The sequence below is a fragment of the Bidens hawaiensis genome, unplaced genomic scaffold, assembly GCF_021521415.1.
Source record: "Bidens hawaiensis isolate Kalapana, Puna unplaced genomic scaffold, B.hawaiensis_p1.1 tig00007410_1, whole genome shotgun sequence".
NCBI lineage: Eukaryota > Viridiplantae > Streptophyta > Magnoliopsida > Asterales > Asteraceae > Bidens > Bidens hawaiensis.
This window is the reverse complement of record NW_027491514.1, coordinates 553,204-625,292: the sequence shown is the minus strand read 5'-3', so window position 1 is coordinate 625,292 and position 72,089 is coordinate 553,204.

Here is a 72,089-nt window from a genome sequence, read left to right as displayed (position 1 = left end):
GGTCAGAAACTGTGGTGTTGATTTCCTCTATTAACATCCATCCCATCAGCTGCAATGCCTAGCCACAAACTTCTTGGATCTTGTTTAATGAATTCATATATGTCATCTATAGCAGTCCATGCGGGTGAATCCGTCGGGTGACGTAAAACACGGTCCTTTATTCTACTTTCTGCGTGCCATCTCAAATGTCGTGCAGTCGTCGGTGACTGAAAAAGTCGTTTAAGCCGTGGAATTATGGGAAAGTACCATAATACTTTTTCCAGAATTTTATTGTATGTTACTTTTTTAATATCATCCACCTTCCATCTTGATTTTCCACAAGTGGGACATACTTCATATTTTTCGTACAGTCCCCTGTAAAGAATGCAGTCGTTAATACAAGCGTGCATTTTGTTATAAGCTGACCCCATTGCTTTGAATGTTCTCTTAACCTCATATGCACTACTAGCCATTTCATTACCTTCTGGTAGCATCTTCTTAAAGATAAGAATGAATTCTATAAAGCATTTATGCGAAACTCCGTACTTTCTCTTAACGTTGAAAAGTTGTACCAGCGCAGAAAACTTCGTGAAGTTGGGACAGCCTTTGTAAAGTGGCTTCTCAGCATCTTCAGTTAGTTTTATGAACTTTGCATAATTGTACACATGAGAAAGTCAATCAAGTAAGTTATTCTTTGAATAATTCAGTAATTTACATTCTTCATTAATTAATTGTGGGAATTATAAAACGTTATTTAGGAATCTTCCAAAATAATATGCTAGTAAATACTCCTTCACCGAAAGGAGAACGGTTATGTACTTTTACAAATATGTCTTTGTATTTTTTTTCCTTTTTTCATTAAGATATAATGACAAAAATTATTATAGACTATCAAGTGTCGACTAGCAAATGTGTCTAAGAGAAACATTGTCTCTTCTGGTAGGATTTACTTGTCCGAACGTCTACAAACACGTCACAATATTCCAGTCCAAGACGACTGCTACAAAGTGTCGATTGACCAATCGACACAAGATGCAACATTTTTATCTCATGAAATCCCTGATGCGCGAACAGTCGGGGATGCAGTTGGCGGTTTTATTCCTTGGCCAAAGGATCTTTGCATTACTGATGTAAGTTTCTGTAATTACTTTCTATAATGGTCTTTAAATTATTAAATTATTTCAAACAACTTAGGTGCTTTTTTTTTTCCTTTTTAAATGGTGTTGACACAAGATGATCAACAAATTGAAAATCAAAAGGTCACTGACTTTACAAATGAAACAACTACTAAACATGTTGATGGTCAATAGCGGAATCAACTGAAAGATTCAAAGGTCAAAAAAACACCTAAAACAAAAAGACCAGTAGAATATGTCCAGTTGAATAATCTTAAATCGAAGTTCACCAGGAGTAGAACTAATGCAGCAGCTAAGCCGGCTTAATTAATTCAACTAGTGAGATTTAGATTAGGATGCATATTTGTAATTACTCCCGTTTAAAAATTTATATATATGTAGAAGAATTTCATTTTATTTTAATAATATTTTTGTGTCGTTTCATTTATATATTATCCATTATTATACTTATTTCGCAAATTTCACTAAATGTGAATTGCAATTAAATTCATGTGATTATAATTCATTTTTGATCGCATTTTAAATTATCATATGTCACTAAAAGGTTACATTTAAGTGATTATAAACTATATATAGTCACATTTTACTAAATAATTTGTGTCTAACATATATATATGGTCCTAGTGACATCTCTTATTTTAAGTGTCACTGTTGTGTATCCTTCAGTGAAACTATCTTTGAATATTTGTTGTTGCATTTCCCTTTAATGACATATATTATGTAGTTACGTGACCCTATGACATACTTGCAGTCACAGTCTTTTCTAAAGACTCTGACTGTTTATGGGATGTAGACACAAATATTTATGTAGGCAGTGATTATATATAGTTAGTTATCACACAATTGTTAACACAAAATTACCAATATATACCTTTTAGTGACACTTGTAGTGACACTTTCTTTAATGAAGAAGGTATGTAATAGTCACAAATTAGATTAACAATTAAGTGATAACTAACTACATACAGTTACACTGTTCAAAATTATTTGTCACTAAAATACATAAAAACTCACATCTATTTAATAATAGTTTGACAACAAGTATGTTAGGGTCATGTAACTATGTAATATATGTCACTAAATGAAAATGTAACAAGAAATTTTCAAATTTAGTGTGACTAAAGGATACACAACAGTGACACTTAAAATAAGACTAGTTTATATTAAACGTTTTAGGTCACATTTTCATTTGTGTTATGTCACTAGAAGGTATGTAATAGTCACAACTTAGATTAACAACTTGGTTTCTAATTGTGATCAAATACCAACCAATAGTTAGTGTAATGTGACCAATTTCAAGCAAAACGTCACATTGAAAAAAAAATTAATGTGGCCGATTGTTGATATATTGCCACTAACAAAAAAAACCATGTGTCACTGAAAAGGGTTTATATTGACATTATTCGATAAAATTGAACAAAAATCACTGGTTTATAGTGACACCTCTACTCTACGATGATTGATTTTTATTTGCTACAGTCACGATTTTTTGTGTGTCACTAAACAACATCTACAATGGCGCAACCTTTGGTGACATATTTAGCGGAAAAAAATCATCACTAACTACCTACAGTGACAATTTTTGTGTGTCACTGAAGCCCGATTTTGTACCAGTGGTGAGGAGTGAAATTCCTCCATAAGGGATTGTTTGAGGAAGGGTATATCGGGAGAAAAGAGATTCCCATTGATGTAGAGGACGGCATTGCGAATTGAATAATTTGGAAAGGAGCTTGACGTATGAAGGACTTTAAGAAATAATGCCTTACCGGTCTCATCTGTTGTATAGAAATGTAGTAGAAGAAAGCCATGCAGCGATGGGAACCGAAAGCGCAAGAAGAACATGGTCTTGTATCCGACTTAAAGCATCATCTACCTTATTCTCCTTGCCCGGTTTAAAGTGGGGCTCAAAATCAAAGCCCATGAGTTTTAGTCGTCCACTTTTGTTGGTTAGGGGTATGAATGGTTTGGGCCAACAAATGGTGTGGGCTATGGTGGTCTGTAAAGATCCGAAACTGACGTCCCAGTATAAATTGCCTCCATTCTTTTACTGCTTCTGTGACCGCGTAAAGTTCCCGGTTATATGCCGATTGTAGTTGAATTCTAGGACAATGCTTTTTACTAAAAAAAAAAGAAACTAATTGTTCTTTTTGGGATAAAATAGCCCCAATGGTGGTGCCAGAAGCATAGGTGGTGAGATCAAATGGTTGAGAAAAATCTGGCAACAGAAGTTGCTAGGGTCGCCATGGCCGTTTTAAGATTGTTAACGGGGAGGCAATCCTGGCATGGCCTTTTACAAAATGTCAGTAATACCCCGTTAGTTCGAGAAAGGCCCTAAGGGTAGTCATATATGTTGGTGTCGGCCAGCTGGAATTGGCGTTTAGTTTTTTTGGCTCCGCTTTAACGCCATGTTTCGAAATTATATGTCCCAAAAAGTGAGAGAGCTTGACTGAGCTTAAACATGAACCAATACGTATCGATATTGATCTAGGATCTAGTTACTGATATGAGTAGGTGATTAATATGCTAGATTGAACGCAGTGTTAGTGTGAGAGGATAATTTGGCAGAGTAACGGCTCACAGATTGATAATTAGAAAACTTAATAAATTATGAGGCTAAACAACCTATATATAAAAGATGAAGTCCATTCGTTACACATCTCATAATGAATGGATTCATTCGTCTTCATTCTTTACATAAGAAACTGAGTATAGGGAATGTCTCATTCGCTATACCTCATTCGTCAACATTCCATGACAAATGGATACAAAAAATAATGATTAGGTCCATTCGTTAAACATCCTTAACGAATGACAATAACAACAACGTAAAGCATCATTCGCTAAACATCCTTAATGAAGGAGTTGTTTAAACATAACGAATGGGACTGGTAATTACCAAAAAGCCCTTTACATTAATATAAATAAATCATAATTATTACAAAGACTCGAGACGACCAAAATGGTGCACTAACAAATTCCCTCTCGTCTCATGCTCTTTGTCTTTAATTTATTTGAACCGCTTCGTCTTCCAATCAACATAACTATAAACTCCAAACGTGTGAAAACACGAAAAACGCACTGGAATTGCATAGCACGGTCATTATCTTTAATATTAGCAAAACGAATCTTGTTCTTGAACAACAGGTCGTTGTCAGTCTCTGATAAGCTAACGAGCCACATTGGATCGATGACTCGTATAAACTCCGTCTTCAAACATGTTCCCAGAACAATGACTAATTCGCCCGTACGGTTGTCATAGTACCGCATGTTGAATGTCTTGTAAAGACTTTGCGGAAACGTCTTCACTGGTACTCACTTCATCATGCGTGGCGGCTTGACCTTTAATACGAGCTTTCTCCAACCTGTCTTTGGCACTTGGGGGTTGAAAAACTTAAACCCGTGATTGACCTCAAATAACATATGTTGATGAAACCATCTTTCTATTTGATTTCCACTACGATTAGCAAATGGCCTAGCGAGAGTCTGCACGCCCCACCTCGGCAATGAGAGAACGTCAGTAATATACTGATAATATTGTACGTCGTTCTCCCATTCAATTATGCATACCTTAAGTTCGAAGTCATATAGCCACGACAAAATGTCACATTTGACGGTCTTCAATGCTTTGAAAGTGGTCTTTTTGTTAGCCGTTGACATGTTTTGACCTCCATATGATGTTCTTTATCAACATAACGGTACACCTCGATAATCGTAGAAGTTTGGGATTTGTTGTGTGTCCCAAACCATCCCTCAGCATCAAGATCCATTGAACCCGATCCACTTTCAGATACTTTACCCTTTTTCTTCATCCTCTTCTCCAGTTGCACTTCAGCAGATTTAACATGCTCATCAATGAAGAATGGAACATCCGATTCAACATTGGTACATGTATATAGATCAGGATATTACTTTGTTGTTACATCCTCAACCTCGATGTCCTCATAGATAAACAACGTATCCCCAGATGGAATACTCATGTCAAAACGTACCTCATCATCATCAACTACCTCAACATCCTCTTCAGCTTTCAACACGTCTAACTCTTCATCATTCAAGCCCAATAACAATGAAATTTGATCTCGAGACATGGCAAAGTCTATAAACTCACCCTCCTAGATCTCGTCAGCATTAACCGAACTCATCACAATCCCCTTTTCATAATCCATAAATAATATAGTGTTGGCTTTGATCGACTCGATTGGAGTTACATTGATAGTATCTTGATACACTACCAATTGTCGAACAATGCCTTCAGTCTCAGTAGCACCTAAAGACATACCCGCAGCTTGTCTCTGCTCATTTACTCCAGAGCCCACTACATCTGGATCTTTGTCATCTTTATTATTCTTCAATTTCTTCAACGCATTGTATTTACATGTTAACTGAAGAATAACCTCCACCTGAGATTTAATTTCCCCCCCCCCCTGAGTAGTAACAAGCTCACAAAGTTCCCTACTCTCCTTTTGACAATACGAGATATGTCTCACCAATCGTCATTGATTCATCAGCATTTGATCTTGTTGATGATAATCAGCAGTCATTTGATTCTCCTGAAGATGAATCAAACTCAACAACATGTCCATTTGCTGTGAGATAGGCAAAGAATGGAATGTAGGAGGTATAGGCTGCGCTGGACCATGAGGACGGTTAAACCTCATAAATGATAGAGACAGAGGATGCATTTGTATTGTTTATGGAGCAGGAGATGTAACCATAGTCGTCATAGGAGATGTCGGCATGGGAGACAACATCAATTGTGGAATTGATGCAAATCTCGGATTTGTGGAAGCCATCTTCATGAGATTAATAGCCAGGGGGTTAGCAGTAGGCGACACCTCCTGTATTTGTTGAGGAATCGATGACCTTGGTATTTGAGGACCAATCTCCAAACCGTTTCCCCTAGTAACTCGTCATTTCGGTGCCTGGTCTTTCATCACATCCTTTCCTTTTCTCTTTCGTTTAGCAGCCTGAGAAGTAGCTGCCTCAACCACAATTTCTCTCATATCTCCCCCATGTCCACCGTTACCACTATCATCACCGTCATTACCACCATCTTTCCCACCTGGTCCTTCTTCTCGTTTAGAATCTGAATCATCATGGATCCAACAATCATTAGTTAGACATACATAATCTAGATTCGCCAGATGACCAATCAAAAAATTGGACCTTGGTCTATCCTCAGCCGTTTGCTTATGATATGTCTTCATACGCTTCATGGTGTTAGCTATCATATGTTCCAAGACTAACACATCTTCCATTAGCGTCTGATCAATCTCAAGATCATGGATTAAATCCTGAATAATTAGCTGTAGGAAGCACGGATACATAAGAAACTTTTTCTTTCGATGCTTTACCAGAATGTTCTCCTTGAGGTGATAAAATATAAGCTCAGAGAAATTGAACGGTTTATTCAATATCAATGCGACAAATGTAGATTGCAGCATAATCCTACATTCATCGAAACCACCTTGACGTCCCCCAAGGAAATGGATAAGAACATGTAGCAAAGACTTGTATTGTTCACACAAGTATGCCTTGTTGTACTGGGAACAGTCAAGGTCACAATTATAAAAGGATCTCTGAAACAATCCACGAATCATCATCATGTCAAACTCGCAACTATGATCAATCGTGTCCGCAAAATGAAGAACATGACGGATTAGGTCAGCGTCAATCTTTATTGTCTTGTTCTTCACAACGGCAACAATATGCTTCTCAGCGTAAACGTAACGAGCTGTGTCCCAAAATGGAGGAATCACGCTAAAATGTACAGGGAAATTAGCGAAAATAGCATAATAATACGTGAACAACGTAAGAATGCGATTACGTCTCCAAACATGTTACGGTCCGCAAAGTCTTCTTGTAAGAACGCACAAATGTTGTGCTTCTTGTCATATCTTAAGTCAGAAACACCCGGTGCTGCTTGTTGTGTGCTTGCGGTTGTTTTTGTGGTGTTTGATCCTGTTGTGCTTGAAGTTCAGCCGCTTGTTGTTCCTCCCAAATTACATGATCCACTTGTATTACTGGGTTTTCTTGATCATCAGGGTTATGTTGTGTCGAAGTATCAGCCATGATCTCTTCAGCCATTTCTGTAACACAAAACCCGAACATTAGTAAACCTGAACATTATTTAAATTACACCAATTCATTGTATTCGTTAAAAATTTCAACCCATATTCGTTATCTCGTTCGTTATGACGAACAGGTTCATTCGTTATCATCACAATAATGAATGAGTGAATAACCAAGGTGTATGAACGAATGAGTCCATTCATGAATTGTATAGGGCGAATGAGATTTCATTAATTACATAATTAAACGAATGTGTCTATTCGTTATGCAGGTACAACACGAATGGGTTCATTCATCTACTGTAGACACGAATGACCTGCCATTCGTTGTCCATAACGAATTGATCCAATAATTAGTAAACTTTGACTCTCAATCATCAAAGTCAAAATTAATTAAACTTATTAGTCAACATGGATACTGAAATCATCAATTGAATCTAAAACACGATGAATTAACATGAAACTTGTATCAAAAGACTCGTAACAACATCGTTAATTGACCCAAAACAACCAATAAGACAAACACTTATGTTTCATTAGTTCATTTGATTAATACATTAAGCCGGTTAAAGAATCGCCTAATTAACCTATCAAATGTCCACTGATTTTGACAAATATCATCACGTTAGAATAGTCTATACCTAATGAGTATTAATCAATCAACAGAATTAGGTTTAGTGAAGGTTGAAAAATTCTGGAAAAAATTGCCAAGAGTTTTTTTAGGAAGTTGATAATAGATGTGAACGAATGAGATGATTCATTTAAAACTGTTGAATATATATTCTGATATTTGCACACTTCCCTATGCAAACGAATGAGCTCATTCGTTAATTTCAAATTAAAGAATGGCCCTCATCCGTTGTCTCATTCGTTAATTACTTTTAACAAATCAACAACGAATCATCAACAAGTTAAACCCATAATGAATAGCTTGTTATTCGTTCTTCATTCGTTATCATAATCAATGACGAATGAGGTCACACGTTATCAGGCCAGCAGGAGCGAATAAATGAAATGAATGAATACATACGTTATTCTTTGTCATTGAGAATGAGCTTCATTCGTTATCAATAATGATAGCGAATGGATTCCATTTGTTACAATTAAAGTAATGAATGAGAATTAAATAACAAAGTACAAATGAAAAATTTTCATTTTCAACTTTCCAATGAATAAATATGCATCGAAACCCGTGTCTCAATAAACTTTACCTTAAGAACGTTTACCACTCGGGGTAAAACTCAATACCTTAACGTGTTTTATGTGCAAAACACATAAGTTAATGAGAATTAACATAAAAATGATTAACTTAAAAAAATTAAATAAAAGGTGGGAAAATCTTTTTGGTATTTTCTTTTTCAAAATTTTACCCTTTAGCTTAGAAATCGAAAATAAAGCAGAAAACAAAATAAAAACAAAAAGTTTTTGGATTTTGTATTTTTTTTAATTAAAAACAAATGAGACTAAGACAGATGTGAAATCTATTCTACAAAAGCAGTTAATATTTTTGTGAGTTGAGCAGAGAATTATATTGATCAAATCGCCCTTCCATCTCAGTTTTACCTTCCATCTCAGTTTTATATTTAAGCGTTATTATGGCTGGCGTTTGTCGGTCATTGATGTTGTTGTCGATTTAAATCTTATAAAAACTTTCAAGTATTTTTATGATATGATTTAGTTTCAATTAAGGCACAAAATATTAGAAACTATCAGCCTCTAATCTCGATTCAGGCCTACTTAAAGGTTTATCGTGTCACCCCAACTTGACTTAAACCATTATGCCTGAAGATCAAAATACATGGTTTATAAGATTTATATTGATTAAGAAATCTAAGTTCATAATCTCCACTACAAGGTATACCCCCATTATCAAGCAATACACCAAGCTTCTTTTACTGTGAATGAGTATGCACTAGTTCATCTATAGGATTACAGACATTGTATCCCCTTGGGTCGTTTCTTACTGGTATTAAGACACACACAAGAGAGGAGCACTGTATGACTCACAGTGGATTTTGATTAATTCAGTAATGAGTTTGTACGAAGTACAGCAGTGATCAAGTTTGTTGACTTTGAGTTTAAAGCATTTGAAATATTCAAATTATGAATACCCAAATAACAAGCTGTATAAAGACTCACAGTGTCCGAAAACTGGATGCATCACATCAATACAAAATTTTAGGCCATAAGACCATACACCATTGAATTGTTAACTATAAAATAGATGCATTTTATTTAGAACTTTTGTTTTGGTGATCAAACATACATAAGGCTTGATTATGACAGACTATTACATTTCTGCCTTCATTATCGAGACTTTTGGAAGAGACTAACACCTCTTTCAATTTGGCAATTTTTTTTGTTTATATCACATACTTTACCTTAATAGTATGTTTAAGACCTACCAATGCACCAATGTCGTTAAGAACACAGTCTTTTAAGCTTATTTCTTACTGGATTTGGGACTAGTTGATCAATGTACTATCTTCTTCTCTTTTTGATTTAAAACTCATTTTTGAGGAGGAATTTTTAATGTTTTTGTATTTTTGTAATATTTGAATGTTTTTGGTTTTCTCGGCAAATTGTGATCCACCTTGGCACAATAATTAATTTTCTCCAACGTAATACTACTGTTCGATACATCTCCTTCCTTTGTAATAATGCCCCCAGAATAACCCGCAAATGCTATATAACCCCCTTGAATATTCTTGACATTGGTTAGTAGGTCGATATTGCCAGTAATGTGATGAGAGCATCCACTATCCATGATCCAATTTTTTCCTGATATAGTCTTGTATAAACTCTGCACATACACGAAACATGATTAGACCAAGAAGGCAGCTCGGGCCTCAGCCTTGGGCACCTCTTTCACTTCAACAAAAATTTTTAACTGTAACTGAATCCAAATGTGGTTTAGACGCTTCTAAATATGTCATTGGTCTCTTAGACATTCGTCGCATATACGCATCTTGAACCACGTTTGTGTTCACATTTTTGCAAATTGGTTGTGTAAGAAAAAACAATTTGGGTTTTAAATTAACAGAAGTTTCATTAACATGAACCACCTTTCGTGGATTCACATTTTGAAACATGATGTGGGTTTCGTCAACATGAGACATAAGTCTCTTGAGAATTTCCTTAACCACGGGAACCTTTTTGGGTTGTTCCTTGGTGAATGGATGAATATTTTGCACTTTCCTTGTTCCACAATTTCTTACAACATGCCCTCGTTCACCACATAAGAAGCATGTTCTCATATCTCGATTGACGAGATGCACTTGGATTCACTAATCTCGATTCACGCTGTGGTTTGACAGAAGCTTGTGCAATAGAAGATTGACGAGAAATACTTGGAACTTTATCAAGATCTTCATCATTAAACGTTACATCCTTTTTCCTTTTGTAAAAATCCAAGTTTGAACAGTTTGAAAAACTTTGTAAAGTGTCGGTTCTAGTAGAACTAACAAACATTACTGGTTTAATAGTATTCAACGATTGTTTTAAACTTGGTTTAATCATAGGCTTGTTTAGTGACTTGGATCTTGCAAAGGCTTGTTCAAGATCAATCAATTTTGATGTTTCATTTTGAAAGACGCTTTCAATCAACTCAAATTTAATTAGATAAAGCGAAATGTGTTTCTCGGTGAAAACTTTACTAAGACCTTATAATTTAAACACACGACCTGTGTTTACATTAGAAGTAGTAGGATTGATGAAACGCATCATTTCCTCATCAGAATTCTTTGGTTTTTCTGATTTCTTAGGTTTAGCTTTTGAAGGTTTTGATTTATTCATCTTACATGTGTTTGAACTGTACACAGCCTCCTCAACTTCTTGAGGTTCACATAAGATATAATTCGAACGTGGAATGTTTTGTTTGTTATGTACTACTTCGGGTTCAACTACATCCTCAATGATGACTTCCTCAATAAAAAACTTGTTTCTTTGAATTTGTGGTCTTTGAGTTGATGACTGAGCAATGAATTTCTCTTTTTCACTTAGTTTAGGTTTTTCCACATGCTTGACTTGTTCATTAACAACATCTTTCTTTTCCCACGAACGGATTTTCGGAATAGTCATCATGAAACGGTGGATGAACTTCAACAAAGCCTAAACCATTTTTAGAACCCTTTTGGTTACCAGATACTTCGATTATTTCATTAAAAAAAGGATGAATTTCTAAATTTATCTAACTTACTTTTCAACTCAACTACCTCATTTTCAAGCTCAATTACTTTGTTCTTTGCTTGAGGATTTCTTGGAACTGCTTCTCATTGACAATCATTTTTCCTGAAACTTCAGCTTTCAAATCATGATTACTATTAGACAATTCATCAATTTTAGTATTAGATTTATTTTGTAAATTCGATGATTATCGATAGTTATCATTGATTGAAGCAAGTTTTTTCAGCAAAGATTCATTTTGAGCATGAATCAAGTCATATTTTGACTTAACAGTCTCACAATCAGAACATGACACAGTTTCAGATAATTTAATAGGTCCTGAGTAAGGACTAACCTTGTAGATCTTGGCCATACATGCAAAAGTAGTTGGTTGCATGTTGCATGAGATATCTGAGTCTGATTCAATCTCTATGGTCAACCCATCACCTTGAGCGTCTTGAAAGTTCTTAGCTTGTTCAAACATGGCAAGATTAGCTGGAGTGCCATTACCCAGCAGTTGTTGATTCCAATCAATCCATTTGACTGTAAGCAGAGCTTGTGACCCAGAAGCTTTAGAAGTATCACCCCCAAAAGCCTTTTCTTTAGTCTCGTTGTATTTTTTTACCCGAGCTTCTATCTTGATTGCAGGGTCCATTATATTCCTTCTTCGGCTTGTCACACTCTTTGGCCAAATGACCAAATTCTTAGCAATTGTAACATTTTACTTTGTGCTTATCGAAGCCAACCCGCTTGTTCAATGTTGGTAAATCTTTACCAGTTCTTTGCATGAACTTCTTAACTTTACATATGATCATAACCATGTTCCATTTCATGTCCATTAACTCTAAATCATCCGGATCAATTTGATCATAATCTTTATTTGTCAGTTCACTCGTAGCAATTTTACCACCCACCAGATTTTCATAAGAACTCATGAAAGCACTTAGCAAAACGAAATGTTGTTCAGCTTCCTTCATGTTCATCTTTAGTGGTTGAGTTATACCAAAACCAGAGAATGAAGTGTTAGCATCACCAGAATGAGTGTTTGAACCATACGGAAATGTCGGGGCGTGAACTGATTGCCACAGCTCTCAAGGTACTATAATGTGATATTAAATGTGACAATATCTATTAAATTTAATTAAATAATCAAGTACATAAAACTCATAAAAAAGCAAATACAATAAACATTCAAAGTTTAATTCGTGTATCTTCCTCTCTAACATGCATCCTAAGTTGCTTCAAACAATCTTGAAAGTCACGTCACACGATAACCTGCATATGCGTTAAAAATACAAATATGTTTTGTCAACACTAGGTTGAGTGAGTATAACACCAGATTTGATACACTATGGTAATAATAAGTAAAAGTGCAAACTGTTCCTGTGAGGTATACAGCTAAGCGGTAGCACATAAAAATCAAACAACTATAAAGAAAGCAAACCATAAAGAAAGGGCTCTACAAATACATATAAATGAACATTGGCTACCAAACAAGGACTAAACCGTTTCCATAAAATGGACATCGGTTGACGAAGTTAGAAAATAGCATTCGAATAAAGCAAGTAAGCAAATAGCAAGTTAAGAAAACTGATAAACACACAAGGATAAACAGTTGCAGTTGGGTAATATATAATATAAAAATATCTATGACGCATATGTCCCCAAAACGGTTAAAATAAGTAAAAGAGGGGAGTGAAATACTCACCTTAGCAATTGAGCAAGGGATAATGATTAGGTACAAAAGCGGTAAACGATGCTCTTCCAGAATTACCGACGAGAAATCCTAAGTAACAATAATTGTGGGAAAATTAAATATGGATTCAACAACGAATCTAAAACTAGATAGAGGTTCGGGATTCGATGATCTGGGGTATTCTTACGAAAGTTAAATATTACTTAGATTTATAATTAATTTTATTACTTTTATATAACAACGGTTTCTCATAAATAATATTATTTTAGTTACAAAATTACCAGAAAATACTTAAGTAAATATTTATAATATTGGATAAATTATATAAAGATATTTGTTATGAATAATTATTTTAAGCTAAAAATTACATTTAAGGTATTTATATAATTTATATTTGTCAAAATCTTTATTAAGCTTATACCCATACTTTTATATGTCAACTAACAAGATTATATTTTTTAATTAAAACCCTATAAAATATATTTAATAAACTTTCATTTATATAAATTTTAGAAAATTAACAAGTTGTATTGTTTATATCTATATATACATATATATACACACATGAACATAATATTTAACAAAATACGGAAAAACACAAGTAATATTGTCGGCTTTTAAAAAAATATATTTTATTTACTGATTATTATAATTATTATTTATTAAAATTGATTAAAAGACAAGCTATAAAAATATTAACCAAAAAGATGGGCTGGGGGAATCGAACCTGCGTCCCCAGCCGTCTCCATGCCTTAACAACAAGTGCACCAGCCATCTGGGCTGGTTACTAACACGTTTAAACATTAGAAACAAAAATATAAATATTAACCGTTCAAAAATCCCAAAATCGCATAAACCCTAATAGCTTAAATCGATCAAATCCATTTATGTTTGATTCAAATGATGTTAGGGCTAAAGTAACGCAGATCAAAACGACCTATTACATGTAACTAATTACCTGAAATGAGTTTGGATGGACGATGAACTATGGAACAACAGTGACGGCTAGAACGCGATCAAGAACGACCCCTTTTAGGTTAATATAATCAAATTAATCGTAGAGGTTATATAGGCACTGCTATAAGGGTAGTATATGTGAGTTTAATTGAATTATTATGATCGTTATAACGTATAATCAAACACGGGTTAAAGATGGTTAATGTCGGCCAAGAAAATAATAATTACGAATAATATTTGAGCAATTTAACATAATTATGTTTGTCGGTGAGCCGTATAAGGTAAGGTGAATCATATTGTTAATTAAATTCCAAGATTGCAAACGAAGATTAAGGTGCAAGGCAAACATTGGGTAACGGGTTATGTGTTTGGACCTTGAAACGGGTTTGGGGTCAAAGAGTAAATAGGTTTCTGGATAAAATATAATAGAAATTTCAAACCAATCCCTGCAATATTAAGGTGGAAACAGATATAGGTTAAAGTATAGTTAAGAGTAGAAAATGCATATCTTTGAACGTTATTTATATATATTTATATATATATATATATAGGTATTGGATCATTTCAGAAGTTTTTTTACAGCGAGAAGTGCGAGAAGTAATATTAACCAATCATGTATTTTCTTTTAATATTTAATGATGTGGGTATATTAGTAAATTGTGTGTCTTCTTATTTTTGGTAGCTAATACTCAGAGAGTTACACATTCTTTTTTAATTTTTTATTTGAACTATATTTATAATATAACTCCTAGTATGGATTTCTTCCTAATTACAATTTATCAACAACGCAAACATACATCAATTTGTTTCTTATTTCATGCATATCTCCATTGTTTGAATCTATTTGTTATTATCAAATAAACTTAGATTAATTTTGTTAATTAATTCAAGCGAAATAGTTTTCCTTGTCTTATATTTTTATTTTTCCAATTGTATGGATTAAATTATCCAAATCAAGATTCAAACACTAAGATATCGTAATTACAATGGACCGATCGATTTCCCAATCCTGTTGATTTTCCTTAAATTACATAGCTAACATAATATACAAAATCTAGAAATGCATTTTGTTGCTCGACATAGAATAAACAACTTTCCATTAAAATCAAAAGTACAATTATCCAATTTCTATAAACAGGGAATAAAGATCAGTGCCTTTCAAGCCTCCCTTCTTTTGTTTCGTATATTTTAAACCGTCATATGCCTTTCCATCTATTTTTAAGCCAAATAAAACAAATAAAGTTAATACACGTGTTTCATAAAAATACAAACAAAGTAGCATAATCTGACCAACAAAATATAAATATTTTTAACTTAAATCACATACACAATCGAATGCTCAGCTCTGATACCACTTGAGAGAACTTGACTGAGCTTAAACATGAATCATTACATACGATATTGATCTAGGATATAGTTACTGATATGTGTAGGTGATTAATATGGTAGATTGAACGAAGTGTTAGTGTGAGAGGATAATTTGGCAGAGTAATGGTTCACAGATTGATAATTAGAACACTTAATAAATTATGAGGCTAAATTGCCTATATATAGAAGATGAAGTCCATTCGTTACATGTCCCGTAATGAATTGATTCATTCGTCTTCATTCTTTACATAAGTTACTAATTATATCGAATGACTCATTCGCTATACCTCATTCATCAACATTCCATTATGAATGGATACAAATAATAACGATTAGGTCCATTCATTAAACATCCTTAATGAATGGACAACAATAATAATGTAAAGCATCATTCATTAAGCATCCTTAACGAATGAGATGTATAAGCATAACTAATGGAAAAATCCCTTTACATTAATATAAATAAATAATAATTATTACAAATACTCGATATGACCAAAATAGTGCGCTAACAAAAATGATATTTTAGTGGCACCGAAGATACATTTAGTAAGTTTAGCACGGAACTGATTGGAGTGAAGCGCTTTAAACATATATTGTAAATGTTGATAATGAAGGTCCCGCGATTCACTATAAATTAAAATATCATCAAAAAATACCATAAAGAATTTCCTTAATACCGGACAGAATAGATCATTCATGGCCGCTTGAAATGTAGATGGTGCGTTAGTTAAACTGGATGGCATAACCAAGAATTCATAGTGTCCATCAATAGTTCTAAACACGGTTTTTCATAGTTAAACTGGGCGGGCTCCCCGTATTTAATGGTATCCCGCCCGTAAGTCTATTTTTGAAAAGACCATAGATCCATATAGGTTGCCAAGTAATTTGTCTACAATGGGAATTGAGAAGCGGTCACGTATCATAATAGCGTTGAGAGCCCAGTAGCCGACACAGAATATCCATAAGCCATCCTTCTTGCGAATCAATACTTTGTTTCTAAAAGTAAGGGTACCGATACGGTTTAACATTGATAGGTTTGGAGTCAGTGAACGTCGGAATATAACGATCATGTTTTCTAGGTGGTGGAAGGGATTTTGGTAACTTAAATAATCCATAATTGGTTTGTAATAATTGATGAATATGTGGGTTTGCATGGCAAAGATGGTGGGTGGGTGTTTTCATGGGTGATTTATGTTGCAAAATTAAAGTGTGCAAAGATGCTACTTTGTCTTGGTGCATCAAACAATGAAGGGAAATATTGGTCATTACATCATTGAAGCGTTTTCCGGACAAAATACATTCAGTGGCATCCGCCTTGAAGGAGATCTTTAGAATTCAAAAGTCGGCCGAAATAGGGCCAAGAGAACTTAGCCACTCGACACCGAGAACAATGTCCGCTCCTTCAAACGGAAGAACATAAAAGGGAACTAAAAATGTCTTGTTATTAAGTGAAAGCGGCACTTGAGGACAATAGTGTTGAGTCAAACAATTGACCTAAGGGGGAGATTGTTGAGTCAAAGATTTGACCAAAATGAAGTACATGGAAGATTGGAATCTTCTCAACCTCCTCAGAATTCGCTAAGTATGGATCCAGGCACACCTTAGACATCCGAGCAAGCTTTTACTTAGCCGGGTACGATATTTTTTCTATCGGGCAAGGTTATCTTCAAGTAGTCTTCTTTAGTGGTTATCCAAGCAAGGTTTGCAAATTAGTGCATTGCCGGGCAAGGTTCACTTTATCAAGCAAGTCTGTTCTTCATAGCCAAGTAAGATTCACTCCCCAGTAAGCTTTTGGCTAACCAAGTCCATGAAGCCAAGTGATTGGAAGACCGGGCAAGGTATTCATTAATAATGGTGGTCCGAACATGCTTGATGATTGAAATGAAATATCACTAACTAACATCGGGCAAGGTTCAACTCAAGCAAAGAACAGTACTCCCGAGTACAATTTGCTAATAAGTTATTTTATAGCAAGTAGTTGAAATGGACCATTGAAGAACAAGGTTGCTTGTAAGGGTTTGTCAGGCAATGTCTAGCAAAGTCAAGAAGATTGAAGTCTACCCGGTGAGTATTTTACTTGGTAAAATACTCTTCAAGTAAAGTCTACCAGGAAACTGATCCCGGGCACACTTCTATGTTAACAAGTCCTGAAGGATGGCAGAGTACACAGCGTACTCAAATAATAAAGATTGATGCAAAACCTACCCGGAAGACTTGTTTTACACTTAGATTATTTTGAATATGTAATTTGATTATGTACGTTGTATTTAGGGTTTCTAGAAGGAATGACAGTTGTCCAAGGGTGCCAGGCCTATAAAAGGAATAATTAGGGCACACCTGAGGACAGAGACACAACACGAAAAAATAGGCGGCTGAATACGATAATATTTTATTGAGATACTGCCGTTTTCCTAAAAGAAACCCTAAATTGATTATCCACTTTGTATGATGATATTTATATAAATGGAAATATTTTGAGTGAATCTTGTTTGTGTTATCTACCTCTGATTATTAATTGCAACTATCAAGTTTGTTATTGATTCCGCCTTTAATAAACAGTAATCTTTCTAAATATAGCAACCCGTCATTAACTCCCTTGTCGACACATCAATCTGTGTGAGTTATGACATGATTAAGTAAGATCCAGCTGAATTCGGGGACCTGACAAGTGGTATCAGAGCCGATTACTGCTATTTTAGAAAGATTGTTGCTGATTGAAGATTTGAAGAAGAATGACGTAAGCAGATCACTGTTACTTTGAAAAGTGACGTCTGCAACTCTGTTCTTCATTTTTCTTCCAGATCTACAATCATTTGGTGTTTTCTCTTCCTTGTTCTATTTAAAGTTTTAATCTTTATATTTAAATCTTGTTCTTATCGAATCAGACACCTCAGATCTGAACTATTGGTTTTCAGATCTGAATATTTTTTTGAAACTCTGTTTTTATAAAGAAATTACTTTTGTTTTTCACAAAATGTCTGGTTATGAGAAACAAGAGGTGTCCACTAACAAGATTCCTAGATTGTATGGACAGGAAAATTTCACAAAATGGAATGTCTTGTTTGAAGCAGCCGTTTGCTACAATGATGTTGATATGTGAAACTCCATCAAGAATGGTCCACAAGGGGAAGTGGAAGAAGGTGCAAATCCAGCAGCCACTGCAGCTGTGAGAGAAAGGATGAGAAAGGTTGATGACAAGGCTTTAGCTATGATGAAGCTAGGTCTGTCTTGGGAGATACTCACCACAATGCCAAGGCAATGTATGATGCAATACTTGAAATGTTTAAGGGAAATGTTGAACTCAAGAACATCAAGAAGCAAAGATTGAAGCAGCAGTTAGAAAGATTCAAGTATAAAGTATGAGAAAGGTTGAAATTTATTCTGGAGAGGTTTCTGGGAATTGTGAATGAGCTCAGAACCACAGACTATGTCATGACTGACTTTGACCTTAATACCAAGCTACTAAATTCTATGCCAAATGAATGGTATACTGCCTGCAAGTTCATCCTCACAAAGTACAACTTCAATGAGCTAAAAGTAGATGATGTAGTGTGTTTTCTTCAAGCTGCTGAGATAGAAATGATAGAGAATGAAATGATAAAGGAGGAAAGACCCTGCTTAATGTTTCAAATGCATTGATTGCACCTATGGGTAATCTAACTACCAAGAATCAGCAGCAGATTCCTATCATTGAAGAACCTGTTGAACTCAATTCTGATACTCCAAAATCATTTGTTGGTGTTAGCACAAGCAATCAAGGAAACCAGCAGAGATTCAATGTGCAGCTGATTGATGATACTGATTCTGCCTCTATGGAAAGTGGGAATGTTCCTCACACTAGTCGTGGACATGGTCAAAGCAGTGATACACAGGCTTTGCTTTCAATGTTCACTGAATCATATAATGCATTTGTTGCAAAGAACTTAATTCACACAAGTGTAGTACAAGATGATCTTGAGCAGATAGATGTTGATGATTTTGAGGACATGGATTTGAAGTGGCAAGCTGCCATGCTAGCCTTGAGAAGTAAGAGGTTGTATAATAGAACTGGTAGATCTCTAGTTTCTGGTCCTAATGAAAGGATTGGATTTGACAAGTCAAAGGCAATCTTCTACAATTGCCAACAGCCAGGACATTTTGCAAGAGAATGCAACCTGCCAAGGAACTATCAGATGAATCAATTCCAGAATCAACAGCCAAGAGGTCAGCAGCAATACCAGCAAAATCAGCAAAGAAACAACAACCAAAACTTCAATAACAACCAAAACTTCAACAACAACTTCAATCCCAACAACAACTACAATCCCAACTTTAACAACTTTCAGCCTCAAATGAATAATCTTAATCAAAGTATGCAACAGAATCAAGGTTTTCAAATGAACGACAATCAAAACCTTCAAGCAGTTCAAAATGTTCCAAACAACACTGTTCCAGCCAACCAAAATCAACCAAGAAATCAAGGAAATGTGGCAGTGACTACACAACATGAAGGAAATTTTGATTGGAGCAATCATGAAGAAGACATTGCAGATGATATCAAGAGGGCAAATGCGGCATTCATGGCTATAATTGAGAAAGAAGTTGGATCATCATCTCAGGTACATTCTGCTCCTACTATTGATTTAACTGAAGTTATCAATGAACTAAAAATGAAAGTAGGCAAGCTGGAAAGTGAGTGTTTTAAGAAACAAAGTATCATCAATGCATATGAGGCAAGTGAATTAGTAAGTGAAGAAAGAATGAAAAGTTTGGAGGAAGACTGTGTAAACAGTTACAAAGCTCAGAAAAGATTCACCAATGAGATTGATGGGTTGAAGAAAATGATTATAGAAGAGAAGTTACTTAACACAAAACTGCAATTTGACAATGAATTCTTGAAGAACTTGGTCTCCACTGGAAACATCTGTAGAATTCTAAACCAAGTTAAGGAAGAAGAAAAATACAAAGCAGTACCACCACCATTCAACAACTACTTTATTCCAAAAGTTGATAAAGAGAAAAGAAATGCATATCTACAACAATTCAAAGATGTCTTTCAAGACAAAGAAGAACTTGTAGATTTGTACAAGAATGTTGAGGTGAGTGAAGAAGGAGAGTTTGTTGTGAAGAAAGAACTGAAATAAGAAAAGTCAATTGGAGTTCAAGTATCTGAAGATGACCTTGAGTCAATTGACTTGAATCAAGATGACTTGAGTGATTTTAGTGATCAAATTACTGAAGAGGAACTTAATGCTGCTGAAAGAGGAAGAAAATATAAGATACCAGAATCAGTTGATAAACTTCCAAAGTATCCACCAGTCACATCAAGTATGAAGAAATAGAATGAAAGAATGAAAGAAGAACATGTGTCCTTAAACATATGTGAAAGGAATAAAGTAAACTACAATGCTGTAAGGCCTCCAAGCCAAGAAGTATTGGAAAGGATAAAGCAGAATAACAAGAAAAGGGTGAAAGAGATGTGAATGTTGAGAACTTTATTCCAGTTTACCCTATTTTCTCAAGCATTGAAGATTTTGACATTGGAGAAGTAGAAACAATGGAAGAATATGAAAAGAGGAAATCAAGACAAAGGTAAAACATTGAGGAAGAACCCTTGAGTATAAGAGAAATTGTTTTTGTTAAAGGGAAAGTGGAAAGAAGTGACATAAGGATAGCTGAATTTGTTCCCTTCTCAATTGATTTTGACAGTTTAAAATCTAAGAAGACCATTGGAGTCAATGAGCCAAGACTAAGTGAAAGGTTCAATAAACCAAAAGAATATGAAATATTCAAAGGAAAGGTTTGGTGCAAGAAGTGTGATAAGTATGGGCATCATACAGACTCATGTAATGAAAGACTCAAATTCAAGCCTTTTCATGTCCCAGATGAAACAAAGTATGGACAAGACTTTGTGGCTTACAAAATGAAGTATGAAAAATACTTGGGTATGGGAAAGGTTTGTGAAGAGGAAGTACTAGAAAATAAGAGCCAAGGGCATTCACTGAAAGTAAAGAAACATGTGAACAAACCTGTTAACAAGGGTAAATCTACAGTGAAGCATGTGAAAACTATTAAGAAGGGCTCTCAACCCTTGAGAACAATCCCAAAAATGGATACTCAATCTGTCAAATCTGATAGTTCTCAAGGATCATCAAGCAGTGAGAAGACAAGAAAAGATGCATATCCTAGAAAGAAACCAATAGTACTCCCTGGTGATGAGAAATTTCTGTTAAAGCATGGATTTGAACCACAAGGTTTTCTTTGGAAACCTAAAACAGAAACCAAGGTTGAGCAAGTTCCTGATGTGAGAGATTACTGTGAAAAGAAGGATTATGTGATAAAGGAGTGTGACACTGACTCTACTGAGCATAAGAACTCAACCTCACTAGTTAAAACACCAAGAGAGTGTGGTTATGAAACAGATAATTCAGATAATCTAGAAATCACTCATGAAGATCCTGAACCAACAACACTCACTTCCCAAGCTGTGTCTGAAACTGAATCTGATGAGCTTCAAGTTGATAATGCTTGCACTTCATCACTCAACTAATCAAATTTTCTTTGTATGTGCAGGAACAGTCCACTCCTCTAAATGACATATGGTACATGTATATTGGATGTTCTAGGCACATGACTTGTGACAAGAGATCTCTTGTCAATTATAAAGAAAAGTATGAAAAGGAATCTTAACAAATGGGAAAGTCTCATTTGATAATGTATTTCATGTTGAAGGTCTTCAGTACAATCTGCTGAGTATATCACAAATGTGTGATAAGGGATACAAAGTCAGTTTTGATGATTCACACTGTTTCATTATAAAACCTGAATTTGTGATTCTATCTGAAATGATTATGATGATGACACCAAGAAATGGTAACTTGTATGAATTGAATATGAAAGAAGCTATTTCAAGAGGAGGTGCATGTTTTGTTTCCAAGGCCACTGAAAATCAATCAAAAATGTGGCATATGAAACTTTGTCATGTGAACTTGAATGAATAGACTTGTCAAATGTGAGCATGTCATAGGCTTACCTACAAGAGAGTTCAAATTGGAAGATCATTCTAGTTCATGCCAAAAAGGAAAGTAACAAAAATCTACTAATAAGCCAAAGCTCATCAACTCAATTGATCAAGTACTTGAATTACTTCACATGGATCTCTTTGGTCCTGTGAGTGTGCCAAGTATAGGGAAGAAAAGATATTGTATTGTGATCATTGATGACTATTCAAGATATACTGAGGTTTATTTTCTAAGTACCAAGGATGAGACAGCAGAGTTGATTAAAGGTTGTGTAACACTGATTGAGAACAAGTTGAATAAGAAAGTTAAAATGACGAGAAGTGACAATGGTACTGATTCAAGAATGGAGTTATGCAAGAATTTTGTGCAGAGAAAGGAATACTACAACAATTCTCAGCTCCTAGAACTCCTGAACAAAATGATGTTGCAGAAAGAAGAAATAGAATCTTGATTGAAGCTGCATGAACCATGTTAGCAGATGCAAATTTACCTGTCACTTTTTGGGCTGAAGCCATAAATACAGCATGCTATGTTCAGAACAGGGTACTTGTCAACAAAAGGCATAACAAAACTCCATATGAAATATTTCACAACAGAAAGCCTTACATTAAGTTTTTCAAGCCCTTTAGATGCAAATGTTTTCTTCTGAACATAAGGGACTATTTGAACAAGTTTCAAACTAAATCTCTGGATTGTTTCTTTGTTGAATATTCTACACACTCAAAAGCTTACATAGTTTATGTGAAAGACCACCTGAGTGTTATAGAATCATCTGAAATTATCTTTAATGAGAATCAATTCAATACAGTTGATGGTGCATCATGGTTGTTTGATCATGAGAAGTTGATTAGGTCATTCAAGATTTATCCTGAAGACTTTGATGAATCTTTCTACAAGACCAGTGAAATTGAAGAAAAAAAGAAGAAATCATTGGACTTGGAAGAATTATGGAAGAAGGTTGCTAGAAAAGAAAAGGAGTATACTTTTGTGAAGAATTCCTCATGTGATATTGGTGAACCTGATCAAGAAAACAGTCACAATTTTGAACATGATCATACTAAGAACAATCAAGACAATCAAGATGTACAGAATGATCAAGTTCAGAATGAGGGTGCCATAAGCAACCAAGCAAGTGGAGAAGAAGCTGCATCTACAGCAAGATTTCAAGATCTATTTCAAAGATTGAACTTAGAAAACAATGATGCATCTACTTCGGGACAACATAATGATGAAGCACCAAAATTTCATGATGCAGAAACTGATTTGATCATTGAAGAACTAGATCTCAATGAAACAAATCTTGACACAAATTTGTCTACAGATATGATTGTACAAACTCCTTATGTGGAAAAGAATCATTCTTCTAAAAACATCATTGGAGATTTGCATGAAAGAATTACAAGAAGTCATTCTGAAATTGCAAACATCTGTCTTTACTCCTGCTTTCTATCCCAAATAGAGCCAAAGAACATTGCTCAAGCACTGAAAGACAATAGTTGGGTGGAATCAATGCAAGAGGAACTGGCACAGTTCAGAGACCTACATGTGTGGGATCTTGTTGATAAGCCAAGAGACAGATATGCAATTGGAATAAAATGGGTTTTTAGGAACAAAAGGGATGAGAGGGGTTTGGTGATTAAGAATAAAGCTAGGCTTGTAGCACTGGGATGTCTTCAAGAAGAAGGAATAGACTTTGAGGAAGTCTTTGCACCTGTTGCAAGACTTGAAGCTATCAGGATCTTTCTTGCATATGCTGCCTCAAAGAACATTAAGTTGTTCCAGCTTGATGTTAAGTCTGCATTCCTAAATGGAAAGATTGATGAAGAGGTGTATGTAACTCAACCTCCACGTTTTGAGGATCCAATGTATCCTTACAGGGTGTATAAGCTAAACAAAGCCCTTTTATGGATTGCATCAGGCTCCTAGAGCATGATATGATGAGCTGTCAAATCATCTTCTTAAAAATGGCTTTACAAGAGGAGCCATTGACAAGACACTCTTCTACAAAAGAAAGGGATCAGACTTGCTTCTGTTACAAGTGTATGTGGATGACATCATCTTTGGATCTACAAATGAACAAATGTGCATGGAGTTTGAAGGGGTAATGAAGTCCAAGTACAGCATGAGTTCTATGGGAGAAATGAACTTCTTTCTTGGATTACAAGTTCAACAGAAAGCTGAAGGGATATTCATTCACCAAATCAAATATGTGCAGGACATCTTGAACAAGTTCAACTGTCATGAGTACAAGACTGCTTCAACTCCAATGGACACCAAAGAAAAGTTGATTGCAGATGAAAAGGGGGAGCCTGTGGATGAACATGAATATAGAGCCAAAATTGGATCTCTGATGTATCTGACTTCAACAAGACCAGATATCATGTTTGTTGTATGTGTGTGTGCAAGATTCCAATCAAGTCCAAAAGTCTCCCATATGAATGTTGTTAAAAGAATATTCAGATACTTGAAGGGAAGACCAGACTTAGGAATTTGGTATCCAAAGAACCAATCTTTTGATCTGATTGCATATACAGACAGTGACGATGATAGCTGTAACATGAGCAGAAAGTCAACCTCAGGAGGATGTCAGTTTTTGGGTGAAAGGCTAGTTTCATGGCAATGCAAGAAGCAGACTACTGTTTCAATCTCTACTGCATAAGCTGAATATGTTGATGCATCTGTCTGCTGTGCACAAGTTCTATGGATTCAAAATCAGATGCTGGACTATGGTTTGAATTTTCTGAACACCCCTATTCTTATTGACAATACTGCAGCATACTTTACTGTTAAAAATCCTGTTCAACATTCTAAAACTAAGCACATTGAAATCAGACATCACTTCATCAGAGATTGCAGTGAAAAAGGTTTGATTGAAATGCAAAGAGTTGATACAAGTGACAATTTGGCTGACCTATTCACCAAACCACTTGATAGAACCAGGTTCAACTTTCTTTTGAAAGCCCTGAGAATGATCAACTCTGATGAAATCTGATTAAGGATGTGTGCTTGGTTGTGTACCTCAATGTGCTAACTGATTACTTTATTTAAAGGTTTCACAAATTGAATGTTATGTGAATATGCTTGAGTATGATTCTGATTATGCTACTGAATGTGTTAACGGTTATGTGCCTTAACTGATCAAGTGTGCAAAGTTTTAATATAACTTTTTGGTTGATATGTTTGCATGTTTATCAGTTGATGTGCATTTGTGATGTTAGGATAAGTGTTCTTGATATGATCTACTTGTTTGAACAAGCTTTTCTGACATTATTGCTTAATTGCTTGAATATGTGCTTTATCTGATCTTCTGATGTTATTAAGATAGGTTAGAATTTGATTGTTAGTACTGTCTACTTGTCTTGATGATATCATGTTTGATTAAGAGTTGATTATGTGCTGCAACTGTTTATGTCAAAATTAAGTGATAAAAAGGAAATTTTCTAATGAATTTTGCATAAATACTTTATTTTGATCAAAACATGAGCAAGTTGATAATGGTGTTGAGATATGATAAGATTATTCAGTTCAAGCTTTAAAGAAGCTTTAAAAGAAGGATTTTTTAAGGAAAGACTCAAGTAGTTATTTTTGCTGAAAATTATGTCATTTGCCCAGTTGGAAGGACATGCACTTGTGTATGTTTGGTCCTAGAATCTCTACAGATTCAAAGGATAGCCATTGACCTGAAAACTGAATGCATTTGGGGCAATTATGACTTGTTTCTTATTCCTTCACTTAAAACTATGTCAATAGCTCTGACTTTGAAAGGACATATATTCACATGTATGTTTGGTCCTGCTGACCACTTCTGGTCAAACAGGATAGCCATTTACCTGCCAATAAAGAGATATTGGGGTGATTGAATATTAAACTGTTTTTATTTGGGAAATGATAGTACATTGACTGCTTAGCCAATAATATGGATTTATTAGGCTAAAAAGACCTTAGTATAGTCTTTAACATGTATGGTTGCTTTCCTATAATGATGTAAAATCTAAGGTGATATAAACATAATGAATATGCTAATCTTTATGTGGAGATACATAATTGTCTTTGCATGTCTCAGTATAAATCTCTCCAAATGATAGGCAGAAAAGTGATTACCCAGTCTACACAAGCCTGTTGTTATTTGGTCAACCAAAAAATTAAACATCTTTAAATATGACAAAGAACATGTGTTAGAAAATTTGAGAAAATATCAAAAGCAAGGGGAAGAATGAATAAATCAACCAAAAGTTGATAAGCGTTTTAAATATTTTATCAAACAAGAGGGTTACAACTAATAACTACAAAGATGTTGACATAATCTGTCTCATCTTGGATGAAAGGCTTGTTAACTAACAGTAAGTCCAACGATCAACCTCTATATATGTTTGAAAATCAAAATACAAAAAGATCCAATAAGTTATGTCATAGAAAAACAAGTTTTTGACCAAATACAGGAGGTTGGAGTCAAATTGGAGTGATCTGGGGAAAGCCAAATAAGCTTTGAGAAGAGATATGAGGCATCATAGCACAGTGTTGGCCATTAATGCATTATTCTTAAATTGAACCTTAATCATATCACCAAAGAGATGAAATTCATGCTAACTTTATACCTGCTGTTAACCTATCAATGTTGTCATAATAATGCTGAGAGTGAAGTATTGAGAAAGCTACTTAGTCAATATGATCACATTTTTGAGATTTTTTCAGTTAAAGAAAGAAACGGTTTTGAAGAGAAAAACAACTGAAATTTGATCTCAAAATGCACCATTTGCTCTTAAACTATGATCTTTAATGAAAGATATAAATTTGACAAGTGGTTTAAGTTAAAAAGTGTTGCATTTTGCCTTTAACTGGCTGAATATGTAAGTTCGGGTAAGGTTTGATGTTTTATAACCTTTCCGGGCATAAAACAGTTGAATATGTTTGATATGTTATTTCGGGTAAGGTTTGATGATTTATGACCTTTCCGCGCAAGCTTAGTCATTTTTGACTAAGTCTATGATTTTCGGGCATGCTTTGAAGTGTTTTACACTTTCTAGGTAGAGTACACTGTTGTACTATTTTCCCGAGCAAGCTTGAAGTCTTGAGATGATTATGTGATTTAGCTAGCTTTTAACAAGAAATTCTTGTTCCGGTCAAGCTTTGCATTTTTTATACTGATTGTTATTCCAAGCAAACTTTGTGAACTTAAGTTAGTACACCGAGTAAGCTTTGTGATTTGGGTGAATATGTTGTTAGGAAAGATTTGTTAACCTTTCCGGGCACACTTAGATATTGTTATTTAAGTTTGTCATTTTCGGGTATGGTTTGATCTGTTGAAATCCCTTGGGTAAGGGCATACCTGATGATTGAATATGTGTTTCCTAGTAAGCTTATTGCTAACTTTGGTGTTTCGGGCAAGCTATTTTATGTGTTTTTAATCTCATTTATATAGCATGCTCTGTAATATTTGTTTATGATTTATTTGAAATTACAAGTGTTTTCGGGTAAACTTTGTTTTCCGGGCACACTTTATATTCCGGGTACACTCTTGTTCCCTCAATATACTTGGTAATTCCAAAACATGAATTTTCGAGTACACTGTTTGCATAAGAATGTTGTTCGGGCACACTTTGTACTATAGGAAGGTTATTCGGGAATACTTTGTATAAGAATGTCGTTCGGGCACACTATGCTTCCAAGTACACTTGAGTGAATATGTTTCTTAGTAAGATTGATTGATTATGATCATTATTCCTTTAGGGTGTATGCTAGTTTAAATCATTTAATTTGAATTCAAGAAATGTATATGGGGATCTTAATTGATTCCAGTAAGAATGATTATTTGATATTTCATACTTGATTATTTGCCTTGTGAGTAATTTCTCAAGAAATCTAGTATTTCGGGTAAGCTTTCTTCATAATGTCTTGACTTTAAATTACTTTGATTGACCAAGCAAGGTTTGATGTTTTATTTTCGGGTAAGCTTTGTAAGTGGAAGTATACCGACTAGACTTTGGATATATTAAACTTTCCGAGTAAGGTTTTATTAACTTAAAAGATAAATATTGTTTTTAATATATCAAGTGGATAATGTTACTGTGTGACAGCTAATAATTCACAAAATGACAAAAAGCATTTAAAAACCCACTTTCAAAAGGTATATAAGAGGAAGTTAGGCAAACTTTTCAACATTACTTTTCACTCTCTCTCCTTCCACTGCAACTCCTTACTCCCAAAGAAACCTAACCAACTTATCGCAACCAAACCTTAATCCAAACCCTAACTTGAATCAGCCCTCTAATTCCGACTCGGTTATAAACTTGTCGAAGAACAGGTTCTTGATGATTTTTCTTTCTCTTTCTTCTTCATCTTTATACCTTGAAATTACTTAAAGTACTGAACTTTATGACTAATTTCACTTTGAATATGTTTGATTGTGATGTTCAGATATGGCAGAAGAACAGCCCAAGTACTTCTTTGAAAAGAAACATAATATGTGTGCACTTCTGCAAGTCACACCTGACAATGAGCCGGTGGCACCAATGATTACATGGATGGCTCGATCAAATGTCAGTTTTGCCTTTACTGAAAGTCCTGTCATATACAGAAATCACTCACTTGATTTCTGGAGATATGCAACACTTGTGGATGACATAAATGGCCGACGAATTGAAGCCTCTGTTGCTGGCCATGAGATACATGTGACTGAAAGGATGATCAGAAGATGTTTGCGATTGAGTGATGATGATCATAACCATATAAACTTCAATACAGCACACCTGATGAAAATTTTTGAAGAGACGATGGGTTATCAGGGAACTGTACATGATGGGCAGTATCAAAAGGGGATGTTTCCTATGATGTATAGATTCCTCATTCATCATGTAATACAGGGGTTTGCACCATGAAAAGGATCATGGACTTTGATGAGTCATGATTTGGCAAATGCTACTGTTGGGATTATGTTTGATCTACCCTTCAACTTTTCAAAAATGATATTTGAAGGATTAGTATCAAACTTGAAGAAGGCAGAGAAGGACAGATTCTTACAACATCCAAGGTTCCTGCAGATAGTCTTTAACAGAGAATTACAATATCTACCCACTATGGGAATTACACACCTACTGCAGAACCCTGACACTTACAAGAGAATTAAGAATCCAGGTGTTGCCAATAGATTCAATGATGAAGCTCCTTTTGAGATCCTGCCATGGTTGTTAAACCATGAATTGGAGGTGATGCCAGTGCCTGAGTTAAGCTCAGAGGAGGAAGGAGTTGATGATGTTGAGAGTGATGATGGAGACTTTGATGATGAATATGATGATGTGAATGGAGATGATGGAGGAGCTGGAGTAGCTATGGACATTGTTGCACCTGATCAGGGGGAGCAATTTGAGCAAATTGAACAACCTATTCCTACACCACCACAGTCACCACCACACATTGACTAACCAATTATACCATCACCACCACAAACTCCACCACACCAAATCACTCACACACTACCACAAACCTTAACCATAAGCCAACCTGAAACTTCAACACATACATCCCCAACACAACAAACACCACCAATATTTAGCCCAAGTCATTCTGATCTATTAATTTCAAGTCTACCTCATACAATCACCACCACCATCCATTTTCCAATCTCACACCACAGAACAACCTGAGTTTGAACCTTTCTCTACATCACCACCTACAACCCCACATACAGACACATTTCAAAGAAATTTGGACTTAATGCTAGAAAATGCTGAGTTGAGAAGAAGAAATGAGGAAGTGACTAGTGAAAATGTGATGCTGTTAGAGAAGTTGGTACAAGCAAACTTGAGAATTCAAGCCCTGGTGCAGGAGGTTGAGAAGACCTCAGTTGCCCCAAAACAGGGGGAGAATTAATCTATGCCAACTGTCTCTGGTATGAATGTTGAAGAAACTGTAACAGTTGTGGAAACTGTTGATGGACTAAAATTGATCCTAAATGCATATGATGATGGTGAGGATGATAGTGATGAGAAGAGAATTGAAGATGATGAGTACGAAGGTGACAAGTCAGACATAGGAGAACAGGATTATGATTATAATGATGAAATAATGAATGTTACTTGGAGTGATGAAGAAAATGCTGAGACAGAATAAGGGGTTGAAAAGATGAATGTTGAAGAGAATGTTGAGAAAGAGAAAGGAGTTGAAAAGACAAATACTTAAGAGAATGTAGCTATCACTGATGTGGCTACTGATATAACTACTGATGTCTTAACTGACATACAGACAGAAGTAGAGACTGAAGTGATAAATGAAGAAGATACTGCTACTGAGGAGATAGTATTTACTGAACTAGAAACTGAACAAGCAGAATGCTCCAATACTGTAGAGTATGATGAGAAAATGGATGAGCTTGAAAGAGATATTGATAATTTCCCTCCAGAAAGTGAAGAAGAATTAAAGAAAAGACTGGATAAGGGAAAAGCAAAAGTCACTAAAGAAGAGCCTGTTAAGGCATATCCTGAAAAGGATGTACTATTTAGAGATGATGCTATTGCTGCTGCTGCTGCCCTGGAAGAACAAGAAAAAATTATCAGAGAATCAATGGAAAGGGAGAAACTGGCCCAATCCTTAACTCCTGAAGAAATGGCAGAGCAGGAGATCTTGATTAAACAAGCCAATCTTGCAAAAGAAATCATTGATGATGTGGCTAATCAAGAGATAACTGAGGAATTGATTAATTTGAGCAGAGTTGAGGAAGTAGACAACTCTTTGGCTATGGTGGTCAGCATGTTTCAACCCCAAAGTCAACCAGAAAAGAAGTCAGCTGAAACTACTGAACCAACCAACTTGAATACTGATGTAATGATTGAAGAAGAAATTGGTGAGTCCATTGCTTCAATGGCTGCCAAGAAAGTGACTGAACAGGTAAGAGAATATTTGAAGAAGAACCCAACTAACAGTTGGTCAGAAAGGGTGAATGTGACTGAGCCTCATGAAACACTTAACCAGAAAAGAGAAAGACTTTCTAAATTCATGAAGAATTTGCTGAAAAAGTCAATAGGTTTTCCAAGACCTACATGAGGAAAAAGAGGACATATGAGCAGACTGAGCATGAAAGAGATGCTAAGAGGGGAAAGTGGGATGATAAAAACAAGTATTTTGTTGAAACACCAGAAGATGAAGCTAGTCCTATAAGGGCTGTCCCACTACAAACCTTGCAACCAGGTGAAAGAGTTCAAGGTGTTCCTGATGTGCCAATCAGAAGTGAACCAGATCATCCACCTTCTGATGAACCAAATATTGATGCAATGAATGATTTAACTAAAGGAGAGGATGAGTCTTAGGATTCAGATGATAATGATGATGACCCTGAAAATGATCAAGAAAAAACTGTCAAAGCTGCTAATGTTGTGTCTCCTCAAGTCACAATGACTAAGGAACATAGGGCAAACATTGAGCTGAGTGTGTTGGAAGCTAAAAAGAGAAATCCATTGGTTATAAAGTTAAGAAGATTTGGTATAAGCTTCGAAACCCTGGCTGCTATGAATGATGATGAATTGAAGCAGAGATTAGAAGAAGAAAATAATACTCTCAAGAAGCTTATGCAACAAAAGAATAAAGATGCCCAGAAATATAGAGATTATCTCAGAAGGCATAACTATTCTGAAAAAGATCTGTCTCATTTTAACTTTGACCAACTACAAGATTTGTATAACAGTGAAAGAGAAAAGGTCATTGAAAAGTGTGTAAATGAAAATGAAAAACTTGAAAAGACAGAAGCTTTGAAGAAAAAGTTTGGAGGTATGTGTGGATATCTACTGTATAGAGGTATGAAGCCTGGAATTGTTGAGCACCTGTCAAGAGAATCAGTGGTAGACCAGTATAATAAATTGAAGAGAAAAGAATAGCTGAAAAGAGCTCAAACTGAAAGGTCTACCAGACAGACTGAACCAACTGATGAACCTCAAGCAAAGAAGAGAAGAATTCAAACTTTGAGGGAGAAGACAAAAGAAAAAGTCAGATCAGTTGAAACCTCTACTCCTCAAGAAGTGAAGCCTGAACCTGAGGATGAACCATTTGTTCCTTGGGAGAATGAAGAGATGATCAACATTCTGAGGAACATAATGATCAATCAAAGGGGAATGAGTGAAGCAGACTTTAATGTCTTGGAAAAGAGGATCTGAAAAACCTTTTCTATCTTCAAAAGAGTGAACGGGAAAAAGCTTTAAGAGAAGGTGAGAACCCAAGATACTATACAGATGGAAGATTTGTACCTGCTGGGTTGGCAAACACTCCTGGAATGGCAAAAATGTTACTAAACTTAAAGAACATGGAGAAAATGTTGTTGAACTTGCCAATCTTCCAACTGAAATGGTAGAGGCCATCTACATAAAGTTTTTCAACTTAAGGCCTGGGAAACCAAAGAAGTCTATTCCTTTCAGGCCTCCAATTTCAAGAATATTTACACAAGGTGGAAGAGGTCAAAGAGGAAGAGGTGAATCAAGCAGTTCTGCACAACAAAGAACAATAAGACCACAGTCTGATGTGGATCTTCCTAGAGAGCTGTACTTTGATTCTGTTATTGAGTCCTTGAAGGTGATTATGGAAAGTAGACAATTGAGAGAGATTGTTGTTAGGAGTGACTTCCGTGAATATAATGAAGAACAACTGGAAAGGATGGTCACTCTTAGATTGTATGATTATCGAAACAGAAACAAAATGGCAGGTAAACAGATGAATGATCTGTCAAAATTTTTGATGGAAGAAGCTGACAAAGGGTTCAAATTCTTAAAAGAAAAGAGAAATTGGAGAACAATCCAACTTCACAAGTCAAAAGGGACCGGGAAGCTGAGGAGAATGGACATAGCTGAGAGAGATTATCAAATGACTGTCAGAGATGAGAATCCATTGTCTAACATGAATACATGCATAAGTCTGGGAAGAAGAATGAGACGCCCCAACTACACAATACAGAAGAATGGCATTATAGCTGAAATTGAATACAAAGAGAATGCTGATCATTTTGTACTAAGAAACTTTGATGGAAAAATATTGGGGATTATTAAGAAAGATGAAGACTTGACCTGCCTGCATAATGAAGATTTGATGGATATAAGGGATTTGGGTATACCAGAAAGTCACACTCACTACCAAGCCCTTAATATCTTCAAAATGAAAGTTGCTTCTGAGATAGTCAATCGAAGACAAGCCGTTCATAATGCAAGAAAGAGACAAGATCAATAGAATAGGCTTAATTTGTAATGTCTTCGGACATTTTTTGAATATGTAATTTGTTTATGTGATTTGAATATGTAATTTGACTTTTGATTTGATGTGTATTTTGACTAAGTGTAAGTAACCTTAGAAATGTTTTGGGTCAGCTGAGGTGTTCCAATCTAGGGGGAGATTGTTGAGTCAAATAATTGACCTAAGGGGGAGATTGTTGAGTCAAAGATTTGACCAAAATGAAGTACATGGAAGATTGGAATCTTCTCAACCTCCTCAGAATTCGCTAAGTATGGATTCGGGCACACCTTAGACATCCGAGCAAGCTTTTACTTAGCCGGGTACGATATTTTGTCTATCGGACAAGGTTATCTTCAAGTAGTCTTCTTTAGTGGTTATCCGAGCAAGGTTTGCAAATTAGTGCATTGCCGGGCAATGTTCACTTTATCAAGCAAGTCTGTTCTTCATAGCCAAGTAAGGTTCACTCCCGAGTAAGCTTTTGGAAAACAAAGTCCATGAAGCCAAGTGATTGGAAGACCGGGCAAGATATTCATTAACAATAGTGGTCCGAACATTAATAATAGTGGTCCGAAGCCAAGTGATAATAAAGATAGATGCAAAGCCTACCCGGAAGACTTGTTTTACACTTAGATTATTTTGAATATGTAATTTGATTATGTACGTTGTATTTAGGGTTTCTAGAAGGAATGACAGCTGTCCAAGGGTGCCAGGCCTATAAAAGGAATAATTAGGGCACACCTGAGGACAGAGACACAACACGGAAAAATAGGCGGCTGAATACGATAATATTTTATTGAGATACTGCCGTTTTCCTAAAAGAAACCCTAAATCGATTATCCACTTTGTATGATGAAAATTATATAAATGGAAATCTTTTGAGTGAATCTTGTTTGTGTTATCTACCTCTGATTATTAATTGCAACTATCAAGTTTGTTATTGATTCCGCCTTTAACAAACAGTAATCTTTCTAAATATAGCAACCCGTCATGTGTGAGTTATGAAATGATCAAGTAAGATCCAGCTGAATTCGGGGACCTGACAAATAGGTTGTACATGCTATATGTTGGCGTTTGCCTGCAAGGTTGTATAATATTGTGGGTGCTCCCAGAGTCAATAAAAATCGTGACTTTGTGACCGTGTACGCTGCCTGTAAGGTGGAGAGTACGAGGGGAAATTACTACAAAAAAAGCGGTGGTGGATAAGGATAAGAATTCTGGTGGACCAAGTTAGGGAGATATGTCAATATGGATTGGATTTGTGGTCGTTATCTAGTCAATAAAATCGTCATTACCCACAATTAACAAAATTTGGCGTGGGATGCATTTGTGACCCAGAAAATACTTTACAGGGAACGAAGGGTCGGCGTTTTTGTAACTCTTTAGGGGTGAGACGGTTCAAGGGTAAGTTGGACGCGGTAGGTTTAGGCGGGTTAGTAAGGAGTGGAGTTGTCAATTGGGAGGAAGTCGGTTGTGAGGTTTGAGCAGGCTTGGTGATGTGCTTGCAGAAGTAGTAGTAAGTTGGTAAATAGATCGGTGATACAGTGTAAAGCGGGTTTTAGGCAGCGCGGCTAGCTTGTCTTCAATGATTTTATCTAGACCATACACTTGATGTAAGGTTTGAGGTTTGTGGTGCTGGTAACCCGGTAACACAATTGCTAAGGCGTTCAAATTCAGTTTGGTAGGCTTGAACGGTGGTTGTTTGGCGTAGCTTAAAGAGAGTTGCTTGGTGGTTTTCGTATTCGGGTGGGCTGAAACGGGTTTTGAGTGCTCGTGTGAAGTACGGCCACGTACCGAGTAAGTTATTGTTGGACAAGTGCTTGTACCACCTTAGAGCATCTTCGACAAAGTAATAGGCTACATGGTGGATGTGTTGGGCATTAGGAGTGTCGTAATAGGTGATCTAGTTCTAGGCTTGGAAAATCCAATTGAGAGGATTCGAACGATCAAAAGTTGGCAACTGAATAGTTGGTGGTCGTGGGATTTGATCATGCGGTGGTTGGTGTTGATTTTTGGCGGTTCGTTGGTTGGCTCCAGGTTGATGGCGGTTTAGCAATTGATTTGTGAGTTACATCTGTTGGTGCATCACGGTGGTAAAAGCTTGGAGTTGGACTGTGTTTTGTTCGATGGTGGTATTATTTTGGGCAAGGAGGTGGTCAATATGGTTGGCAAGCAATTGCATGGGGTCATCGGAGGAGGATGTAGAGTCTTTCTTGAGAGGCATGGTTGTGGTTTGATGAAATCACCAAATTGATAGAGACCCGTAGAGTGGGTTAGGCTCCAAGAACTAGAGAGAGATAAAACAAGAACTTTGGAAAAATTTTGTTAATCTTATTTCTCAAATAAAACTTACAACATATAGAAAACCAAAACACAGTTCTCAAACAATAAGGAAATAAAAATGCTAAACGATAGGAAAGAAATTAAATAGAACTTAACTTGCAAGAAAAGTTATGTAAATAAATTTTTGAAATCCAATTTGAGTTTTACTCCAACAGCTTCGGTGGAAGCATTCTCATCCGAATGGGTCGGTGGCACAACACCTCACTGATTTGGGCCTAATTGTTTGGCTGGCCGTATCATATAACATATTTCGTATTTTTATATATTAATTAAAAAGTTACAAAAGAGATTAAATAGCAAGGGAAGCCTATACATATGAAACTATAATCATTGGAAATAATAGTATGTATAATTCAAGGCTAAAAGAATTCCAATACTCCCCAGAGTTGGAGTGTGTAGATTCCGAACACCTAAGTTGCAAAGTAATGTATGAAGCATTTGAACCCCAAGAGGTTTGGTAAAAGCATATGCAACCTGCTTGGAAGTGGCAATATGAACATGCTTAATATCTCTTGATTCAACTAGTTCTCGAACAAAGTAACAATTCATTTCTGCGTGCTTTATTCGTTCATGAAAAACAAGGTTTGTGGCAATCTGAATGGCTGACTTATTGTCACAAAAGAGGGGTGTAGGGCCGGCGAGTTTAACTTCCAACTCATTTAGGAGCCACCAAACCCAAAGAGTCTCACTAACAGTGTTCGCCATGGCCCTGTATTCGGCCTCGGTGTAGGATCGTGAGACCACCAACTGCTTCTTGGATTTCCAAGAGATTGGCCCACCACCAAAAGGCAAACATAACCCGTTCTCGATCTTCTAGTGAAGGGACAACCCAACCAATCTGAATCCGAGTATGCTGTAAGCTTTAGTCCACCATCTTTTGGAAGAAGAATACCCTCACCATGTGTTCCTTATTAATATCTAAGGACTCTAATTGCCGCATCCATGTGATTTTGTCAAGGATCAACAAGTTAACTCAGGATATTGGCAGAATAAGTAAGGTCCAGACGAGTCTCCTGAATGTAAAGTAAACGACCTATTAATCTCCGATACGGATTTGCGTCTACCTCGGGGTCTTTGCTTTCGGTATCTAACTTTAGGTTTTGTTCCATTGGGAACAAGCTTGGACAACACCTTGCATACCACTATCTTCAAGTACGTCTAGTGTGTATTTTCTTTGGCTAAGAACCAAGCTTCAGAAGTTCGAGCAACCTCGTTGGCCGAAAATATTCTAGTGTTCCCAGGTCCTTGATGTTGTACTATTTGTCAAGATAATATTTTGTAGCTTGTATCTTCATATTATCGTTACCAACAATGATTAGATCATCGATGTATATGAGGGCTGCCAGAAAGGTACCATCCATTTTTTATTTAAACAGGGAATGATCAGCATGAGATTCCTTGAAGCCAAGTGTAGATAAGGCCATGGTAAATTTGTGGTACCAATTCCGAGAAGCTTGCTTCAAGCCATATAGAGATTTTTCTTAGTCTGCACACCTTATTACCTCTTTTCCCAAAGCGTTGAGGAATTTTCATATAGACCTCTTCATCTAAGTCTCCATGCAAAAATGCGGTGTTCACGTCTAATTGATGAATAATTCATTCTCTTTTAACCGCAACGGCCAATAAAGTTCGGTCAGTAACTAATTTAGCATCCAGAGCAAAAGTATCATGGAGATAAATTCCCTCCAATTAGGTGAACCCCTTTGCAACGAGCCTTGCCTTATACCTTTTGACTTCACCATTCGGCTTGTATTTTATTTTATAGACCCACTTGGAGTCTATTACTCGTTTGCCTTTTAGTAAGTCTTCAAGGGTCCATGTACCATTTGCTTCAAGCGCTTTTATTTCTCGCTTCATTTCTTCTCTGCATTTTTCATCATGTACAGCTTAGTTGTTTAAAAATTTCCGGCTCATCATTGGAGCTAATGGCTGCTAAAAAGGCTTTATAAGTATTGGAGAATTTTTCATAAGAAATAAAACTGGCTAAGGGATACACCGTCGAGGACTCTTGATTTGCAGCGGAAAGTGCATGATCTATGGATGGAGGTAGCTTTACGACATAGTCATCGACGTGTTGAGATATGGATCGAATTCGTTTCCCTCGGATTGGTTCTTCATTATTGTGATCAATTTGGGATTGTGGCCCATTTGGTGAGCTTTTTTCACCATCATTGATAATATCATATTCTAGCGGATCAGTGACTTGTGGCCCAACTTCATTTTCATTTTGCGTTCCAGAAACAAGCCCCCTCGGAAAGCTCTCTTCGTTTTGGGCTTGTGGCTCATAGCCATTTTTAGTTTGCTGGTCGAGATCGGATTTATGCAAAGGAGGTTCATCTTGGGCATGTGGCCCAAAGTTTTTATTGGGCATGTGGCCCAAAGTTTTGGTTTCGTTCACCATTGTTCGGTTTAGTAACTTGGGGTTGGGTCTTTAGTTAGCGTTTCCATTGTGTCATCATATTTTGATTAGTACCAACTAGGGAACTCGAAACTTGTGGGGTTTCCTTTGTCATCAGATGTGTCGATAGTGGTATAAGGGAACACATTTTCAGCAAACTTCCTGTCTCTTTACACGATCATTTTGTTGCGTTTTGTATCGTAGATATTATGCCCTTTTGATTCTGGTTGTTAGCCCAAAAATAAACAATGGCTCCCACTTTCTTCAAACTTATCTCATTTAATTTCAGTGTTACGATAATATGCCAAACAACCAAATATTCTCAGTTCGTCATAGTTGGGTTTTTCCTTAAAAAGAATCTCATATGGGGTTTGATTGTTGATAGCCTTTGAGGGAATATTGTTGATGATATACATGGCTGTGAGAACACGTTCTTCCCAAAACTTGGTGGGAAGTTTAGCTTCAAATCTAAGAGCACTAGTCGTTTCAAGCAAATGTCTATGTTTCCTTTCCACCACGCCGTTTTGTTGTGGTGTCTGTGGGCATGATGTTTGTATGACAATTCCTTGTTCGGAATAAAACCTAACCATGTGATTTGAAGTAAATCCCCCCCCCCCCCCATTATCACATCTAATCCTTTTAATCATTTTATCAAACAGAGTTTTAACCATTCTACAAAAATTAATCAAATAATCATTTGCCTAATATTTGTGTTTGAGAAGGTAAACCCATACGCTTCAACTGAAATCATCCACGATAGTCAAGAAATAGCTTGCTTGTGACAAGGAGGGGGTTCGGTACTTCCCCCAAATGTCGTAATGTATAAGCTCAAAACAATCTTGGGTTTTAATAAAACTACGTGGAAAAGAAGACCGTATGTGTTTTGCCTTTGTGCATGAATCACAAACATCATTTCTAGTCTTTAATGAATAATCTTTTACAAAATCAAAACGTAAAAGTTTGCCATCAGATGCATGGCCCAATCTTTGTGCCACGTATCAGCAGTAGTCATCATTGCATTCCTTTCTCTTCCTACCATTAGAATCCGATATAGACCTTGTTTGCACTTACTTACTCCAATCAAGTTCCTCGAACTCAAACCATGCATAACACAAAATGAAGGAAAAAAGGTTACAGCACATTGAATATCTTCGGATAAATGGCTAACAGACAACAGATTACAATTAAATTCTAGAACATAAAAAACCCCTTTGATTGTGGTTCCATTCGGGAGAGTATGATTTCCTCTCCCTTCAACTGGTACGGAGTCTCCGTTTGGTATGGTGACCGGTGGTTCATGAATAGTTTTTATTCTTTATTCTAGCCATTCATATATGTGAGTTATATGTATGGTATCACCCGAGTCTATAACCCAGTCATTACCACCATTTACTCTACCTGCCATGTTAGCAACTGATGGTGTTTTATCTTCAAGAGAGTTAGCTTTACCTCCAAAGTGATGCAAAAATTGTTTGTATTTCTCACTATTTAAGCTCGGAATTAGACTCGAATCACTTTCACTAGGTCTCTTTTTAATTTTTCTTTTGACGCAGCTTGTGATCTGGGTTCCAGTAAACTTTCATTTTTTTTATTTTTTTTGGTGACTTTGACTTAAGTTAACAACATCCCCAAAGTTCTCCAAAATGTTTGAAGCGTGAGTTAGGTAGCCATGGACCCCATCTTCTCAAAGTTCATCAGAGTGGTTCTTTAATTGAGATTGAACCCAACTTGCAAATTGATTATTGAGAGATCTCACATGTTGTATCGGTGAATTAATGTATTGCATATATGATGATGAAATACCTATTGATTTCAGTTGTGCCGATGTTGCCTAGGGGAAATCGACTTGGGGTCCCATCATAAATTATTTTTTTAACAAATTGGTGTCTTCAAGGGATTCTGATGCGCCGCGCCACACCGTTTTTTTCATATAACAAGGGAAGCTTCGAATTGAAGATTCAGCGTATAATTAGGGTTCTTGTGTAGATCAACAATTTCTTTTTTCTTTTCTTTTTAGGGTTACGTCAGGATCAAGCTTGCATGGCTCTGATGCCATAACAAATTTGGTATTTTGATATATCAATTAAAAGAGTACAAAAGAGATTAAATATCAAGGATAGACTATACATATGAAAACTATAATGAATGGTCAATTTATTCTACAAAGAAGAAAAAAAATGAAAAAGATTTGTAACTATATAAAGAACCTCTTAAAAATAAAAAAATAATAAAAATATCATAAATAAAAATTAAATAAAAAAAAACAAAAAAAAAATAAAAACACAAAAATGTTTCCACCGTCTTTCTCATTCTAAAAAAAATAATGGTGAGTGAAAAAAGTCATATTATCATTTTGTTATCATTATGTTTTGTATTTATTTCGTAATTGATTGTGTCTTTTTTGCTTGACACTGTGTTTTTTTTCTTTATATTGTGTTAGATTACTCAACATTTTGTTATATTTTGTTAGGTATTATGTTATATTTTGCAATCTAAGTGTATTTTTTTTATTTTTTTGTTAACGGGAATGATGGCGGAAACATTTTAGTTTTAAAAATTTTTGCATTTTTTCTTTATTTTGAGTTATGATTTTTTTTTTTTTAAAGAGTTTTTTGTGTGATCACAGATCCTCTCACACTTCTCATTTTTGTCTCTCATTGTATTTTAACTTTGCCCACTAAGGCTAAAATAATTCCAATATCATATCATAACCGACGGGACCACTACTTAATCCTAATTACCACATCCGGGGGTACGATTTCAAAAATTTTCTCTAATTGTTACAAAATCTATGTTGACATCTTTAAAATTTCAGTATAGTTTGAGCCCTAATTACTTGGATTTGCTAAATTTCTTTAAGTTTGAGATATTAAGAACTAAAATAACGATTTTGATTCGAGTTCGACAAAAAGAATAAGAAACTGAGTTTATATGTTATAAAGTACTTGAATTCACTTTTTAAGTTATTAAACTGGCACTACTTCACTTTAGTAGGGTTGGAGATTGATGAACTTGAATAGTACATAAGTGATTTACAACCACATACAAGTTTGGATTTAAAGAACACAGTGAAAGATGACTCTTTGTATCCTAAAATACAACTAGTTGTGTTTAGTAGAAGGTGGTGAAGCCATTATTAAATTGAGATAGCCATAAGTTGTTCGAACTCAGATAATTTTGTTAACATGTAAACTCGCTATAAAGTTAGGGTTTCTGATGGTGGTTGTCGTCTTAATAACCGGTCATGCTAAACTTTTTTTTTGCATCGCTGCCGAGTTTGATTTCAAAACCTAGGTGGTGGTGGTGGCGGCACTTGTATCGTCTCTCAATTTTGCAAGAGGCTTATGCAACGATGCTCGACTAAAAGTAGGTGTATGTATTTGTATGTTCCAAATTATTTGTCTCTGAAATTTGTCTTTTGATTGTATTTTCTGATTTCAATCTTTGAATGGTGCACGTTAGGCGTTGGATGAAATGCTCGACTTAGGACATGTAGCTTGCTAACAATTGAAACCGTAACTTATGATTCTATAATTTTCAGTTGCAGTCATACTTCTATTGAGGGCCATGGTGTTGACCAAAGGCGGATCCATAAATTTTTACGACAAGGGGCACAAAATAAACTGGGTAAAAAAATTGGTCGGTTAAAGAGAGCAGGGTGGTCGGCCAGCCATTCTAAATGCCCAGAGCAAAATGAACTCATGGGTATCTATTGTGCCTTCTTTTTGTTTTTGAACTACCCTTAATGCCTAAGTGAGTCTTTTTTAGTTGAGATGTTAATCGTCCATACTAATTTTGACATACATATACAAATCACCCAAGAACACCACACCATTAAAGGAAAAACCTCAAGTCAAGTTTTAAACTTAAAACTATAAGATTCCAAGCCTTAACACTGTTGAACTTTGGCACACTGCTAACTGACAATTTCGGTTTTTAAGAGGGTGGTTAGTCCCTTCTACGAAACCATGCAACTAATTATTGGAAGTCAACATGTTGAAATTGAAAATAAAAGTCAACGAAATGAAGTTCAGGTCATGATTTTATACATAAGTTGTGGCTTATGTGGATCTCATTGGTAGCAATAGTAAACTAAATCAAGTATGCAGATTTAAGAGAAAAGAATTGTTTTGGACACTTGAAAGTTTACAACTGTTATTATGTCGCACTGAACGTGCGTAGTTTAGCAGTAACGTTTTCGTTGCGAAGTACAGGTCAAAAATACTAGTTATATATTAAATGAAACCTAAATGTTATTGTAGAGTATAAACTTTTGCAAATTTAATACCTTAATTTTTAAGTTATTGTAAATTAGCACCCTCAAAGTTTTAAACTGTTTTAATTTAATCCTCAAACACTCTCTTTTGCTAAACCTGTGTACTTTGCAATGTTGCCCCTCTAAAGTATTCATAGTTTTAATACATTGTCTAATTTGTTATTATTTATTATATGTATATATATATATTTATATTTAAGTTACTGTTCTTTTTTAATGGCCATCATATGAATGTTTTTTAGATTTTTTATTATGTCGTTACGACATGTTTTTAATGACCACCATACGAAGGTTTTTTTACATCTTTTAGTATGCCATTACGACATGTTTATTTTATTTATGCCGCATCGTTAAACGAATTTGTATTTTACAATAAAGTATATAAGAGTCATTGAAAACGAAATTGTATTCGCAATACAATAATTTTTTTGTATTGTAATAGTGAGTGCAGTACCACGTCGATATCGTAATGAGCCAAACCGATACCAACCAAGTTTTTATAGATATATTTTTATAAATTTTTATCATTTTTGTATCGAAATGTTAATCGTTATGATTTGTTCGTATATCTGCATTAAAAAACTTGAGTCCGTTGCTGGGTTTCTCACGCAACGCGTGAAGGAAACACGCTAGTTTAAATTAATTTGAATTTTACCGTGACATATGATCTAGATACACAAAGTGCCAAATGCTACCTTTTAAATGTTAAAAACGCAGATCGTTTTTCTAGCTATACAAATTATTAATGATTTTCTTGTACAAGTGATATTTTTGTTAGATTCTTATCAAATTAAATATTGTAAAAGGTCATGCTTAGTTAAAGAATTCACATTCTCTCTGCATCATGAAGTCTAAGATTATATTAAAAATGAATATATTTATTTTTAATTAAACAATATTTTTATACTTTTATTATTGTTGTTTCTCTTTTCTCCATTCACAATCACTTTTAAAATATATTAAAAAATGACAGTGCCTTAACACCAACTTTTCAAATATACGTAAAAATCATTGCATTGTTATCTCCTTCACTCACAACACACTGAACCACTTCCTATATTATAAAAGTTTAACACATATATTTTTGATCGGTTAAATGTAAATGTTAACTTTTAAATTTTATAAAATAAATTCAATATTATTTTTTTATTTTAGTATTTACAAAATAATTTATGCATTTGTTTTTCTTTAGCCATGTTTTACAATTTTTGTAGTTTGATTTTTCTTGTTCTGTTACATTATTTTATTTGAAAGGATATTGTATTTTAATAATTTAAACTTGCTAATTGGTCGGTGCTAGCCCAACTTAAAAGGTGTACCACAATACTCTCAATTTTGAACTTATTGTCATCCAACGAGCTTTTCACTAACGGAGTTAGACTCCATTAGTTTTTGCTCACGTGGACACTTTATGGCTGCTTATGAGTCAAAACACACATACACACATACTCTCTCTATCTCTCTCTCTCTCTCTCTCTCACACACACACATCTCCTCTTCCACCAACACCACCCACCTCCTCCTCCACTACCAGCGCCATCTAAAAACCTACCTGAACGTCGACATCTTTGGTGACCCCTCCTTTACGCTAAACCTATTTCGTTTATTTCAACCATCGATCTTCAAAAAACTAAGGTTCCCACATTGAAAAAAATGAGATCTACAAGACTATCATTATCGAAGGGTACCAATTACACCACCACGAGGGCGGAGCTTCACAAGGTGGGTACATGAAAAACTAAAGGGGAAGAGATGATGTTTTCAAACCAGACATGGTGATGGTAGCAACCAGAGAAGAGGGTTGGTGTTCTCAACAGAGAGAATGGCTATCTTTCTTGTGGTGGGGAAGAAAATGCATACAATATGATGATGATGATGATGATGATGGTGTGGGGGCAGAGATGGATTAGGGAAGTGGTAGTGGTGATGGTATATAGAAAGAAAGAAAGAAAGAAAGAAGAGAGAGGGAGTAGAGATAGAGGATGGTTATCGGTGGTGGAGTTGGAGGGGGTGGGTGGGTGGTGGTCGTCGTGTGTGTGTGTGTGTCACACCCCGACCTAAGGCGAAAATTTCAGGGCGTGAGCTTTGATTTACAACTCACAAGTTACTATCATGCAAATTTAAATATAACAATATCTTATTACCTAATTTAAAATTCAAGTACAACAATTCAAGAAAATTACAAAATGAAATCAAATAATCTAGTATAAGTTTTAATCCTAAAGGTCATCTTTACGTGATCTTCATCTTGATAAATAATCCAATTGAGAGCCTGCAAATGCGTACAAAATAGATATTTTTGTCATCAACACATGTTGAGTGAGTAGATCACCGGTTTTTTATTACAATATAATAATATATAAATAAATAGCAAAACTTTAATCAGTAAGTATAAACAGTCAAATCATTTAGCAAATAATGAGTGTCGGTAAAACCATTGTCATGTGAATCGGAAGTTGGCTACTACGACATGACGTGACAAATGAGGGTGTCGATGAAACCATTGTCGTGCAAATCGGTCTTTGGCCACTATGACGATCGTATGATCATACTATAATGTGATTATGATGGACCACTTCGAATGCGATTAAATAAGCAAATAAACATGTTAACAAATAACAAATACTCATTCAATTGATACACACACAAAGATCACAATTTGCTAATGAGTATATGTTAAAGTATGTAAGTAATTAACATATAAATAAGTCCCCAAAACGTTTGAAAACAAGTAAAATAGGGGAGTGATTACTCACCTTAATATTAAGGCAAGTTAAACAATAAAATAAAGGTATTAAACGAGTCTCGAGCCGACTAATCCAACACTAAAAGACCAAGAACTTTGAGACAGTAAACTATAATTATATACGAGAAAATAACTGTTGGAATCAGATAAAACGGATGTATAAGACTCAAGTTATTAGATTTTAACGTTTTAAGCGAGCTGGTAATGTTCAGAATCCAAACTTCGAGTCAGGAGTTGGGTTCTGACAAGTACACTAAAAAATTCAAAACAAACATAAAATTTTTCTGACCAGAAAGCTAATTCTGATAAGATAATAGAGAAATTAGATAGTCAAATATTTTGACTATTATGCTGTAGAACGGGCCGGAGAGAAATTGACTGACGAAACCCCATAAATCAATAAAACTGATTGAGGTCTTTTGTTAGTTAGACAAAAATAAACATTTTTCATGAAGAAAAGTTACCCGGAAAGATTACGGAACAATGAGAATACACGAGTCAAAGGGGCTTTAAGCTTGAAAGTCAAACCGTACAAAGAAGATTATTGGATAAAACACCATGAACCATTAGGAACGATTTTTTAGAGGTGGAGGCTGAGTTTACATTTAGGGTTTGTTGATAGGTTAGTTATAGAAATAGACTCAGAATTGATTTTTTTGGTAAACGGGCTCGAATAGGAAACGATATAATAAATAAATGACAACATCGGGTAAAATAACATGGGGATTTCGAGATTAAGAGATGGAGGCTGATGTTTTTAATAATATTTTATGGTTTTATGATGTGTTTTGGTTAATGAAAACATCCCAAAATCTTTTAATAGGCAATTACTTATTTAAGGAAATCGAATAAGCTTATTATAACAAACTCGAACCAATTAATAGTCAAAAATCGTTTTTAATATTAGAGGTAAGACTATGGTTATGTTAGAATATTATTTAACTTATCTCGAGGAATAAGTTTTGTTATTTGGGTCAAAAATAGTCATTGTACTTTTCTAAATGCGATTTTTAAAGCGATTTTACGGGTTTAAAAGAGTTGTCTGACGAATTTGAAAGTTATGAGAGTGTAAACTAAGTTAAACCAAGTTAAATACCAATTAATACAAGTTTTTAATAATATGAAATATCCTAATTACATTCTCGAGTCGGGTAAACGAATACAAATACAAATACAAAAATCTTAAATGTTATTTTTGGGAACTTCGTCCCGAAATTAAGGAAAACTAAAACAACATAATGTTATAAACAATAAAATTTATGGAAAAGCTTTTTAAATGAAATTTAAAATTTAATCAAAACATTGAACTTTGAGTATTCGGAGCAACGTTCCAAATGAAATTCCGATAAGGGCACTTATATATAGGATGTACCAACGGCATATCCACCATGTCCTTACCATCTCTACATTTGTATCGTTACCCAAAACCACTTTTGGTTCTAGGTTATGACCCACAACTATACGTATTATGATTTTTATGTGAGGACTTAGATAATTACGTATGCATCCATAATTACTTAGATTGTCGGATAGTCAACATAATTCGTTCCATCGCGTGGGTAACAAAAACATTTTACATATTTAACTTTGTGAAAGAAGTTTTAATACATTTTGGTTGTAATCCAGTAGATCATAGTTGTGATAATATTTCGTGATATGAAATGAACCTTTTGAGTTGTTTAATAAAATATTAAAATTTTCTATAACATCCTTTTGATAATAGAATATAAATCTTGAAAGTTGAAAAGGAAATGATTCCTTATATTGAAACGGATTGTGATAAACGAGAACATGCAAAAAAGTATGGTATCGCTAACAATTGTCTTTGGAAAGATATGATAAACTTTATTGTATGAGATAAATTATTGGAAACGATAAATTATTCAAATGTATTGTTTCGAAACCAAAATTTAGACAAATAGTTGTTTAATGTATAATTCAGATAGGAATGCGGAAGCAATAATGAGTCTTCTTTCAGAAGCTTAATGACAGTTGACTTGATTCACGTAATTTGGAGTATCTTGATTTACTGGATCCATATAACTTGAGCATTCGAGGTGGATTGATTTGGGATAGCTTGAATAGGTTGCAAAAGCGGGGTTTGACTATAGTAGGTTTGATAAACTTGAGTCTTGCAGGTATAGAATTTGATAAGTTTGAGTTAAGTGAGAATGATCTTGTTTGACTGAAGAAGCTTGAAGGACATAGGGTTGATAGCTTTGAACTTGTTAACTGTGTCTTTGTGAGTGAATGATTTATGGCCAGTCATGAGAATTAAATGTTTTGATGTATGTGAATAGATCAAATCAATAAATCTTGATTCAAATGCAATCGAGTAAATAAATCAAATCATAAGATGTTGTTTCAAATGAAATCAAGTACACAAATAAAGAAGCGAATAAACGAATTTTCTTTGGTGTGTTGGGTTTCCCATGAACTTTCCATAGCATTTTATTTTCCCAACTTGTTAGCATACTAAAACAACTCTGTGAGTTGGGCTTCCCGTGAGCTTGTCCGATGAATTTTATTGGCCCAACTAAATAACATAACAACAATTGTGAGTTGGCCTCCCATGAGCGTAACATGACATTTTAAATGGCCAAACTAGTTAACGAGTTAACAATATAATTGAGATTGTCAGCCCATTAGCGTTACATGGCGTTTTAATCGACCAAATAAAATAACGAATAAACGAATGTAAACATGAGTAGTTGAAGCATCTCGCGTATCACCACATATGATAATGCTCCAACAAAATATCGCAAACATAACGAATTTGTGAAAATGAATAGTTGGCGTGTCCATGGCTTGCCATACGTTTTTCACCCTACTAGACATTTTAAAAACAATAAAACACAATAAGAAACGCAACCGTTTAGTTGGTTACGTTAACCGCTTAAAGTGTCAGTTGTATGACAATTGTTCCACTTTGGCGGGGAACTTGTCACACTCTCTAGCTTTGAGGGGCAATGAGCAAAAACAAAATTTAGGGAATTCTTAATTGATTTAAAATTCAAGAACAACAGTTCAAGAAAATTTCAAAACGAAATCAAATAATCTAGTATAAGTTTTAATCCTAAAGGTCATCTCTACGTGACCTATCTCGTGATAAACAATCCAGTTGATAACCTGCAAATGCGTACAAAATAGATATTTCTGTTAACAACGCATGTTGAGTGAGTTGATCACCAGTTTTTTATTAAAATATAATAATATATAAATAAAGAGAAAACTTTAATCTGTGAGTATAAACAGTCAAATCATTGAGCAAATAATGAGTGTCGGTAAACCATTGTCATGCGAATCGAACGTTGGCTACTACGAAATGGCTTGATAAATGAGGGTGTTAATGAAACCATTGCCATTTGAATCGGGCTTTGGCCACTACGACGGACGTATGATCATACTATAATGTGATTATGATGGAACTCTATGGAACTCTCCGAATGCGATAAAATAAACATGTTAACAAATATCAAACAGTTATTCAATTAATACACACACAAAGATCACAGTTTGCTAATGGGTATATGTTAAAGTATGTAAGTAATTAAAAAGTACGCACAAGTCCCCAAAATTTTTGAAAACAAGTAAAATAGGGGAGTGATTACTCACCTTAATATTTATGGGAGTTAAACGATAAAATAAAGGTATTAAACGAGTCCCGAGCCTTAAGAGAGCAAACTTATCCGACACAAACAAACCTGGAACTTTGACACAGTAAACTTTAATTAAAAACGAAAACATAGCCGCTGGAATCAGATCAAAATGATGTATAAAACTCAAGTTATGAGATTTTAACGATTTAAGCGAGCTGGTACTGTTCATAATCCGAACTTTGATTCGAAAGTCGGGTTCTAACCAGTACACTCAAAATGTTTAAACAAACATAAAAGTTTTCTGGCCTGAAAGCTAATTCCGATCAGAAGATAAAGAAATTAGATAGTCAAATATTTTGATTATTATGCCCTAAAACGGATCGAAGAGCAATTGACCGACAAAACCTATCGATCAGTAAGATTGATTGATGTCTTTTTGTTAGTTAGAAAAAAATAAACATTTTGAACTTTTATTATCTTGGTCTTTTAATTTTGTTTGCATTTTAATTTAATTTTATAGGTTACTTTTTTTTTTCGTTTTATGATTTGTGAAGTGTATCAAGTTGAGGGGCTGAAAGCTAGTCATTACAGAGTAGTTGGTATAAAAGAACAATTAATATTATATCTTTTACGAAGTATTTATTATGATTATTTTTCCTTTACCTTAAATGGAATCAAGAGAAAAATATTTATTAAAATAGATGATTTGTAAATATTTATAAACACTTTATAATTTTATTATTATTATTATTATTATTATTATTATTTTGTGTGTAAAGCTAGTATATATTTTTAGGGTGTTGTTAAATGTACCATGCTCCCCTTCATTTTAATAAATGCCTTTTCCAAATTTTAAATTAATACAATTTAAACCTTTATGTTTATTCTTTGTTATTTTGTCATCTTTTATTATTATTATTAATTAAAAAAAAGTTTTTATTATTATTTAAAGAGTTTTCTTTTCCTTTTTTTTTAATCTTTTTTGTATATTATGAAACATTTTTTCTAAATAACAAAAAAATTGTGTATGTAAGAACCAAAACTAATTTGCTGAAGCACGTTCAAAACACATTTAAGAACCAAAACCAAATCGAAGCCTTTTTAAAATGCATGTTTTGACCATAAATCAAATCGTGACGTTTTGAGAATGACCCATTTTAACATGAATCAAATCGATACTTCTAAAATTGACCCGTTATGGGCGGAACCAAAACGATACTATTTTAGAAAGACCCGTTGAAACCCGAACAAAATCGATACCTTTTATATTGACTCGTTGGCCAGAACTAAACTGATACCCTTTTAAAGTGAACTATTTTGACCCGAGCCAAAGCAAATCGAAACATTTCTAAAGTGACCAATTTTCATTAATTAAAATTGAAATAACACACTTGAAGGCTAACAATAAAAATGAAGGGTACCACATACAACGTTCTTAGCTCTTAATCTTTTCTACTAAATGCGAATTCATAGTTACTAGTTATGAAGATCCAAAAAAAATATAAAGCTTCAATGACTTCAACCCACTTGAAAGTTGAAACTCATGTGAATCTTTCGCTTAAGTTGTGTACCCTCATATTCTTTCATTTTTAATAGGCACTAAAACCAAACACTAAACAAAACCAAACCAAACAGAAACCAAAACCTAAATGAAACCAAAATAAAAAATAACTACGTTGAAACTTTGAAAATAAAAACCCAAACTCATTAAGGAACACATGTATTATTAATAGTATATTAGATTATAATATGTTGAATGTAATTTAATTAATTTTGATATATTATATTAACAAGAAATTATGAGAATGTATATTAGGAAAGAGTTATTGTTGTAATAGTATAGTAGATATAAAAAATCATACTCGTCACTCTCTAGTTGATTCCTAGCCCCTTTTAAGCCATCATATTGTTTAATTTGTGATTTGAGACTTTTTATACGTTTGACCCGAATTCGCGGGTACGAGTTTCCCAAAACCCAGATATTCCTTAAATGAGTTATAACATCTCATTTATTTGTGAAATCATTTTATAATCAAACAATAATTTTTGTGAGTCATGGGTCTCTCCAAACACATATAGCTCTTAAACGGGTTATAACATCTCATATATTTGTGATATAACCCTTAAAAATCAAACTATAAGTTTCTTGGGTCATTGTCTCAGTGTCTCACCAAACCCATACATCTTTTAAACGAGTTACAACATCTTACTTATTTGTGAAACTCTTTAATCATCAATCCCTAATTTAATTGTCGTCATCTACATATTCTCTGTCGCCAGTCTATCCTCTCCATCATTGGTTAACTTCTGATTACTACCCACCATCCTCAATCTCCCCTCTCAGATCAACCACCATCGTCACCTACATCAACTACCCATTTTTCATATTTGTGTTCATGTTTGTTCGTTTAAAATTCATCATGTTCCTGTTTGTTTATGTTCGTTCATTTACAATCTAAAAATTTACACATCTTAATTGAAAGAGCTCAAACTTTAAGAAATATAATGAACGTAATAAACTAATATGTACATAATAAATCATAACAAAAATACGTTAAAAAATAAACCAAGTTATTTTATAATATAAAATAGCAAACCAACTGAAAAAAAAACTTAAACAAACCTCACAATACAACGGGGCTTAAACTAGAATTTGATAAATTAATACAAAAAGAGTAATCTTAATTAGATTATGAATAAAAAAAATTACTTAAACCATTTAATGTGGTTAAGTTGTGGAACGGAAAGTAATGGGTTCAAATCCTAGAGATAAAATGTAAAAATTTAGTCGTTTAACAATTATATTTATATATATATGACTTTACAAAAAAACAAGAAAAAGAAAAAAAGTTGTTAGAAACAAGATCTTGAAAAGAGAAAATTAGTATATAATGATCATGGACATGTTTACATTATATAATGACAACAATATGAAATTTATAAATTATTGTAAATACATGATCAATGTAATCATCAATAATAATAAACACTTTAGTCAAGGTACTCATCAATAATAGTGAACATCTAATAGAAAAGAGTTGATAGCGGTAATAGGATGTTTCTTAACAAAACCTAGTTTGATAAATAGTTTTTAAGCCACTCATTTTTTTTTAAAGTAAACTTTCATTCACCACACCAAACCTGTCCTAAAAAAAGGACCGAAGTCTAAAAACAACCTTACAACATATACAAAGGAGACTTACACCAATCTTTCCAAACAATCTTCTTAAATCTAGATCTAGACTTTAGCAATAAAAACGATAGAGATTTAACACTCGCCACAATTTCCCCTATATTAGCATTCTTGCCACTAAAAATACTATCATTTCTCACTTTCCAAATGCACCAAACAACAACAATAATCACCTCGTGCACAATTATCTTTCTCATCTTACCTCCCATAGCGGATTTGAACACTTCTATAAGATCTCTGACCTCAAAAGCATAAATGGGCCCTAAACCACACCATCTCTCAATCCCCTCCCACACCGAAATAGCAACAAAACAAGCCGAAAAAATAGGATCTTAAGATTCTTCACACGACTCGCATAAGGCGCACATCTTATTTGGAATTTCCACATTTCTCTTCACAAGTTCCAACTTGGTAGGCAGTCGATTCATCTCCGCCCTCCACGCCATAATATTACATTTTAACGGAATCCAGTTGACCCGTTTCAGCACATAACTATTGTCATATTGGACCCCTTCACGCCTCACCTTTCTTACCAAACTAACTGAAAACATATTGATAGTAGAATAATTCATTTTGATAATAGAATTTCTGCAACCCTATTTTGAATTTTGATAAGAACTTTAATCGAATTTTTCCAACGTCCCTATTTTGATAATTATTTTTTTCCAATTAATTCTGATAAGAAACAAAAAGAAAGAAAAAAAATGAAAGACGAAAAGAAAACTCGCCTTTTACGTGATGAACGGATGATGCACGCACTCTTTTCAAACTAGGAGACTGAAGAGGTAGGTCCCAGCAGAGCCCAGTTGAACCCGCAAGACTCACCTTGAACAGGGACATCTGCGCGGTTGGACCCGCAAGACTCACCTTAGAGACGTCTGCGCAGTTGAACTCCCAAGACTCCTGAGGGCCGTCTGCGCAAACACCAACTGGATCCGCAGGACCAACCATGCTCAGAGACGCGACGTCCTTACGCGCAGTACGCAAGCTGTTCCAGCAGGAAAAGCCTCCCAATGGTGACGTACTCCGCCTGTTCCCGCAGCTACGGATACTAGCCATCAGGGAAGGCTACCCGCACAGCAAGGCTACACGCACAAGGCACTAACTCTCAAATAATTCAGTAGTCACCTGAAGAAGGAATGAGCAAGTCGGGAATACTCCCGCACAAAGCCGGGAATACTCCCGCCCAAAGCCGGGAATTCTCCCGCCCCAATGAGCCAGTCCGTACGCAACTGGAGGATCTTTTGTACTGTACCTGCCAAGGTATGGACAAAAGATCTGACCAAAGCGGCGACAGCTCACTAACAACAGTACGACGAGCAGCACGCTCTAGTACTTAAAGTCACTATCAGCCGCTGCCTACTCACCAACCCTCATCGTGGCACGTGCGTAGCCTGCAGTTGGTGGAAAAGGGAACAGTGCACAGCCGGCCATGTCACTATCAACCGCTGCCTACCCACCAACCACTAGCACGGCACGTGCGTAGCCCACAGTTGGTAGAAAAGGAATATAATACAGCCGGCTGTACCTTCTTGGACACCTACCTTCGGCTATAAATACTCCAATACCTTGGAACGGTATCATCATCTTCTCTCTAGCTATTTCTCTTAATATACACTTATATTCAAGAGCAATCTAGTCTGATTCTCACGCCGGAGGGTGGTCACAAGGAGGTACCCCCCCCCCTCTTCTCAGTGACGAGCTCACGGTGTCTGTTTTGCAGGTCATCAGAAGAACAACCATCTTTGCCGGACCTAACCCTCGTGGGAAACATCTACTTAACCCCCAGATTATCCGTAATCTGCCCGGGGTCACTTAGTGTTTCTTCATTGGCGCCATCCGTGCATAAAAGCTAGAACTTATTCTTTTTTAGTTTTTTCAAAACTTCTGGAAAGATGGTTAACGTTACTCTGGTCCCAGGGCCAGCGAGTGACCAAGAAACCCCGGTAACTAAAACCCCAGCTACTGGGGGGAATACCGGCGAGTACACACATTTTACGAACACTACCCCGGTTACCCAAGCCGGGGCAAGTGCAGTAAATTTTACGAACACTACCCCGGTTACCCGAGCCGGGGCAAGTGCAGTAAACAATCCTTCACTGGGATTCATTGATACCCAGTTGGAAAGACAACAGACGAGGCTCCCCCGCCAAACACTTGAACAAGTTAAAGCATGGGCGGAAGCACGTCAGAAAGAATTCCAAGCTGAGTTGGACGAACGCTTACGTTCCATCCAACAGGCTGACGAATTTGGAAGCACTCGACAACAGCTCAACATGAGCAACGAGTGCGAGTCCTCGGACGATGATCGGGAGGAATCCGATAGTGATGCAAACCCTCGCCATAGGGCGAAAGGGAAGCGTAACGAAACGGACTTCCAACCAAGAAGGAAGTTTGGAGAAACCTTCAAACAGAGGAACGCGGGGGGAAACCCACGTGACTTCTCCAAAGCCTTTAGACCAACTGTTGCAAATGCGGGAACGTCCAAGTTTGCAAGGGACATTGCGGAAGCAATCGCCCTGAAGAGTGCCAAGCAGATGCCCAACATCGGCACTTATGATGGTATATCCGACCCAGACGATCACCTGAACAGATTCATAGCGGGGGCAACCGTCAGCAACTGGACGGAACCCACGTGGTGTTATATGTTCCAGATGACGCTGGTTGGAGCGGCTAGAGCGTGGTTTGACCGTTTACCGGTCCACCACATCTACGATTGGGCGGACTTCCAACACAAGTTCAGCCAACACTTCAGTCAACAAAGAAAGTATACCGAAGAGCAATGGACGATCCTCAACTGCATCCGAGAGGAAGATGAGTCTTTACTAGACTTCATCACGCGCTTCAATTCAAAGAAGCTAAGTCTGGGCACTATTAGCGAAGATCTTGTTCGCGCTGCTTTCATCCAGGGCGCGAAGGACCCAGAGCTCATCCGCACCTTAACGGGTAAAGACGGCATGCCATCCACGTGGGATGCCATCATGACAGCAGCTAAACGCTTCGCGGAAACGGAAAAGCAACTGGGTAGAGATCTTCCCCAGAGCACAAACCTCTACACCCAGAAAACAAGAGAAAACAACGTCCTCACCGCCCGACTAAACAAAAAGAGGAAGCTAGGCATTTGGCAGTCAAGGGTAAACTTTGACACCTCATTCAGCTCTCGCCCTCGGTTAGGCGGAAAGGATAACATGCAGTCGAACCGGAACTTCAGATGGACGCCACTCACCAAAAGCGTCACCGAGATATTTGCCACCGAGAGGCTCCCATGGCCAGAGGCTCCAATTATCTGACAGCGTCCAAACGCTGATCAAAGCAAATTCTGTGACTTCCACAGGACAAGAGGCCACACCACCGAGGAATGCTTAGACTTAAAGGACATCGTCGAAGCATTTGTCAGAAATGGGGCACCTCGTGGCGTAATGAACGCTGAGCAGGCTAATGCGTGTAGAACCCCAGTTGGGGAAAACACGAATGAAACTGCAGCTTCAATGTTGGAGACTACATACTGCGTAAACAACGAGATTCCGAACCAGGTGAATATCGGCACGAAAGGCTCGATGACACCCCCATCTCAAGAACATGGAAGGGAGTTCAATTACACAGGTTGCATGTAGATCAATTCCAAACTTGTAAAGAAAAGGCCCAGAGCCACTTCTAATGGAAATGATTCTACTTATCACATTGACGCTGATGGTCTTACATTTATACTTATGAGCTTTCCACACTGATATGCCGGTATTCCCCGCATAAATGTGGAAGTCGTTGCGTGTGGACGGCGGCAAAACCCGCATAAACACAAAAAACGGCAAAAATTTGTAAGAGATGAGGACAACCTTCACGCAGGTCAGTTATAGGTAAAGTTTGGTCATCCCACTAAATGAAAGTGACGGTCCTACCCGCACAATCATGATAGAGGAAACTGAACACTAACCTATTGACAACCGCGCGTCGAAAGGTTAACTTATTCAAAACACTGATATGCCGGTATTCACCGCATAAATAAGTGGGGAAGTCGTTGCGTGTGGACGTCGGCAAAACCCGCATAAACACAAAAAACAGCAAACCTTCACGCAGGTCAGTTATAGGTGAAGATTGGTCATCCCACTAAATGAAAGTGACGGTCCTACCCGCACAATCATGATAGAGGAAACTGAACACTAACCTATTGACAACCGCGCGTCGAACGGTTAACTTATTCAAAACACTTGGAAAATTTCTAAGTTAAACTAAAGTATGCACGAGCGAATCATATATTGTTTATGCGGCAAAGCAAGTGCCAAATTAAGCTATAATATGCATGAGCAAGTCATATAACGTTTATAAAGCAAGTCATCCAGTGAAAGTGGCGGTCCTACCCGCACAAACATTTATGTTGCATAAAAAATTCACATTACAAGAATGGCCGGGTATCTACCCGCCTACAGAAATATAAATCTATCCTAACGGTGGGAAGGGATCTCAAGATTCAAACTTCAGGACCACTCCCTCCAAACCCACTTGTACCCGCACCATCAGTTGGCTGTGGCGGTTCAAGGAAAGTCTTGAGAATGGTTAGCCCATCATCAGCAGCAGCAATTTCGTTCACCTTCTCCATCACCGGATGCGGGAAGACAACATACTGGTTCACTGCTTGGTCATAGGCAGCTTCAGTGTCCACGTCATAAAGAGGGAAGTTGGAAGGCGGGATGCCCTTCTCAACAAACCCCAGACCAAGCAAGAAACCAGCCTTTTCCCCATCCTCATGGGAAGCGTTGAGGGCTGCGCTCATAGCATCGTCGTAAGATGTGTCCGTGAAAATCTGATGCACAACCTACAAAAAGAAAAAATATATCAAACTTTTCTAAGTATAAAGAAAAGCGTAAAGACGTTATGAAGCTAAGCTTACCTGCGACAACGCTTCTCTTAGAAGCCATTCCTTGGTAATCAGAGCCTCCTGGAGGGCAGCTTGAGCTTGGTTACGGGCGCGTTCGGCTTCACTTTTGTTAAGGTTGGCAAGCAACACTTCCTTAGCAGCAGCCTCTTCAACGCCCCTTAGCTTACGCTCAGTATGGTCAAGCATACCCCTCTGGTCCAAGATCTCTTGAAGCTTCTTGGCGTCTTCCATGGCCAAGGCATCATGAGCCTGCTGGAGCCTCTCTAGTTTGGCTTTAAGCTCCTCATTCTCGGCGCGCAGAGGCTCAGCAACAGCTTCAGCCTTGGTAGCCCTCTCGGTCGCGTTCCGCGCAGTTTCCATAGCCAACCGAAGCTGTTCGTTAACAGCTTGGGCAGCCTTGGAACGAGCCTCGAGACGGGCCTGAACTTCAACCTCGAGGGCCTTGAAGGCCTTTTCCTTCTCCGCAGCAATTGCGGAAAGTCTCCTGTTCTCCTCCCGGATAGCCCGCGCCTGAGCCACTTTTTGGATACGCGCAGCCTTTAACTTGTCGTTTTCACGACAAAGCAACTCGACGCGCGGCTGCATCCGGGCAAGGAGAATCCGAAGCTCATTTGTCAGCCTACCCTCCTGGTAGCTAGACATGGCTTCCCCCAACGCGCCACTTGGGGCCGCGTGACGCGCCCACTCGACGCAGTCCACAGCCGTCCGGAGGGTTGTTCCCCGGCGGATGTTCCACCGTGGAACATACACCTCATTCGAATCCGACACTGCAAAAACAAAAAGCAGTTAGGAAAAGATGATAAAAAAAAGAGGCCAAAATAACCCTACGCAACTGTAGGGTCGACAACAGGCCGGTAGCCGCCAAACCCATAACCCGAACCTAACGGATATCCATCCAAAAGGTCAGGCAGATGGGAAGGAGGCAGAGATTGGCTAGAAGCCCCAAACATACCTGCTGAACCGGCCGGGGACGAGGTAGTCGCCGGTGCCGGAGGCACGGTTGAAGCCGCTGCGGTAGAGACCATCGGTGGTGAACTCACAGGAGGTGAACTCACAACCGTGGCCGCCGCTGCGGAAGAGCCCGCAGAAACAATCACCGCCGGCTCAGTGAAGGATGCAGTGAATATGGCACTGACAGCCGGCGGAGAGGACGTTACAGTTGGAACAATTGCCTCAACGGGATGAGCAACTGAACCAATGCTGCAAACAGGCGCAGCCGCCTGGGTCATCGCCTCGGGTAGGTTGACCAAACCTACCGTCATGGGTCCAGAAACGCTCCACCCCGCTCTACTTTGGAATGCGGTTGCATCCACGCCTGCACGAAGACAAGATATATAAGTATAATGGCGGAAAGATATGCAGTTAAGGTAAATGAAGTTTATACTTACGAGTCCTCTTGAGCTTGAAAGTGCGAACAGGCGGGGACGAACCTGATGGAGCCGGCCTCTTCATACCGGTCACCGTCGTCGTCCTGGGCTGCTCGGAGGTGACAGCTATCTCAACCTCCGGAACAGTGGTCTCACCACCACCAGGGTTCCCCGCCGCCTCCTCGCTTTCGGTCTCCGAATCTGTCTGGTTCCCCTGATCGGCAGTGGAGGCAACCTTCGCCTTGCCCTTCCCGCCTACAGCCTTCTTCTTACGCGCGAAGAAAGGACCATCTGCGGATTCCTCATCAGAAGATGACAAAATTAGAGGAATTCCAGCAGAGGTTTGAGCATTGAGAGGTCGAGGGTTAAATAATCCCTTACCTGGCCGCGTGGCGCTCAGAATCTCGTGGCCCGGCGGGTAGACCTCCACGAACCTATCCGCCGTTTGTCCAAGATGGGCAACTCGTTCTCGTCGAGAGCACGAGTACCCAGCCGAGCGGGACCACCGCTCTCACGCGGTTGCAGAAGCGACTGCAAATTGTTCCCCTCTGAAAATAAACAGGAAAGCAGTTAGAAGAAAAACCCTAAATCAGCAAAGAAGATGAAGCATACCGTAAGGGATAAAGTTCAAACCGTATTCGAGGACGATAGGGATCTGTGGCGCCTCCGCCCCAGCATCTTTCCACACCCGGCTCATACCGAGCATCACCATCCCAGACTCCGCAAAGCGGTAAACCGGAGTCTGGATCCGTGAGATCTTGGCAAACCATTCCGCCTCCTGGTAGTTGGAGGCGTGAAGGCTGGGGAGTGCTCTCCCATTCTTGAATGTCATCGCAATAGGGACGACACGGGCAGAGATGTAGAAGAACTCCCGCTTCCAAGACCGAAGATTGCGCTCGGTAGCACAAATCTTCAAACCCTTGATCCGGGTGACCAAGGTGTACCAGCCTTGGATGCACCTCCAGGAGTAGAAGGTCATCAGGCGGTCGACATGGGGCTCCACACCAAGAATGAGGCACACCCATTCAAAATGGCGGATCTTGGCGATCGCCATCGGGTGTACCTCCGTCAGGTGCACACCGTGTCTCTCCAAAACACGGTACACAAACTTCGTCAATGGGAACCTAAGATTCTCATAGATGAAGAATGCAGCATACACCCCTATCTTGCCCTTGGGGGCATCGTACACCGTCTGGTGAGGCTCAGGAAACTCAGGCTCGAAGGGCTCGAGCATGAACTTCCTGACGATGTACTGACAAACGTCGACGGAAAGAGCACACTGGCACTCCCCAGCAGTACTCTTATCGTCCTTGTCAGACGTCGGGTTCTCGATGTACACGTCAGACTCCTCGGCGGTAGCCTCAAGATCATGAGTAGAAGACATGTTTTAGATGTAAAGAAGGAACGATTTCAGGAGAATGCTCGACGGAATAGTTAGAGTATTCGCCGGAAATCGTTTAGAAGAAGAAGAGAGAAGTGAAAGTGTGGATGAAGCTGAACCCTCTCCCCCTTTATATACTCATCGCAATGAATGCGATGAATTTAATGCGGGGGAGAGAGAGAAACGCAGGTGCAATAAAACTATGACACGTGGAAAAAGCAAGCTGGCAACAGCTGTTGACAGGACACGCGCCCGAAAACTCGCGCCCACGCGCCTGAAAAAACGCATGGAATGACCATATACTGTCACGTCACCATAACTTCATGCACGTCCTGAAACTGTCAGAAGAAACCGTCAGACCACGCTGACATCACTTCACCGGTTAGACTGTTCTTATCCTTTCACCAACTATTCGAATTTCAAAAAAAAAAAAATTAAAAAGATTCAAAAGTAAGCGGGACCATACCCCTTACCTTGGCAACCAAGTAACTATAAGACAGGTGCGGGTACAGTGTCAAGGCAAAACCCTTCACATACTTAGCACCTGCAGGGAATTGAAGCCAAGAATACCTCGGCAACCAAGTAACTATAAGACGGGTGCGGGTACAGTGTCAAGGCAAAACCCTACACATACTTAGCACCCGCAGGGAATTGAAGCCAGGAATACCTTGGAAGTAAAGTAACTATAAGACGAGTGCGGGTACAGTGTTAAGGCGAAACCCTTCACATACTTAGCACTCCGCAGGGAATTGAAACCAAGAAGGGTCTTCTGGGCCATGTTTGCGGAAAGGGATATAACATCCCCGTATAGCGGGAACGTTGAGAACTAGATTGTTGGACGCTCCAAGATGGAATTGGTTGTTTAACATAATTGATCACTATGTTTAAAAACTACCAAAACCCCGTGGAGAGTCTACACAAGTGAAACTCAACGCTCCCGACTTGCGAGGAGGTTACACACCTACCCGCATCATACCCAAAGATCAAGCAGAACAGTGGGAAATTCTGCACGTGACAATAGGAAACCCGCGGGAAGAATCCCCGCGGAGAACCTTAAAACTAAACCCTTTTCAAAACCCCTTGCTTAAGTCCAAAAGTTCACCTCACTTATTAACAATTCATGAGAAGAACATTGGACTGGGGGGACTTGAAGAGGTAGGTCCCAGCAGAGCCCAGTTGGACCCGCAAGACTCACCTTGAATAGGGACGTCTGCGCAGTTGAACTCGCAAGACTCCTGAGGGACGTCTGCACAAACACCAACTGGATCCGCAGGACCAACCATGCTTAGAGACGCGACGTCCTTACGCGCATTACGCAAGCTGTTCCCGCAGGAAAGCCTCCCAATGGTGACGTACTCCGCCTGTTCCCGCAGCAACGGATACTAGCCATCAGGGAAGGCTACCCGCACAGCAAGGCTACACGCACAAGGCACTAACTCTCAAATAATTCAGTAGTCACCTGAAGAAGGAATGAGCAAGCCGGGAATACTCCCGCACAAAGCCGGGAATACTCCCGCCCAAAGCCGGGAATTCTCCCGCCCAAATGAGCCAGTCCGTACGCAACTGGAGGATCTTTTGTACTGTACCTGCCAAGGTATGGACAAAAGATCTGACCAAAGCGGCGACAGCTCACTGACAACAGTACGACGAGCAGCACGCTCTAGTACTTAAAGTCACTATCAGCCGCTGCCTACTCACCAATCCTCATCGTGGCACGTGCGTAGCCTGCAGTTGGTGGAAAAGGGAACAGTGCACAGCCGGCCATGTCACTATCAGCCGCTGCCTACCCACCAACCACTAGCACGGCACGTGCGTAGCCCACAGTTGGTAGAAAAGGAATATAATACAGCCGGTTGTACCTTCTTGGACACCTACCTTCGGCTATAAATACTCCAACACCTTGGAACGGTATCATCATTTTCTCTCTAGCTATTTCTCTTAATATACACTTATATTCAAGAGCAATCTAGTCTGATTCTCACGCCGGAGGGTGGTCACAAGAAGGTACCCCCCCCCCCCTTCTCAGTGACGAGCTCACGGTGTCTGTTTTGCAGGTCATCAGAAGAACAACCATCTTTGCCGGACCTAACCCTCGTGGGAAACATCTACTTAACCCCCAGATTATCCGTAATCTGCCCGGGGTCACTTAGTGTTTCTTCAGAGACCAAGTTAAAAACTACTTCTAAAATTCATAAACTTAGTCGTTGTTTCCAACGATATATATTATTTCGATGTTATGACTACATGGTAAGTAATTATGCCTATCAATTGTAAATACCTAAGCCGAGCTCAGAGACAGAAATTGTCCATAACTAGATTGACGCTCCATCAATTTAAACTATTTTGACGAGTTTTTTATTTTGAACTTATGTTAGTTGTGATTCAGCAAGATGGTTATTATATTTTCACCACGAAACAAACGGGTATCACTGGATTATCATCGATGGTTTAAGTCCATCAGTAATTACTGAAGGGTTTCTCACATGAAATAAAGTGTAAAAGGCAATCTAAGCTACAAAGTATAGTTTTTATGTGAGCTACGACTAGAAAAATTGAAAATTGTGCCCAGAATTTGTGACAAAAATAAGCGGAGACGCATGCTGTTTGAGACAACTAAAATAGTTGCCAAATATCTCCAGTTGCAAGGTAGTCGCAAAATGGAATTAATAAGGTTTTTGCGATTAGATATTCAGCTGCAAATCGGTCGCAGAACGCCATTTGGGACTGACTTGCGATCTGAAATGTGGTCACAAGTACATGATTTTCTAATAATGAATGATCTTCCCTTAAATCAATTTTGCCCCGCCCACCAATACATAGAATAATGTACTTTAGGTTTTAAGTTTTAGACTCTACTTTCTTGTTAGCCCATAAGGATTTGACACACATATATATGTCAGTCAAGGATTTCAAGTAACTAAAGAATCATATTCGAATCCTGAAATGGTTGTTTAGCGATCCAACATGCTAGTGAAAAGGAGTTTTCAACTAAATTGGTTGCTTGCGACATAACAACAGCGACAAAGAAACTAAAAGACATGTTATGCTCAACAACAATTAATCACCATTATGAAGTGTCAATGCTTCTAACTTTGTGATCTTTTATACTAACTAATTTCGTTATGTCACACCAACTGACTAAATATTGGTTGTTGTACCGACTTAACAGTGTGTGTTGTATCACAGATTCTGATTGAGTCAAGTGATCGACTAAATTGTTTATGTCGAAAGGGTTTATATGTTAGTCGAGAATAAGAAAGAGTTTTTTTAAAGCTTCTCAGGTATTGTAATAGGTTATTATGTACTAATAATTTCCCATGTAATTTCAGATTCTTATGTGTAACATTTTTAAACTAATGGTTGCACACTTTATAGACAGGAAACTTATTTTATTAAAATTTACTGTATGCAAATATTAGACAACTCGAAAAACAAAGAAAAGATTTAAGAAACATCTCCTTTGAGTAGCGTCACTTGACCAGCATTATCGATCGATGATACGTCTAACCAAGTTAATGGCCTGGTCCACTAGGGCTTGGACCAGACTCGAGTCTTTCGAGCCAAAACGACATCCTCTTCTTGGCGTTCTCGTAGACCGTTGAGTATGTGGCAAGATGGTTCTCGCCAGAAAAGTCCTCAGACAGGACTCTACCTTCAACTGCAGGCGGGCTTATAGTAGTGGTAAAGATAACAAGAAATACCAAAAGGATGCATGCATTCTTTAATGTCATCTTTACCGAACAGAAGCCGGATACTTAAAAAGTTTGTTACTTAAAATGTTTTTGAAGAGGTTTCTGTGATATGGCTTGAATGAATTTCCGACGAGGGACCATAGTTATATATAGACATAGTGTTTCATTAATTTGTAAGAAGCTGAGTATGAATTGATGTTTGACTTGAAAAAAATGCATGTTTTTGAATATTGGCGGTTGGCTGGGGTAACGCCCCTTGGCTTGACCAAAGAAGCGAGAGCCAGAAATAGTCAAAAGGAACGTGTTAATTGTATATTTATATTACCAGTTTTTTTTAATAACATTTCCACCATACTTCAAGTGAGAATGAAACCATAATGTTTTAGTTAAATGTGACACACCTCTCTCACTAGACTAACATAGTGTTGTTTATTTTTCTCTTTCCAGTTTTGTATAAAAAAAATATTTTTGTGTCTTACTTATATTTAATGTAAAATTAATTGCAAGGTTGAAACTTTTGCTTCCGACTTAGTTAGGGGATGCATCTAACCAAAACACCGGTAGTAATTTCGAACTTTAAGTCAAGTGAACTTGAGTGACATATATATTGACAAGTATGTTAGAGTTGGTTATATTTCAAACTACAGTATGTTTACTAATTATTTTGTAATTATAAATGACATTGTTTTGCATAGTACTTATGGTCAGTTTATATAAATCGAGTTATGATTAGATATTATTGAACACACGAGATACAATGGACTTAAGGTTCATCAAAAGAAACATGGATTATGTGTAATAGAGATTTTTAACCCTTTATAAGTTATATTTTTCCTATAGGAGAGTTATTCAATATTAAATTGTGTTCACTTACGATTTGGTTAGTCATATATATCAATTCGTCCTTTAATATATAGATAATATATATATAACAATATATATGTTTTCAATTATAAAAATAAATAATTTAAATGCAATAGTTATTGTTTCTCACTTGTCGTCTAGAATAAAAATAAATAAACAAATGCGTATTAAAAGGTATAAGATTTTTGAAAGTATAAAATACCGGTTAAAAAGGAAAATTAGTTGGTGTAATTTTATTCTATTTGTTCTTGTATAAGTTCAATGTTTTAAAATAATCTACTCGAAAATCTATAATATATATAAACGAAACCAAAAAAAATCTACGTGTCGTGATGTGGTCACTCTCTCTTTTTTTGTAGTCACCAGATTTGTTTGATTTTTAAATGGAGGCTTCTCATGCATTTGACCCGAATTCACGGGTATGGGTCTTACCAAACCCAGATATTCATTAAACGGGTTATAACATCTCATTAAATTAACAATTATTATCATCAAATTATTGATGTGAAAATCCTATAAAATAGGATATATACTAAAAATTATTATATGATTTAAAAAAAATATTATTTATAATTAAGAAACAAATTTATAGTAAAAAAATAAGCGGCTCTTGGGTCTCATCAAACCCAAATAACTTTTAAACCGGGTTATAACATCTTACTTATTTGTGAACCCCTTTTATCATCAAACTCTAAGTATATTATAAATTTCCTTACAATAAATAAAATTAAACTCCAAAAACAAATATATAAATATTAAAAACGAATATTGTAAAACAGCTCCGTAATAAGGGAGATAAGACTAGTGTGTGTGTGTATATATATATTGTTTTTACTTTATAGAAATTGTAAGTATTGATTTATAGAATAGCAGTACTTCGATTATGTTCTTCAAACGCATATCGAATTTATTATTTATAACAAAGAGTAAAGTGTCATTTTCATTTTTTTTTAGTTTGGTAAATAATACGAATTTAGTTCAAACAAATTATGAACCATCCATGTTTCTCAATTCATGACAATTATATCCAAATCACTAACCTCGTTGGATTTAATTGTTAATTCAGGGGTAGACATGTTTTTTCACTCTTTCTTTATTATAATACTTATTTCAGTGAAATGCGATTTTCGTCCATGTGGTTTGTCCAAATCTGCGATTTTAGTCCAATAGTTTCAAATATACAATTGTCTTTCCTATGGTTTAATTTCACTTGCAATTAAACCCAAATTCCCTAATCTCATTATGTCTGGTCGTAAAACCCATCAGTATGTCATTCACGTGAGGACAGTTTTGTTCCTTTTTTTTTCCTTTTCCCCAAATACACCCCAACCCCTCACATGAGGGGACTTGCGAATTATGACTGAGGTTTATTTGGGGAGAAAAACGATAAAACTGATAGTCACATGGGGGGCACGTAGATGGGTTAACGACCAGACTTACCGAGGTTAATAAATTCGGGTTTAATTGCAAATGAAATGAAACTATAAAGACGAAAATTGTAAACTTGAAACTATTAGACTAAAACTGCATATTTTGACAAATACAAGGACGAAAACAGCAGTTCACTGAAATAAGTATTATCTATATTGTATATAATACAAAACTACAGGGTAAATTAAGACGTTTCTTTTAAGTAATTTACAAATTTCAATGCATGAGGTACAATATATAACAAGGGTAAAAAGGTCATTGACACAATAAATCTCACGTGCATTTGACATTTCCTCAAAATAATTACAATTTTCATCCCTTCAAGTTACAACATTGGTCCTTAATATTTTTCCTATATATTATTTTATTTTCACTTTTAAAACTACCCCACGATTTTTAAATGTTCATAACTTTTTCATACGATAATATTTTTTTAAAATAAATGGCATCATAAAAACAAGTATTTTATTCTCTTTAATTTGAGTATGATATTACTTTCAAAGTAAAAAAAACAATATATGCAAAAGTGTGCGCGGTTTGATTTTGATGGTTTTAAATTAAATCAATAGCCAACTTTACACGTTTTTTTGTCGTCGAAAACAAAACTGAACTGTTTAAAATTAAAACCTAAGTTGAACCATTACCAATGTTTAGGTTCTGATATAGTTTGCACTTCGATAAAAAAAATTGAGTTTAATAGTTAAAATACGAATTATTAATATGCATATACCTTCAATTCAAACTAAGCACCAATTAATGCGTTATTAAGAGAATCGTACTATGAACAAATATAACTTTGGAACATAAATAATAAACTTTATTAGAATAAATAGAATGCGAAATTATAACAAGAACAAAGATTATAAAAAAAACCATACTGGAAATTGAGATAAATTTAAGTTGTAATAGACGAGTTTGCTTGTATTAATAAAACTTTATTTAAGTATATTTTAACTATGTATAATATATATTATAAAACATATCAACACTAAATAAGTAAATAATTAACATTTCAATAAGTACGGTCAGCTCCGGTTTCAACCGTGAAACCAAACTGGTGAACGGTCTCATAGTATCAAACGGAATAATGAACACCCATAAAATTTGTTACATGATTATCAAAGTATGTGTTTTCTGCTATATTGCGCGGACATTCTTCTAGTAATAAAGAAAGAGCGAAAAGACACATCTACTCCTGACTTAACGATTAAATTTAACGAGATTAGTGATTTTAATGTAATTGGCAAGAATTAAAAAACATGGATGATTCATATGAAAAAAATAAACTTTTTAGATTAAATTTACATTATTTACTAAATCATAAAGATGAAAATGACATTTACTATATAATAAAGGACATTTGGCCGGGATAAATATATTTATCTTAGGTATTCCCATATTTTATAGGTTGAAATAAAAATTTTTGCACTAAAGGGGATATTTTACTGGTATACTTTTATTATATGTTTACCAGCATGAATAGGTGTAGGTCATAAGAAATTAAGATCACATGTGGACTGGAATTTTGTTGCATGTTCATTTAGACTCAAATGTGGCAACTTTTCCGGCTTTCTAATTGCATTCATTTGAATTACCTTTTTTATTTTTTATTTTTTTCAAATAGTAACTATTGACAAGAGTTAAGTACAAAGTATGTGCGTTTTAAGTCGTAAATATAAAACTTATTTATCAATGATGATACTTGGATAACTAATTAAGAATCGGGAATATTATATTCTCCCGTTCAATGCCTATGTTAAGGATGTTCAATTCAAGCATGCCTATTTTAATTATCTTTGCTTAAAAACTATATGTAACGAGTGATAAGAGTTAAAAGTGTTGAAAGTATTGTATATATTATGCATAGTATGAAAACTTGAACTTACCAAGCGTCATATGTTGGTAATTTCCATCTTATCGGCCCGTCACGTGTAGGTGACCGGGTTAGTCCTATTAGGCCTATGAAATTCATTAGTGATGTAATGGGTTTATGGGGTTACAATTGAGCTTTTATATTTGGTAACTAGTTGTTAACCAAGTTAGGGTATTCCTATATATACATAGCCATGTTAGGGTTATTGTATGAGTGAGAGTAATTATTGTAATTGAGTTTTGTGCTAGTTTCTTGATTACAATAATACGTGAGTTTACCCTAAATATTGTGTGCTCGTTTGTGTTTTCGTTATCAATTCGTTCTTGAATTGGTATCAAGAGTCGGTTAAGGTATTTGTGTCTATCGATCAAAACCATAGTCGATCATATCAACCAAATATTGTTGATGCCGAAGTTCGATTGTAAATGAAAGAAAGTTTTTGAGTTGAATACAAAGAGAATAATAATTCTTTGACTTTTATTACCACACAGCCAATCAAGGAATAAAGAGTTGGATATAGGTTATTTGATTTTAATTCCTTGCAATTGTCGACGAGGAGTCAAGGAAATAAAATAATAAAAAGTTTGTTTTAATTCTTTTTCTTAGTTCAACAATCAGATTGTTTTTGCGGTTAGTGATCAACAAAGAACAATGAGTGATAAAGAAACACTGAAAACGAGCGGTGTAAACGGGAGCGGGAACCCGCATGCGTTTTAAAGTCCCATGCTTACCTCTACCAATTACACTTCGAATGAAGGTACTCTTGAACGTGCATAAGGTTTGAGATACAATTGATCCGGCTGTAACCGATGATGATAAAAACAATATCGAAATTGTGTTGATTTATCAGTCGATCCCGGAAGCAACAATCATGCAAGTGGGTAATCTTAATTGGGCCAAGGAGATTTGGAACGCGATTAAGACGCATTCTAGGGGCTGATCGGGTTAAGGAGGCAAGATTGCAAACTCTTATGAATGAGTTTGATGGTATGAGGATGAAAGAGACGGAGACCATTGCTGAGTTTGTGGCGAAACTCTCGTGTACGGCGTCGAAGGTGGCGAGTTTAGGAGACATGATCGAGGAAACTAAGATGGTCAAGAAGTTCCTTTCAAGTCTACCCGAAGTAAGTTTATTCAAATTGTTGCATCTCTTTAACAAACTTTGGATCTCAAAACTGTTGGGTTTGAAGACGTGGTGGGATGTTTAAAAGCATACGAGGAGCGGATTCGGGAAAAAGACATGCATTCCGAAACCCAAGGTAAGCTTATGTTTCAAAGGTCTGAATCCTCAAGTAGTCGGTAAAATGATCGTGAATCCACTCATGGAGGTCGTGGACGTAGAGGAGGGCGAGGACGAGGCGGTCGCGAGTTGAGTCAAAACCGCGATCATCAAGATAACGCCATGAACCGGGAAAACCGTGAGCATAAGGGCAAAACCCGGGACCTCTCAAATGTTCAATGTTATCGATGTGATGAGTTTGGACACTTTGTCCATAAATGCCACAACCGAAAACAAAAAGTTAAAGGTGAAGCAAAGCTAGCCGAAGCATCCGAGACAAGGGATCCATCATTGTTTATGATTAAGAGTGTTTAAGAAACGGTGTTTTTGAATGAAAAGAAGGTTATACCCGAAAACTACGAGTCCAAAGATGGTGATGAATGGTATTTGGACAACGGCGCGAGTAACCACATGAACGGTAACAGGTCTTTCTTTTCTGAACTTGTAACCACATGGTGATGAAAACAAGTTATGTGAATCTTGTTTGGTCAGGAAGCAAACGAGGCAATCCTTTCCTAATTCTACGGCGTTTAGGGCGACTCGAGCCTTAGAACTTGTGCACGGTGATTTGTATGGACCGATTACCCCTCCAATAGTAGCGGATAATAGGTACGTTTTTGTTTTAATTGATGATTACTCACGATTTGTTTGAACGTATTTGTTGAAGGCTAAAGATGAGGCGTTTGAAGCTTTCAAAAAGTTTAAGAAATTGGTTGAAAGTGATGTTGGGAAAAAGATCAAGACTTTTCGTACCGACCGAGGTGGTGAGTTTACCTCACATGAGTTCAACCTATTTTCTGACATGGAAGGCATTCAAAGACATCTAACGGCACCATACACACCTCAATAAAACGGGGTGGTTGAAAGACGGAAACGAACCTTATTGGAGATGGCACGGAGTATGTTAAAAGCAATAGGTGTTCCGAATTACTTATGGGGTGACGCAATCCGACATGCAACGTACATTGAGAATCGGATTCCTACTCGTGCCCTAAAAGAGAAAACGCCATACGAGATGTTAAAAGAAAAGAAACCGAATATTGCTCATCTAAAAGTATTCGGTTGTGTGGCATATGCAAAGATAGTAGGCACTCACTTGAAAAAGCTCGATGATCGTTCGAGGATTTTAGTGCATATCGGAGTCGAGACCAGGTCTAAAGCTTACCGGTTGTTCGATCCGAAGACCCTGAAGGTTGTGATAGCTCGTGATGTGGTTTTTGACGAGAAGAAGACGTGGGTTTGGTCTAATTTGGTTCAAACCAATGAAGAAACGGAGCTAGCATCGAGTTTATTTTGGGTTGATTGGAATGGGGTTATTGATACTGGAGTTGGGCAAGTTGTAACCAAGCCTATGGGAAGCAACATCATTAGCGACGAAAATTCAGCTTTGTCGCCAAATTCACAAAAACATCAGCGACAGCTCCTGTCGCTAATTCAGATAGCTCATTAGCACCTTTAGCGACAAATTTTGACACTCTGGTCGCTAATTCCAACAACTCAACATCCAGTTTAGCGACACCAGCAGCAAATGGTTTAGCGACGGCAGCACATAATGAACCAGAAAGTAACCTGAGAAGATCTACACGCGTTCCGATCGCACCGGTTAAGTTCAATGATTATGTCTTATGTTCGGAAGTGGAGGACATTGAACTTCTTTTGTTAGAAGAAGATGAACCGAGGAATATTGGTGAAGCAAAATCCAAACCGGAATGGATAAAGGCTATGCAAGCGGATTTCGAATCCATTAAACGAAACGGCACATGGAAGTTGACCGAGTTACCGAGAAGGGCTAAAGCTATCGGATTGAAGTGGGTTTTCAAGGTGAAAAGAAATGCAGATGGTTCGATTAATAAATATAAAGCAAGACTCATGGCAAATGGTTACGTGCAACAACCCGGAGTCGATTTTAACGAGGTCTTTGCTCCGGTTGCGAGACTTGAAACCGTACGTATGCTCATTGCCATTGCAGCTACTGAAGGATGGCAATTACATCATTTGGATGTAAAGTCGGCCTTTTTACATGGGGAGCTACAAGAAGAGGTCTTTGTTTCTCAACTAGATGGGTTTGTTAAACCCGGGGAGGAAAACAAGGTCTACAAGCTAACCAAGGCTTTATACGGTTTGAGGCAAGCATCACAAGCGTGGAATACCAAGCTTGACGGTATTATCACGGGTTTGAAATTTGTGAGGTGCTTCAATGAACAAGCGGTGTATCGGAGATTGATTGGAACCGATATTATTATTGTCGGCGTGTATGTCGATGATTTGGTCGTTATGGGTTCGAATAACGATCACATTAATCAGTTCAAACTTGCGATGTCCAAGAAGTTTGAAATGTCTGATTTGGGAATGCTCACTTACTATCTCGGAATCGAAGTCTCACAGTTGGAGAATGAGAATCAAATACATCAAAGTGCTTATGCTCGAAGGTTATTGAAAGAAGCCGGGATGGAGGATTGTTATCCTAAAAGTGTACCCATGGATCCTAATGTTAAATTGTCTAAAGCCGAGGATGATGTTGATGCAGATGCAATGGAGTACCGAAAGTTGGTTGGGTGTCTTCGTTACTTGTTAAACACTCGACCTGATTTGGCGTTTTCGGTTGGCATGGTTAGTAGATATATGCAAACTCCAAAGAAGTTTCACTTGGCGGTAATTAAACAAATTCTTCAGTTTATTCAAGGAACTGTTGGATTGGGGATCAAGTATAAACGAGGTGGATCAAAGGAGTTGATCGGGTATAGTGATAGTAGCCATAACATTGACGAAGATGATGGAAGAAGCACTACCGGTCATGTGTTCTATTATGGGGGAGCCCCGATTTCTTGGTTCTTACAGAAGCAATGCACCGTAGCGCTTTGCATCATGCGAGGCGGAATACATGGCTGCGAGCTCTGTTGCGGGACAAGCCGTATGGTTAGGTGAATTTTTGGCGGAATTGACTGGAAGGAAATTTCAAGAAGTGATGCTAAAGATTGATAACACATCGGCAATTGCCTTGGTTAAAAATCCCGTTTTTCAAAGTCGGAGCAAGCACATAAAGTCCCGATTTCACTATATACGGGAATGTGTGGAGCGGAAGGAGTTAGTGGTGGAACACATTAGTGGCTTGCCCGCAGCGGGCTAACATTCTTAAGAAAGCACTTGAGAGAATCAAGTTTGACGAGATGAGAAAATTTCTCGGTGTTGAAGATCTCCTA